General features: G+C 42.5%; 3 protein-coding genes across 3 annotated transcripts in view; all 3 read left to right on the forward strand.

Annotated features, from left to right (window-relative positions):
• The first annotated feature begins 552 nt into the window (after nt 1-552).
• HOXC8 (homeobox C8) lies at nt 553-7703 on the forward strand. The gene is made up of 2 exons (XM_066567707.1): nt 553-1027; nt 7405-7703. The coding sequence occupies exons 1-2, from the start codon at nt 553-555 to the stop codon at nt 7701-7703; spliced, it is 774 nt and encodes a 257-aa protein (XP_066423804.1).
• A 23954-nt stretch (nt 7704-31657) lies between these two features.
• On the forward strand, nt 31658-34754 carry HOXC6 (homeobox C6). Its single transcript, XM_066567736.1, has 2 exons — nt 31658-32063; nt 34381-34754. The coding sequence occupies exons 1-2, from the start codon at nt 31658-31660 to the stop codon at nt 34752-34754; spliced, it is 780 nt and encodes a 259-aa protein (XP_066423833.1).
• Nucleotides 34755-60492: 25738 nt separating this feature from the next.
• The window catches only part of HOXC4 (homeobox C4), a 10822-nt gene continuing 6383 nt past the window's right edge, over nt 60493-64931 (forward strand). The window contains exons 1-2 of the mRNA XM_066567737.1: nt 60493-60754; nt 60797-60943. Of these exons, the coding sequence (XP_066423834.1) occupies nt 60493-60754; nt 60797-60943 (409 nt within the window). The remainder of the gene's footprint in view (nt 60755-60796; nt 60944-64931) is intronic.

Below are 64931 nucleotides of genomic sequence, written 5' to 3' on the forward strand. Positions count from 1 at the left end.
TCAGGTTTACATCTTCTTTTTTTTCTTTTTTCCCCAGAAGTAAACCTAAATTTTTTAAATTTTTTCTTCAGATTTAAAGCTTTTTCTTTTATTATTTTTCCCCAGAAGTAAACCCAATTTTTTTATTATTTTTCCCAGAAGTAAACCTAATTTTTTTTTTTTATTTTTCCCCAGAAGTAAACCTATTTTTTTTATTATTTTTCCCCAGAAGCAAACCTAATTTTTTTTATTTTTTCCCCAGAAGTAAACCTAATTTTTTTCGGCTTTTTTGTTGTTTTTTTCAGGTTTAAACCTTATTATTCTTTTTCCGCGGAGTCAGCCCTGCCTTTTTCCCGCAGCCCAGCCCCGCTTTTTCCCGCAGCCGCCGCTGATTTTCCCGCCCCCCCCCCAGCGCCGACCCCGCTTTTCGCGGCGCTCCAGCCCCGGCTCCCCCCGGCTCGGCGCCGCTTTTCCCCCCACCCCTCAAACCCCGCTCCCCCTCGGCCCCTTTAACCCTTCCCGCGCCGCTCTGCCCCCCGCGCCCCTCTCCGCGCCGTGCATGCGAGGAGGGTCATGAGTTCCTACTTCGTCAACCCGCTCTTCTCCAAGTACAAAGGCGGCGAGTCCCTGGAGCCGACCTACTACGACTGCCGCTTCCCGCAGAGCGTGGGCCGCGGCCCCGCCGCCGTCCTGTACGGCCCGGGCGGGGCGGCCCCGGCCTTCCAGCACCCCTCGCACCACGTCCAGGAGTTCTTCCACCACGGCGCCTCGGGCATCTCGGGCTCCTCGGGCTACCAGCAGAACGCGCCCTGCGCCCTGGCGTGCCACGGCGATGCCTCCAAGTTTTACGGCTACGAGGCGCTGCCGCGGCAGGCGCTGTACGGCGCGCAGCAGGACGCGCCCGCGGTGCCCTACGCCGACTGCAAAGCCCCGGGCGCCGGCGGCGGCGGCGGCGGCGGCGGCGGCGGCGGCGGGGCCGAGGGGCAGGGCGGGCACCTGGGCCAGAGCTCCTCGCCCAGCCTCATGTTCCCCTGGATGAGGCCGCACGGTGAGCGCTTTCCGCTTCTGTTCTTGTCCATGTGATTTATTTCTTACCGGGAAGGGATTGCTATTTTTTTTTTTTTTTTTCTGTTTGTCGTATTTTATTTTATTTTTTTAAATTTTTTTTGTGGTTTTTCTGGGGTTTTTTGGGGGTTTTCTTAGGGGTTTTTTGATTTTTTTCGGTGTTTTTTTTTTGTTTTGTTTGTTTTTTGGGTTTTGGGTTTTTTTATAGGTTTTTTGGGGGGTTTTTTAGGTTTCTTTGGGGGTTCTTTTAGGTTTTCTTTTAGTTTTTTCTTTTAGTTTTTTTGGGGTTTTTTTAGGGTTTTTTTTTAGTTTTTTCTTTTAGTTTTTTGGGGGTTTTTTTTAGTTTTTTTTAGTTTTTTCTTTTAGTTTTTTTTGGGGTTTTTTTAGGTTTTTTTTTTAGTTTTTTCTTTTAGTTTTTTTTGGGGTTTTTTTAGGTTTTTTTTTTAGTTTTTTATTTTAGTTTTTTGGGGTTTTTTTCTGGGTTTTTTTGGGGTTTTTTTTGGTTTTTTTTTAGTTTTTTTTGGGTTTTTTTCCTCTTTTTTTTTTTTTTGGTTTGGTTTTTGTTTGGTTTTTTTTTTTTTAATTTTGGGGTATTTTTTTTTCCCAGAAGTAAACCTAAACCTTCTGTAAAGTAAACCTTCTGTTTTGTTTTTTTTAACGGTATTTTTTTGGTTAATTTTCTGAGGGGGCTCATTCGGAGGATTCTTTTTTGGTATTGTTTTCATTTTAAAATGTTTTTTTTTCCCCCCCTTATTTTTTCGGGGGGTTTTAGGGTTTCCTTTTAGTATTGTTTGGATTTTTAAAGGGTTTTTTTTCCTTTTTTTGAAGGGGTTTTAGGGTTTCTTTTCGGTATGGTTTTGATTTTTAAAGGGTTGGGGTTTTTTTGCTTATTTTTTGAGATTTTTTGGGGGGTTTTCTGGGGTGTCTTTTTGGGTTTTAAAGGGGTGTGTGTTTGGTTTATTTTCTGAGGGTTTTTGGGGTGTCTTTTGGGGTTTTAAGGCTGTATTTCTGTTGAATTTTCCAGGGGGTTTTGGGGTGTTTTTTGGGGGGCGTGTCTGCGGTTTTAAGGCTGTATTTCTCTTTATTTTTTCGAGGTTTTTTCCGGGCGTTTATGTGAGGTGTTTTTGGGGGGTTGGGGGCTTTTATTTCTTTATTTCCTAAAGGGATTTTTTGTTGTCTTTTTTTGGAGTATTTGGTGGGGGTTTCGGGGTTTTTGGTGGCATCCCAAGGGTGGTTTTGCTTTTCTGGGCCGGTGGGGCTTGGGTCGTTTTGTTTCTAATTTTTTGGGGGGGTTTTGGGTCCATTTTTAACGGTCTCGCCTGTTCTGGTGAGGTTTGGGGCGGTTTGGGGCGAGTTCGGCGCTGCTTGGGTTGGGTTCAGTGTCTGGGTCGGATTCGGGCTCTTTTGGCGTTGCTTGGGTTGGATTTGGGGCCTTTTTGGGTGGGTTTGGGGTGGTTTTGGTGCTGGTTGGGCTCTTTCGGGGCTGGCTTTGGTGTTTGGGTCGGATTTGGGCTCTTTTGGAGCTCTTTGGGTCGGGTTTGGGTCATTCGGGCGCTGCGAGAGGCGGCGGAGGGGGGAGAGAGGAGACGGGAGGGGAATTGGGGAAAAAGAGGAGAAAATAAGGAAAAAAGAGGGAAAAAGAGGGGAAAAAGGAAGGGAAAGGAGGGGAGGGGGAAAGGAGAAGAAAAGAAAATGAGGTTGGGTTGTTTGGGTTGGCTTTGGGTTGGGTTTGGCGCTGTTTGGGCTGGAACTGCCGCGTTTGGGTTGTTTGGGGCTGTTTGGGTCGGGTTTTGTGGGGTTTGGGGCTTTGGGGGCCGTTGGTGTCTCGGTGTGGGTCTGGGGGTGTGTGGAGGTGTTGGAATGCAGCCGAGCAGGATTCCCCCCTTCGGCCCCAAAATCCCAGCCTTTCACCCCAAAATTCCCAACCTCTCAGCCCCAAAATCCCAGCCTTTCACCCCAAAATTCCCCCCTTCAGCCCCAAAATCCCAATCCTTCACCCCAAAATTCCCAACCTCTCAGCCCCAAAATTCCACCTTTCTGCCCAAAATTCCAATCTTTCACCCCAAAATTCCACCTTTCAGCCCAAAATCCCAGCCTTTCACCCCAAAATCCCGACCTTTCAGCCCCAAAATTCCACCTTTCAGCCCAAAATTCCACCTTTCACCCCAAATTCCCAACCTTTCACCCCAAAATCCCAGCCTTTCACCCCAAAATCCCGACCTCTCAGCCCCAAAATTCCACCTTTCACCCCAAAATTCCACCTTTCAGCCCCAAAATTCCACCTTGCAGCCCCAAAATCCCAGCCTTTCACCCCAAAATTCCACCTTTCACCCCAAAATTCCACCTTTCACCCCAAAATCCCGACCTTTCAGCCCCAAATTCCCGACCTTTCAGCCCAAAATTGAGGCCTCTTAGCCCAGAAACTCAGACTTTGCGCTCCCAAATCTCTGCCTTTTTATCTCTCTCAAGGTTCTGACCTTTCCTCCGCGAAATTCCGGCCTCTCCTCTCGAAACTGAGACTTTCTGTGGCGGAATTCCGGCCTCGTGTCCTAAAACTGGGACTTTTACCCCCAAATTCGGACCTCCCAGGCCTCCAACCCCACAACCCCGAGCCTTTATCCCAAAATTCCGAGCTTTGGTCTCAAAATCCCGACCCCCCCCCCTCTCCCAGCGCGCCCATCCTCGCTCCCCTCATAAATACATTTATTTTCATGTTTTATTTTTCAAATAACGGCGATAACAACCTCAGCCCTAACCCGGACATTCGAATATTTTTGTATTTTTTTAACGAAACACAAACCGAGGGGATTCCCTGAAAAAAAAAAAACAAAAAAAAAAAATTAAAAAAATAAAAAAAAAAAAAGAAAAAGAAAAGCTGAAATGGCGCTAAAAGCAAAATTTGGGGGTTTTTTTTAGGGCTTTTTTTATGGCTTGCCTGGAGGGTTGGCTGTAAGATACGGCTCCCACGAGGTTGTTTGCGTGTTGATAAGAGCAGCGCTCTTAAAAATGTCAAAAATGTCAAAAATGCCCCTTTTTAACCGCTGGGAGACGCAGCCGGGGAGGTGGGACCCGGGCCGGAGCGTTTCCTAATTTTTATACAGACGTTTATTTATTTATTTATTTATTTTTTAAATTTATTTTTTGTTATTATTTCATGTTGATATCGCTGTTATTTAGGGTTTGTGTCGTTATTATTTCATCACGCCTCCGGAGGTAAAAATTGCAGCAGGGAGGGGGGAAAAGAATTAAATTAATTTTAAAATTAAAAAAAAAAAATTAAAATTAAAATTAAAATTAAAATTAAAATTAAAATTAAAATTAAATAAAAAAAAACTCAGCCTGGGGCTGTGGGGTTGGGATTAAAAAAATTACAAAAAAAAAACCCCCAACAATAAAAAAAAGAGCGGGGAAATTCAAAATAAATGAATAAAACGCGGGGGAAAAGGAGGGAAATAATTCAAATTTCAGCCGCGGGTAATTCGAACCATGTGAGGGGTTTCAGGGCGAGAACCGAACGGTCCAAAAGCGTCCAAAATAACCCAAAAATAACCCAAAAAAAGGGCGAAAAAGGGGGAGAATTGAGGCCCGGGGGCTGCGCCGGAGGAAAATTCGTTATTTATTTATCCGAGCTTTGACCCGCGGGGAGCTGCAGCCGGATCCGCGCCTTTTTTCCCCCAAAATAAATTGATTTTCTCATTAGCGCCGGAGGAAGTGCAGGGCTGCAGCCTCGGCGGGTTTGGTTTTAATTTTTATTTTTTTTTCCTGCTTTATTTTGATTTTTTTTTTGGATTTTTTTTTCCCTCCCCCTTCTCTCTGTCTGCGTTTGCCCCTCCCGCGTTGGTTTTGCTGAGGAGGAGGAAAATCCTCGGGGCCGGGGCGGTTTTGAGGGGAAAAACGGAGATTTTGGAGGAATTTGGGCAAAAAAAGGAGCTCCCAAACCCCCACCCCCCCTCCCCTTCCCTGTCTGTGTTTTGGGGCGAATGTGCGGAAAATGAGAAGAGAATTTTGGGGTTTTGTGGGGTGGGGGGAAAAGGGGAAAAAGAGGGGAAAAGGGAAGAAAAGGGAAAAAAAAAAAAGGAAAATAAAAGAGGGGGGAAAAAATGAAGGAAAAGGGAAAAAGGGAAAGAAAAGGGGGAGAATGAGGGGAAAAGGGGAAATAGAGGGAAAATGGGAAAGAAAAGAGGGGGAAAAGGAAAGAAAGAGGGAAAAGGAGGAGGGGAAGAGAAAGAATGAGGGGGAAAGGGAGAAAAAAGAAGAGAAAAAAGGAGAAAAAGAGAAAAAAATGAGAAAGAAAGGAAGAAAGGAAGAAAGAAAGAAAAGAGAAAAATTAAAATAAAATTAAAATAAAATAAAAATAAAATTAAAATTGAGGGAGAAAGAGGCTGCTGAGGGCTTTGAGCTGAACAACGCTCCTCTCCTAGGAAAAAATTGATTTTTTGGGGGATTTTCCCCCTTTGGGAAGGGCCTTTGTGTGTGAAAAGGGGAAAAAGGCAGAAAAAGGGGGGAAATTGGGGTGAAGGGATTGAAAATGGGTTAAAAGGGGGGCAGAAAGGGGGCGAGGAAAAGGGGCAAAAAGCGAGCGAGAAATGGGCAAAAAGGGGTGAAAAGGATGAAAAAGGGGCAAAAAAAGCGATGGGAAACGGGTAAAAAAGGGGTGGAAAACGGGGAAATTGAATAGGGGTGAAAAGGGGCAAAAAGGAGGCGATGAAAGGGACGAGAAATGGGGAAAAAATGGGTGAAAAAAGGGACAAAACGGGGCCAAAAGGGGCGGGAAAAGGTGAAAAAATGGAAATTTTGGGGTTTTTGCCCCAGCGAGCTCGGCCGGGCGGGGAAAGGCGGGGGTGAAGCTCCAGGGAGAATTTTGGGCCTTTTTTGGTGACGTTTGCATCGGGGGTTTCGATTGGTGTCATGTTTGGGGGTTTATTTTTAATTTTTGGGGGTTTTATTTTTAATTTTTGGGGGATTTTTGAGGGTTATTTGAGGGGAGTTGGTGTTTTGAGGGGTTATTTTGGGGTTTTTTATTATTATTATTGTTATTCTAAGGGTTTTTGGGGATTTTTACTGTTTTTTTTCTATTTCTGAGGGGTTTTTTCCCTGATGTCCCGTAGGTTTTTTGTTTTCTTTCTTTTGTGTTGTTTTTGTTTGTTTGGGTTGGGGTTTTTTTCTTTTTCTTTCCCTTTTTTCGTGTTCCTTGGGAGGGGATTTCTTCACCTTCTCAAACCCAAACCAGCACTAATTGTTCACCATTTTCCCCCATTTTTCCCCCTAAAAATCCTTATATATTCTAAAAAAACCCTATTTTCCCCCCTTTTCCCCCCAAAAAAATCATATAAATTAAAAAAAAAAAAAATTCCCCCCCTTTTCCCCAAAAAATCCTATATTTTTTAAAAATTAATTTTCCCCCCAAAAAATCCTATATATATATATATATATATTTTAATTCGATCTTTTTCCCCAAAAATCATATATATTTTTAAAAAATTCTATTTTTCCCCCCAAAATCCTAGACTTTTAAAAAAAATTTCTCCTTTTCCCCCAAAAATCCTATAGGTTTTGGAAAAATTATATTTTTTTCTCAAAAAAATCCTATATATTTTTAAAAAAATCTCATTTCCCCCCCTAAAATATCCTATATATATTTTTAAAAATTCTCTTTCCCCCCCTTAAAAAATCTTATATATTTTTTAAAAAATTCTCTTTTTCCCCCAAAGAATCCTATATATTTTTTTTTAAAATCTCATTTTCCCCCTAAAATATCCTATATATTTTTTTTGAAATTCTCATTTTCCTCCTAAAGAAATCCTATATATTTTTTTAAAAAATTCTCTTTTCCCCCCAAAGAATCCTATTTATTTTTTTTTAAATTCTCTTTCCCCCCCCCTTAAAAAATCCTATATATTTTTAAAAAAATTCTCTTTTCCCCCCAAATAATCCTATTTATTTATTTATTTATTTTTAATTCTCTTTTCCCCCCCTTAAAAAATTCTATATATATTTTTTTAAAAATTCTCTTTTCCCCCCAAAGAATCCTATTTTTTTTTTATTCTCTTTCCCCCCCTTAAAAAATCCTATATATTTTTAAAAAATTCTCTTTTCCCTCAAAATATCCTACATACAATCCTATATAATTTGTTAAAAAAAATCCCCTATATATATATATATTTCCCAAAAAAAATCATATATATATATAAATATATATATATAAATATATATATATTAATTTTTTAATTATATATATATATAATTTTTTTTTTACTCCCCCCCCAAAAAAAACCCCTATATAATCCACATTAAAAAATCAAATTTTTGGGGTGTTTATTTATATTTTTTTCCCCCCCCCCGTTGTATTTCGGCCGCCAGCCCCGGGCCGCCGCAGCGGCCGCCAGACCTACAGCCGCTACCAGACGCTGGAGCTGGAGAAGGAATTCCTGTTCAACCCCTACCTGACCCGCAAGCGCCGCATCGAGGTCTCGCACGCGCTGGGGCTGAGCGAGCGCCAGGTGAAGATCTGGTTCCAGAACCGGAGGATGAAGTGGAAGAAGGAGAACAACAAGGACAAACTGCCCGGCGCCGCCCGCGGCGACGAGGAGAAGGCGGAGGAGGAAGGCAACGAGGAAGAGGAGAAGGAGGAGGAGGAGAAGGAGGAGAGCAAGGACTGAGCGCGGCGGGACGGGCCCGGCGCTGCGCGGCCGCGGCCGCTCCCGCTGCGCGCCCGTTCCGCGGCCGGGGGCTCGCCCCGATCCCTGCGCTCTCGGGGGGGGGCTCAATCCCTTTTCCCCTTTTCTTCCAGGTTCTTCCCCATTTTGCCCAATATTTTCCCCTTTTTCCTAGGATTTCCCCTTTTTTCCCTAACATTTTCCCCTTTTTTCCCTAACATTTTCCCCTTTTTTCCTAATATTTTCCCCATTTTGCCTAATATTTCCCCATTTTTCCTAGTATTTCCCCTTTTTCCCTAACATTTTCCCCATTTTTCCTAATATTTTCCCTTTTTTCCTAATATTTCCCCATTTTTCCTAATATTTTCCCTTTTTCCTAATATTTCCCCATTTTGCCTAATATTTCCCCTTTTTTCCTAACATTTTCCCCATTTTTCCTAATATTTTCCCCATTTTCCCTAATATTTCCCCTTTTTTCCTCATATTTTCCCTTTTTTCCCTAATATTTTCCCCTTTTTTTGGTAATTTTTCCCCCATTTTTCCTAATATTTTGCCCTTTTTCTTTTGTAATTTTTTCCCCCTTTTCTTCCTAATATTTCCCCATTTTTTCCCCTAATATTTCCTCCTTTTTTTTCCAAATATTTTCCCCTTTTTTTCCTAATATTTTCGCCCAATACTTTCCCCCTTTTTTTTGGTAATTTTTTCCTCCATTTTTCCCAATATTTCCCCCCCTTTTTTCACTTTTTTTTCCTCCTTTTCCCCTCTTTTTCCACCCTTTCCCCTTCTTTTTCAGCCTTTCCCCCTATTTTCCCCTTTTCTCCTCCTTTCTCCCCTTTTCCCTCATTTCTCCACTATTTTTTCCTCATTTCCCCCCCTTTATCCTCCTTTTCCTCCCTTTTCCCCTCTGTTTTATCCCCATTTTTATCTTTTTTTTTAACCCCTTTCTAAGACCCTTTTCCCCCTCAATTTTCCCTCCCTTTCCCCCTTTTTTCCTCCTTTCCCCTCCTTTTTCCATCTTTCCCCCATTTTTAATCCTTTCCTCCCCCTTTTTATCCTTCCCCCCTCCTTTTTTTTAATATTTTTTTCATTTTTTAATCAATTTCCCCATTTTTAAAAACAATTCCCCTCTTTTCAATCCTTCTTCCCCTTTTTATCCTTTCCCCCTCCGTTTTTAAAGTAATTTATTCTTTCCCCTCATTTTTTTAATCCTTAACCCCCTTTTTATTATTTTCCCCTCCTTTCCCCCCCTTTTTTTCCTCCTCTGTTTTCACCTCTTTCCCCCCTTTTTGTTTTTGTTTCACAATTGGGGGAAAAAACCGGATTAAAACTGAAATTACGCGGCTGAACCGAGTCATTAACCCGGGCTGGTCCCAGATTTGGGATTTCCCTTTCTGACCCTCGGAGGAAATCCCAAATTCCCGCTTTTTCCTCCCATTTCCCCCCCTTTTTTCCCTTCTTTTTTAGTTTTCCCATAAATTGTGTGTGGGAAAAAATTGGATTACAAACGGAATCGTGAGGGGGATTCAACCAGGCTGGGCTGGAAATGTCCTTGCTCGGCCCCAATTTGGGTTGCGGGAGCATTTTTAAATTTAAATTTCCTTTATTTGTGGGGTTTCTTCTCCCACTTCCTTTTCTAAATCCCACAAAGGGGTGAAAAAAGGAGGGGGAAAGAAAAAAAAAAAAAAAAAAAGGATTAAAAATGGAATTTAAGGCTAAAACCTGAAGGAACCGAGTTATTCCAGAGAGTGGGAATGAAACGGGAGCGAAATCTCCCAAATCCGGGTTCATTCCAACACCTCGGACTTTGTCCCGCCTTTATTGGGGATTTTTTTGGGGGCGATTTTTGCTTTTTTAAGGGTTTTATTTCCCCCTCACGACCCCGGGGTTCTTTTCCCCGATTTTCCCGATTTCCCCCGGAATTTTCCCTTTTCCCTGCGGGCTCAGCCTCACCCGGCCCGGCCCCAAATTCTCCTTTTTTTAAGGAATTTTTGGGAATCCCCGCCCAGGCCGAGCCTCTCGTCCCTCCCTTTGTTTCTTTCCGTGTTTTTTTTCCCGTGTTTTCCCACATTTTCCCCTCACGATTTCCCACATTTTCCTTTCAGTGTTTTTCCATGGGTTTGGTTTTTTTTTTCCCAGCCTTATTCCGTATTTTTTCCAATATCATTTCCACGTTTTTCCCGTGTTTTTCCAGCGTTATTCCGTATTTTCCCCAATGTTTTTTCCCGTGGTTCTCCGGTGTTATTCCACATTTTCCGCGCTGTTTTTTCCCCGTTTTTCCCCCGTTTTTCCCCACCTTTCCCCGCCGCTGTCCCCGAGCGCTCCAAGTTCTTCCTGTGCTACCTTGAGGGAAAACCTGCAATAATTTTAATGATCAACCCTAATTAAGCGAAGCAGGGGAGGGGCTTCCACACCTTCGAATTCGCTCCCAAAAATTTTAATTTAAAAACGGACCAGGGGGAGAGCGAGCGGCCCCGATGCAAGCTACTAAGTAGCCAAAAAAAAAAAAAATTAAAAAAAAAAAATAATAATTAATTAATTAATAATAATAATAAATAATGATTAAAAATAATAATAAAAAATAAAAATAAAAAATAAAAAAAAAAAAAACAACAAACCTTGTATTGTACTTATCACTACCTATAGAAGGAGTCATGCTTTGGAAGTATTTGTAATGCGGTTTTATTGTCGTTTGTTGCTGCTTATTTTCTTGGAAATAATTAATTGATGATGATGATGATGATGATGATGATGATGAAAAAATGAAAATAAAAAAATTAAAAAAAAAAAAAACACCAAAAAAAAGACCCCAACAACTGAAACTGCCTAGTTGAGAACGCACAGCATTGTTCTTATTTTATTGTGCTTATAAAAGTAGCGTAGGAATCAATTGCACTGAATGTAGAGTTATTATCTATTTGTCTTGACTTTTATCTGTTCATGCTCGGGAAATGGAAAAAAAAATAAAATAAAATAAAAAAATTAAAAAAAAAAAATCCGGGAAAAAAAATATATTAAAAAAAAAAAAAAACCACCAAAAAGAAGTCGTCGTCTGTTTTTATGTACGGGAAAAAAAAAATTTCAAAATGATAATAATGAAAATAATAAAATGATGATTAAAAAGCGAGCTCGTGGTTCTGAGTGGTTCCACCTCCGGACTCCCGACGGGAAAATATTAAAAATAAAAATTAAAAATAAATATTAAAAATAAATATTAAGAAAAGGGATGAAGAGGAAAAAAAAAATGAAGAGAGAAGAAAAAAAAAACCCACTTCTGACCAGCGTGGATTCGTGTTGTATCCGAGAATTAATTCGAATTAATTCCAATTAAAGAATCAAAGGCTCACAGCGAGCGCGGCGTCGTCTCTGCTTCACCTCCAAATCACCCCCGGCTGCCAAAATTCCACTTTTTTGGGGGAAAATCCCAATATTTGGGGCAGTTCTGGAGGATTCCCCCGGCGGGCGGGGCAGGAAAACCGAAATAAATGAAATTATAAAAACCCTCGTTCAATCCGCCCGGAGCTGCGGGGGAAATCCCAATAAAATCCAAATATTGAAAGATTTCGGCGTTTTGGAGCCTTCGCGTCGCCTCTGGGAGGGTGGGGAAGCCTTGGGGTGAGGGAAATTCGGGAATTTTGGGGTTTTTTGGTAAAAATCCCGTGGGAAAAATCGGGGAATGGGTGGGAGGCGCCTTTTCCTGCCGGAATTTTGGGTGGAATTGCGGCGATTTTGGGGCTGTGGGGGGGGGGGGAAATAAAGGGAATACTGGGAATTAATGAAGTTAATTTGGTGATTAATTTATTCATTTATTCGTCCCTCGGTTCTTTTCTTTCCCCCCAGGTGGGAAAAAATCGCTTTTAAAATTTCTCCTTTCTTGCCCCGCAGCCAGCACGGAAAGCGCTTTGTTATTGTAATTATTCGTATTAATGTAATGATTGTTATTAATGTAACGATTCTTATGAACGATTATTTTTATTAGGGTTTTAATATTCGCAGTTATTAATCCCGCTTTTCCTCACTGCTGCACTTTTACATTTTATTCCATTTAATTCAACATTTGAATTTTATTTGAATTTAATTTTTCGCGATATTTTATTTTATTCCCGTCCAAAGGACTCTGCCCTCCTCCGAAATGATGAAAATCCCCAAATGTTCCCCAAAATTTCCTCGAATCCGACTTTTGCACTGAATTTCTTCGACTTTTCTCCATTTTCTTCCTCCTCGATTTTTTGAGTGACAAACGAAGAGAATTCCTTGAAAGGTTTGGAATTGGTGGAAATTGGAAAGGGGAAGGGAAAAAATGGGGAAAAGGGGGGGAAAAGAGGAAAAACCAGCGCAAGAAAAAGGAAAAACTCGCGTGGGAATGTGAATTTTGGGGAATTTTCGGCTCAATTTTGCCTCTGGAATGGGGTTGGGAAGAGGAAAAACGCCCCAAAAAAACGGGAATTTCAAGGGATGCTCGGGAATCGCCCGAAAGCCCCAAAAATCCCGAAAAATGCGAATTATTCCGGGTTTTTTCCCCGCGAGAGGCGGGCGGGGGAGGCGAGGGCTTTATCGGCCAGAATCGCGCGGTTCGTGCCAAAAAATCGGAGTTTTTGGGAATTTTTATCGCGTTTTTCCTACGAGGAGATTTCCCCCCTCTCCCTTTATCACGGGAGGGATGAAAGGAGGAAACCATCAAAACCATAAAAAACCCGCAAAAAAAACCCCCAAAAAAACCAACAAAAAAAACCCCAAAAACGGGGGAAAATTAAAGATATTCCGCTTTGCCGCTTCCAAATAAAATCAAATTAAAATTATCTGCACAAGGGGGCGGGGAAGAGAGGGAGAGCGCATCAAAGCGGCTGGCAATAATCATCATACAGCCGAAAAAAGCCGATTTTGCGGCGCATTCGTCATCCGGAAAGCCCAAATCCCGGCCCGCCCTGGCATTTATCGGCGCGCCTGAAAACGATGGAATTTGATGGAATTTGATGGAATTGCTCTTTTAGATTTTTTTAAGGGGGGGGGGGAATAAAATGTTGATTTTTCACTTAGCGACGAGGCGGAAAAAAAATGAGAAAAATTAGATTTTTGCTTTATTTTTCTTTATTTTATTTTTTTTTATGTGTGCGCGCCGCGTTTTTATGGGGGGGATTTAAATTTAAATGATCCCGGAATGATCCTCGCGCCGGAACGACCGAAACGACCGAAATTACCGAAATTAAACCCATTCCCCGCCGCCTGGAATAAGAAATATCGGCCCATTGCCGCTTTTTATGGAGCAATCCCATTTTCCTGCTCTGCCCCTTTTTATTTTGCCGGAGTCGGAGAAATCGCTTTTAATTTACGGCTCCGATCGCGCCTTAATGCGGCCGTTTAGCGGCAAAAATTCGTTTATTTTCCTTATTCTGCCCCCGAATATCGGCAATGAGACAACGAATTTCTGGAGCGTTAAATTCTTTTTTTAACTCGCTGGATTTTTATTTATTTTATTTATTTTATTTTGTGTGTGTGTGTGTTTTAACCCAGCTCGAAAGGAGGAGGGGAGGAAACTCCGCCGGGCGCTTTTAAAATTAAAAATAAAATTAAAAAAACCCGCAAATTCCCTTTTAGTCGGTCCAACTCAGACTTTTAAAGATATTCTCGTATTAAAAAAAAAAGGGGTTTTAAATTTAATTTCTGCTGAAATCCCATCATTGATTTTAGGAGCGGAGGGTGGTGGTGGAATTGGCCGCCAAAATTCGCTCCCGTGTTGGCTTTTACCATCAAAAATTTTATTTTTTTGGGGGGTACTTTGTGTGGGCTTTTGTGCATTTTTGTGTATTTTGTGCAGTTTTTCTGTGGGCGATTTTTGGATATTTTGTGGGGGACTTTGGGCTTTTTTTTTGGGTTTTTTTTGGTTTTTCTGGGGGTTTCCCCCCCCCCCCCATTTTGGAATTTATTATGGTGGGAGAAAGGAAAATAAATAAATAAAGGAAGAAATGGGATCTCCATTGTGCTCGGGAACTGTTGAGCTCGGAGCTTCCCCCCTCGTAACTTTTAATTACCTGTTATAAAATTTATTGGCGGTTTGTAAAGCGAATAAAAGGAATTTCCCGTCCATCCGGTGGCGTTACAACCTTTGTGTCCTCCGGGCGGCCCAGACACGGGGGGAGAAAAACCAAATAAAGGCAAAGAAAGGCAAAGAAAGACAAATAAAAACAAATAAATCCCCCCCCCGCCACCGCTCCGGGCTCGCTTTATTAATTAAAATTAAATTAATTACCTGCCGGGGGAAAACGGGGCCGGGTCTGGCCTAAAAATAAGCGGGGGGAATGGGAATAATTTGAATTTTTGGGGTGATTTTTACAGCTGGAGGTGCTGGGGATAAAAGAGGATTTTTTGGGGGGGTTTAGGAGGATTTTAGGGGCGTTTTAGGAGGATTTTAGGGAGGAAAAGGCGGGTTTGGGGCTTTAGGGGGAGGAGGAGGAGGAGGAGGATCCGCGGTCGCTTTTTGTGGTTCGCGGGTGCCGCCGAACAGGCCTCGACAAGGCCCAAAAAACACCAAAAAATGGCATTTCCTGGTCCCAAAATCCAGATTTTCCAGCCCTTTCCGCGCCCCCGGGCAGGAAAAAAAATAAAATTAAAGAAAATAGTAATTTTTTTAAAAAAAGGTACACCCCAAAATCATAAAAAATAATATTTAAAAAATCACAAATTCCGCCCCCAAAATCGCGGCCTCCCCCTCTCTGGGGAATACAAAGGGCGGAAAATTAAAATTCGGATTTTTTTCCTTTGGGACGGCGGAGGAAATCTCGATTTTGGGGCGGAATTTGGGGTTTTCCAGGTTCCCCTCAGGATGGGGAAGGAAAAGGGGAAACTTTGGGGCGGAAAAGGTGGGAAATGGGAATTTTGGGGCGGAAAAGGTGGGGAATGGGAATTTTGGGGCGGAAAAGGTGGGGAATGGGAATTTTGGGGCGGAAAAGGTGGGAAATGGGAATTTTGGAGCGCCGGACACGCCCAGGGCAGGGAGGGAAATGAGGGCGCCCCGAAATTCTCATTTTCCCCCTTTTTTTGGTGCATTTTCCATTGAATTAAATGCATTTTAAACTCGTCATTTCCCGGGTTTATCCCCCCCACCGCAAGGCGCTGCATTTTTTGTTGTTTTTTTTTTAATATTTTCTCCTTTTTCTCCCCCCGCTCTCCTTTTCCCCAATTAAAACGAAAATTAAAACCAAGATTTCCCCCAGTCCGAGCGAGCGACCGAACCAAACCCGCGGCCGAAAATTCAATGTATTCAACGCGCATTTGAACGCCCGAAATTGAAATTTCCACCAACAGCGCGGCCGGGGAAAGGGGGGCAAGGAAAGGGGGTAAAAAACCCACTAAAATAAGGTAAAAAAAAGCTTAAAAAAGGGGGTAAAAAAGAAATAATGTCGGGGCAGAACATGGCGACAGAGCGTTTGCACTCGTCACGGAAAAAAATGCAACGCATTCCTGGTTGTTTGCAGAAAATTTACAGCTGAGCAATAAAAGTTTACGACTGGATCACAAGTTGGATTGGCCACAGGAAGTCATGTGGACTCCATCCATGAACGTGAACTTTTTATTGTGGTTTCTCTGATGACTCTTTCGCAGTTCTGCTGCCTGGAACAGCCCAAGCGCTGCCAGGGCTACGCGGGGTTTTTTGGGTGTTTTTTTTTTTTAAATTAAAAATATTTCATTTATTTTATAATTTTTTGGGGGTTTTTTTAAAGTGGGGTGTGTGCGGGGAGTTGTTGTTTTTCTGCCGCGCGTTGCGGCCGCGCGGCGTTGTTGGGGGGTTTCGAATTAATTTTTTAATTTATTTATTTTTTTTATTATTATTATTTTTTTTAAGATTCGTTTTAAAATCGATCCGAAACTAATCTAGAAATTCATCTTTTAGTTTGCTTTAACTTCATTTTTAAAATTTATTTTTAATTCAATTTTGAGTTTATTTTTAATTATTTTTTTTTTACTTTACTTTTAACGCATTAAATAATTTTTTATAATTATTTTTCCCCTCGCAATTAATTTATTTAATTTTATTTTTTTTTTTTTCGGAACGGGTTTAAAAAAAACCCCGATATTTTAATTTTTCCCCCTGATTTTTTGGGTTTTTTTTTAATTTTTATAATTTTTTTTTTTTTAATTTAAATTCCGGGTGTTTTTCCCGCTGTTCTGCCCCCATCGCGGCCCCCTCGCCGTCTCCCCGGGGCTGGAATTCTTTTTTTGGGCATTTTGGCATTCACGACTTTACTGCTGTCGCCGCCTCTTCCCCCTCCCCTCGGGGCCAGCCCAGCGCTTCCTCCTCGCGCCGCGCTCCCAAAATCCCCCTTTTTATCCCCACTCTCCCCCACCCCAAAACTCCCCCTTTTCCCACCCTAAACCCCCCCAAATTTTTCAAAACCCCCGTTCCCGCCGCTTTCCAATCGGAATTTTTTTTTATCGGGCGGTTTTTGGGGTTTTTTTTGGTTGTTTTTTCCTTGCGGTTTTTTGTTTTTTTGTTGTTTTTTTTTTTTCGGCGGCTGCGCGGAGCTGAGCGGCGGCGGCGGAGGAGCGGAAAAGAGAGGAAAGAAAAGAGGAAAAAAAGAGGAAAAAAAAGGAGAAATAAAGTCGGGCAGGAGGGGAAGGGGGAGCCCGGTAAGTGTTCGCTTATTGGTTCAGATGCGCGGCTAATGATGCAGAACGCGAGGAGGAGGATGGTGATGGTGGCGATGATGATGATGATGCGGCGGGCGGGGGAAGGAGCGAGGCGGAGAGAGAGAGAGAGAGAAAAATAAATAAAAAATTAAAATACTAAAAAAACCCAAAAAAATTAAAAAAAAAAAACCCCAAACCCTGTGATTTCTGCTTAAAAAAAACCCCCAAAACCCCTGTGATTTCTGCTTAAAAAAAACCCCATTAACCCTGTGATTTCTGCTTAAAAAAAACCCAAAACCCCTGTGATTTCTGCTTAAAAAAATAACAAAACCCCTGTGATTTCTGCTTAAAAAAATAACAAAAACCCCTGTGATTTCTGCTTAAAAAAATAACAAAACCCCCGTGATTTCTGCTTAAAAAAATAACAAAAAACCCCGTGATTTCTGCTTGGGGAAAAAAAAAAAAAAGAAAGAAAAAAAAAATCGGATTTTTTCCCTCCCCTCTCAATGCCTGGCTTTGGTATCGTTGGGAAAAATGGGAATGAAAATGAAGGAATGGGGTTTGTTTGTGGAGAAATGGTGGAAAAAATGAGGTTACAGTGAGGAAAAGAAATAAAATAGAGGGAAAAAGGAAGGGAAATGTTCAAAACCGCGGTTCGGGTGGGAAATAATGAAATAAATGCGTGAGGGCGCCGCGCATGCGCAGAGGGGCGGCGCGGGCAGGGCGGCAATGAATGAGCTGCCGTTAATTAATTAATTAATGAGCTGCCGTTAATTAATGAGCTGCCGTTCATTGGGGACGGCCCCTTCCCAAGCCCCACTTTGCGCCTCTCCAGGATCTCTCATGATATTTTAGGAATTTTTAGGGTTTTTTTTTTTTAGGATTTTCCCCCAGTTCCGAGCCCACCCCGCGGCCTGCACGGGGTTAATTACTGAATTAATGAATTAATTAATATTCAGAGGCAGCTCATTGCGAATTAACCCTTCCAGCCCCAAAGCTCCTCCTGCCCGGCGCTTTTCTGGCCTTCCTCAAATCGGATTTTTGGTGTAAAATTCTCATTTCTGGGGTTTCGTCCCCGCGCTTTTGGGGCATTTCAGGCACTTTTGGGGAATTGATTTGGGGCTGTCCTGGAAGCGCCTTTGGGATTTATTTCCATGCAGGGCCCTCCCCCTCCCTTTATTTCTATTTTTTATTTATTTTTTATTTTTTAAAAATTTCTATTTTTTATTCCTATGGTTTATATCTCTTTTATTCCTATTTTCCCGCTTATATTTCTCATTTCTTTATCTCTCTTTTCATTTCTATTTTTTATTTCCATTATTATTCCCATTTCCATTCCTTTTTTATCCCTATTTTTTATTTCTCTATTTATTTCCACATTTAATTTCTACTTTTATTTCCCATTTAATTCCCGCTTCTACTTCTATATATTTATTTCTATATACTTATTTCTATCTATTTTTCTTATATTTATTTCTATATACTTATTTCTATCTATTTTTCCTATATTTATTTCTATATACTTATTTCTATCTATTTTTCTTATATTTATTTCTATATACTTATTTCTATCTATTTTTCCTATATTTATTTCTATATACTTATTTCTATCTATTTTTCTTATATTTATTTCTATATACTTATTTCTATCTATTTTTCTTATATTTATTTCTATATACTTATTTCTATATATTTATTTCTATCTATTTTTCTTATATTTATTTCTATATATTTCTTTTCCTATACCTATTTCTACGCCTTTTATTTCGAGATTTCTATTTTTATTTCTCATTTTGTTCCTATATGTATTCCTCTTTTTATTTCTATATATTTTTATTTCTATATATTAATATATATTAATTTCTATATCTTCTTGCTCTTTTTGCATCTCATTTTACTCCTATTTTCTTATTTTAATTCATATTTTAATATCCATTTATCAATCTATATTTACTTTCTTCTATTTATTTTTCATTCCCTTTTTATTCCCTCTTTAATTTCTTTTTGTACTTTATTTTTTTAATTCCTATTTTTTTTTTTTTTTAATTTTTTTTTTGCCTCCCCTTTCTCCCAGACTCTAAGCCCGGCTTAAGGAGGGGCCGCGTTTAATCCCTGACCCTTTTTATTCCCGTCCTACCTTGGAGCACCTTCCCCCATCCATCACCTGATCCCTCCCCTTTCCCTGAAAACCCCCCGGGAAAAACCCACAAAAATCCACAAAAACCCCTTAAAACCCCCCCCAAAAAATTCCCCAGCATTTCCCTCCACACCTTGAATTAGTCCCATTTTTGGGACGTAAAAAATAAAAATAAAAATAATTTGAATTTTCCACCAGAATTTTCACCGGGGCTTGGGAAAAACCCAGCCCAGGGCGGGGATTTGGGGTCATTCCTGAATTTTTTGGGTGTGGTGAAAAGGGGGGGGGGGGGTTTGGGGTGGAAAAAAAAAGAGATTTTGGTGTGAAAAAATGGAATTTTGGGGTGAAAAAAAAAGGAATTTTGGGGTGAAAAAAAAATGGAATTTCGGGGTGAAAAAAAAAAAGGAATTTCGGGGTGAAAAAAAAATGGAATTTTCGGGTGAAAAAAAAAAGGAATTTCGGGGTGAAAAAAAAATGGAATTTTGGGGTGGGAAAAGTGGATTTGGGGTGGGAAAAGTGGATTTGGGCTTTTCGGGAACCTCCGCCCCGCCGGTTTTGGGGATGACGCCGTGGTTGTTGTTGTTGGTTTTTGTTGTTGTTGGTTTTGGGTGATTTTCCACCAAAAAAGGGCCCCGGGAATCCAAAAATCCCCGGAATTCCTGGTGGGGGAAGGGAAATTCTGGCGCCGCCGACTTTGGGGGGAATCGGACACAAAACGAGAAATTAAAAAAAAAGAAAAACAACAACGCGGGAAAAGAGAACGGGGAAGGGAAAAAACCCCAAAAAAGGGCAAAATTCCCCCAAAAAATCGGAATTTTGGGAAAATCCGGGAGAGGCTCGCGCCGACCTTTGGGGCAGGGAATTATCGGGGCCCAACCCGGCGCCGCCGTCCCTTTATTCCATTTTATTCCATTTTATTCCATTTTATTCCATTTTATTCCATTTTATTCCATTTTATTCCCTTTTTCCCCCCATTTCTTTCCCCTTTTTTCCCTTTTCATTCTCTTTTTTCCCCCCTTTTATTCCTCCATTTTTCCCTGATTTTTTTCCCCGATTTTTCTTATTTTTTCCTTATTTCCCCCCCTCTTTTTTCCCCCCTTTTCCCGGTGACTTTTATGCTCCTCCCTCCCCGTTTTATTCCTATTTTTAATTTCCCTCCGAAACCCCCCCAAAACTTTGGGGTGAAAAACGCGAGGGAAAAAAGTGGAAAAAAAGAGGGAAAAAAAAGGTGAAAAGCCCCGATTTCCGCGGGTTTTGTTGCCGCCGGAGCGGAGTCGTAAAGAGAATTTTATGAGCAAACAATGAGCGTTTATTGGAACCACATGATTACAGAAATGGGAGCTTTAAAGCTGCTTTTTTATGGGGTTTTTTTTGGGGTTTTTTTTTTCGCCGTTTCTCACCCAAAATTCGCCTCTCCCTCCCCCTCCACGCGCCAGGCCGGAATTCCCCCAAAAAAAAACCAACAAAAAAACCCCAAAAAAGCCCCCAAAAATCGATTTTTTCGCGGTGTTTTGGCGTTTTCTGGCGGCTGCGGGGCCGGGGAACATTTTTAGGATGTCGGGTTTGATTTATACCCTTGGAAATTGGGTTTTTCCTGCCTTTTTCTCCGTTTCTTTTTTTTTTTTTTTCCTTCTTCTTTTTTTGGCCGAATCCCGCTGGAAAGCAGAGGGAATTAATTTGGTGTAATGTGGATTTATTGGGAATTGGGTTATTGACAGAACCGCAGGAAATCGCGGATTTTTCGCCCATTAACCGGGGTGGAAAAAGGGAATTAAATTAAATCGGGCAGGTCGGGAATTAAATGATGGGGTCCGCAAATGAGAGCGGGCGCCGGGAAAATTAAATGGGGAGGGGAAAAAAATAAAAGAATTAAGTGAAGAAATCGAGTTTAAAATAAAAAATTGGGTGAGAAAATGAAAGAGGGAAAGAGATTGTGCGGGGGAATTGAATGGGAAGAAATTTAAGTCGGAGAATTAAATGGGGGAAAAAAAAATCAGAGTTGGAGAATTAAATGGAGAATGAGGATTTGGATGTGAAAATTCAGCAGAAAATTAAGATTAAAGCAGGGAAATTCAATGGAAGATAAAGATCAACTCAGTGGGAAAATTAAGATTTCAACGGGGAAAGTCACTGGAATATAAAGGTTTGAATGGAAAACTAAATAGAAAATAAAGATTTAAATGGGAAATTAAATAGAAAATAAAGATTTGAATGGAAAACTGAATAGAAAATAAAGATTTAAATGGGAAATTAAATAGAAAATAAAGATTTGAATGGAAAACTAAATAGAAAATAAATATTTAAATGGGAAATCCAACGGGAAAATAAAGATTTAAATGGGAAATTAAATAGAAAATAAAGATTTGAATGGAAAACTAAATAGAAAATAAAGATTTAAATGGGAAATCCAACGGGAAAATAAAGATTTAAACGGAAAATCCAACGGGAAAATAAAGATTTAAATGGAAAATCCAACGGAAAATAAAGATTTAAACGGGAAATTCAACAAAAAATTAAAGATTTAAGCAGGAATTGGCGCCGCGGTTGATTTCGAGGGTTTGTTTGCATTTTCCGCGAGGTGAGGAGTTCGCCGGGAATGGAAATTGCGCAGCCGCGCAGGGGGAAAATTTCCATTTTTATGGGAGGTCGAACACGGAGCGGACGCGATAGGATCTTCCCCTGCGGGGTTTATTTTTATTTATTCCCCACCGGAAAAATCCCAATCGTGCCCAAAGGCGAGCGCGTGGGCGAGCGAGGATCCCGGGTTAATCCGCGAAAAAAAAAAAAGGAAAAAAAAACCCAAATAAACAAAAAAAAACCTGGAAAAAACCCAAAAATTCTTAGAAAGAGGCGATTTCCCCCCCCCCCCCAAAAAAAAAGGCGGATTTAGGGGGAAATATTTTGATTTTTCAGCGACGCTTTTGGGGTGGTTTCCATGGGAATTTGGATTTCTGAGGAGTCGTGGGTTTTGTCCTGCAGTTTTGGGGTGAAAAATGGAATTTTTTGTGGTTTTTTTTTTTTTGTTTGTTTGTTTGACCTCCAGGTCTGGATTTTGGGGAGTAAAGGCGAGGGGAGCTGCAAAAAATGGAATTTCAAATTCCGGCAGAGAAGAGGAAATCGGCTTTGGGCAGGGGTTGTTCTCAGTTTTTGGAATTTTTGGGGCGATTTTGGGCGATTTTGTGGCTGATGCTGGCAGAGGTTTCCTCCTTTTGTGGGGGAAAAAAAAAAAATCCAAGTTTTCAGTGGTCGGGGCAAAAATTCAAAATATTTCGGGCGGATTAGGAAATTGGGGGATGAAAGGAGAAAATCGGGGTGGAAATCAGGAAAAATGGGAAAAAGGGGGAAAAAAGGGGAAAATAAAGGGAAAATAAAGGGAGAAATTGGGAAAATGGGGAGGAAAAGGTGGAAAATTGAGGGAAATGAAGGGGAAAATAAAGGGGGAGAAATGGAGAAAAAAGGGGGAAAAAAGGGAAAAGAGAAGGAGGGGAAGGGAAAATAAAGGGGGGAAAAAGGGAAAATAAAGGGGGAAAAAAAGAGAAAGTAAAGGGAAAAGAGAAAGGAAAAAGGGAAAATAGAAAGGAAAAAAGGGAAAATAAAAAGGAAAAAAGGGAAAATAAAAAAGGAAAAAAGGGAAAATAAAAAGGAAAGAAGGGAAAGGGGAGAATGGAGGGGGAAAGAAGGAAAATAAAGAGAAAAAAAGGAAAAGTAAAAAGGAAAATGAAAGGGAAAATAAAGGGAAAATAAAGAGGGAAAAAAGGAAATTAAAGAGGGGGGGAAAGGGAAAGTAAAGGGGAAAAAATGGGAAAAAATGGGAAAAAAGGGGAGAAAAAAAGGGGGGAAAAAGGGGGAAAAAATGGGGAAAAAGGGAAAAAAAGGGAAAAAAGGGGAAAAAAAAGAAAAAAAAGGGGAAAAAGGGAAAAAAAGGGAAAAAAGGGAAAAAAAAGGGGAAAAAAAAGGGAAAAAAGGGGAAAAAAAAGGGAAAAAAGGGAGGAGGAGGCGAGGGCGGCCCCGTCTCCCGCCCGCGGCCCCGCCAGACACAAACACCATAAAAAGGCGAATTTGGCCCCAATTGCGGTGTCTGGCCGAGCGTCGGGCGCACCTGGCTGTAAAATCCCCTTTGTGCTCCAAGGGCCGCGGGCAGCGGGGGCGGAGGAGCCCGAAAGGACCCGAAAACGCCCCCAAAAAACCCCAAAAAAAACCCCAAAACATCCCAAAATTAGAGACGAAACTTTATATAAAAATAAAAGAGTCGGAGAGATGGAGAGAGGCAAAAAAAAGTTTAAAAAAAACGCTTTAAAAAGATAAGTGAAGTTTTTTAAAAGTACAAAAAACCCCTAAAAACTCTTAAAGAGTAAAACAGCTAAAAACCTTTTTCAAAAACACTAAAAAACAACCATAAAACTTTTAAAAAAATTTGAAAAAAACCTCGAAAACCTTTTAAAAATTATTAAAAAGCCCATAAAAAAACCTTTTAAAAACCCTCAAAAAACAAATTGAAAAAAAAGGGGGTGAGAGAGATGGAGAGAGGCAAAAAAACAACCCCAAAAAATAAAAAAAAAAACCCTAAAAAAAACCCACTGAAAAAATCCTAAATATCTTTAAAAAACCTAAAAAACACCCTAAAAACACCCTAAATATCCTAAAAAAAAAACCTAAAAACACCCTAAAAAACCCCTAAATATCTTAAAAAAAAAACACTAAAAAACACCCTAAATAACCCCTAAATATCCTAAAAAAACCCTAAGAAACACCCTAAAAAAACCCCTAAGAAACACCCTAAAAAAACCCTAAGAAACACCCTAAAAAAACCATAAAAAACCATAAATATCCTAAAAAAACCCCTAAAAACCCCCTAAAAAACCCCTAAATATCCTAAAAAAACCCCTAAAAAACCTTAAAAAAGTAAAACCACCCCAAAATCCGAAAAAACCCAACAACAACAAAAAAAAAAGGACGGAGAGAGAGGAAAAAAAAACCCCAAGAAATCCCAGAAAAAGCCACTTAAAGAAGCCCAAAGCGCGCTGAAAACGCCCTGAAAATCAGCAATAAAGGGAATTATTTGGTGCTCGCGATTCGGGGCCCCCGGGAGGTGCAAATTGGGGATTTGGGGCGGATTTGGGGCGGATTTGGGGCGGATTTGGGGCGGATTTGGGGCGGATTTCGGCGGCCGCTTTTGAACAGCGCCCCCAAGCGTCGGAACCTCGCCAGCCTGGGGCCAGCCCGGGCCTTGCTTTGCGATTTGATTTTTTATTTTTTTTCCCCCTTTTTTGGCCTCAGTTCCGCGCCTGGAATTTGAGGGGGTTTTGGGGGATTCGGGGGTCGGGCCGTAGAAACCCCCCCGCGGCTCGCAGAGAGCCCAAAATCTCCTTTTTCCACCCCAAAAAATCCAATTTATAACGAACTTTTCCCTTTAACCTTTCCCCCCTTTGGCCGTCCCGAAATGCCCAAATCCATCAAAACCTCCTCGATTTTCGCTTTCTCCTCCTCCCGGGCGGGTTTGGGGCAGGAATTTTGATTTTTTCAAACAACTTTTTAACCATTTTTTACATTTGTTTAACATTTTTAAACCTTTTTTAACCTTTTTTTTTTTTTTTTTTTTACATTTTTACGACTTCTCCGTCCCCTCCTCTCAGCTTTTAAATCACCCCGAGCCATAAAAAGCGATAAGGCTCCAAAATTGATAAGAAACAGCCCCAAACCGGTGGTTTTGGTTTTTTTTTTCTTTTCACCCCCTTTAAAATATGAAAGAATTGAAGCAAATCCTGAAATATTGGGATTTTCTGCTCGATTAAAATGCATCAATCGGCCCCAAATAAACGCGTCCGTCCCGGCCCTAAAAAATAAATAACGGCGATTGAAGCGATTTATTTCCGTTTTTATTTTTATTGTCATTATTTCCCGGATCATTATTGCGATTCTTGTTCCAGCCCGGCTCGCTGTGATTAAACCCCCGCCCGCTTTGGGGCAAAATAAAGGGAAAAAATGGATTTATTTCCCCTCAATAATGGCGATTTTTCACCCCGGAGTTTTGCCCCAAATCCCCGATTTTTAGGGGGGGATTTTTGACCCTTTGCCCCCATCAGCAGCGCCTCTGGATTCACCTTTGATAAAACAGGAATAATTCGCTTTTTTTTTTATCATTTTTTGCCCCAAAATCGCCCCCGGCCTCTCCTCTTCCCCCCTCCCCACATTTTTGGGGATTTTCGGGAATTTTTCCCCCCAAACCCTCATTTTTTTAAAAAAATAAATAAATTCTTTTCCAGCAGCCAGCCCGGCTCTGATTTTATTTATTCCCCCGGAAATTCCTCCCTGCTGCCTCAGCCGCTTTTCCACCCCCAAAAAATTGGGATTTTCCTGCAGCAGATTAAACCAAAAAACCCCCAAATTTACCCCAAATCCGCCCCCTTTAGGAATACCCCCATTCCCTGTGGGCGAACCCCCGATCCGCGGGGTTTTTCCCATTAAAATCTGAATTTTCCTCATTTTTTCCTCGCTTTTTTTTTGGGTGTTTAACCACCAAAATAAATTAATTAACACACACAATATTTTTGGGGGGGGGGGTCCCGTTGGTTTTTCTCGCTTTTTTTTTGCTGCTAAACTTTGATTTTTTTGGGGGGAGATTTCCGCGGGGAGTTTCATTTTTTTGGCCTCTCTTTTGTTGGGGATTTCGCCAATAAATCCGGGCAGGAGCAAAAAATCGCGAAATAAATCATTCCCCTCCCCCTGCCCCAATTAAAAGCAAAATTCGCCAATTAAAACCCCTCAAAAATAGGAAAAATAAACCCCAAAAATCTCCTTAAAGCTGCCCCAAAAAGCGCTCTGGAGCCTGGGGATAAAATGAGAATTTTCCGGATTTTTTCCCTCCTCCCTCCCTCCCCCTGGACGTGTTGTGACATTTGCCAGAATTCCCTTATTTTTGTTGTTTTTTTTCCTTCTTTTTTTCTCCTTTTTTTTTGTTTTTCTGGAATATTTTTCCAGCCGCTGAAGGATTTAAAAAGCGATTCCCCCCCCCCCACCAATAATTATAATTATTATAGTAATTATTCTCTTTTTTTTTTTTTTTGCCCTAAAACTCCAAGGGCTCGCCCCAAACTTTTGCTGCCTTTCCCCAAAAATGACCCTGAAAATGAAAATAAAATTAAATAAAATTAATTCCTTCCTCCAGGCGGGAAAAAGAAAAAGGGAAAAATTAATGGGAAAAGGCCCCAAAAAGCCCCATCCTGGTGCTAAAATCCCATTTTTACCCACTTAGGAGCTCTAAATCCCAAATAAATGAAATGAAATCAGGGACAGGGGCTTGAATTGAGATTTTTGCGTGGAGAAATGTGGTTTTTTGGGTAAAATCAATCATTTTCTGGGTGCGAATTTGGGGTTAAAATTGGAATTTTTATAGTGAGCAAAGCCAGGCCGGCCCCTCCCCACGCGGCGCCAAAATCCAACTTTAAAACCCCCCAAAAAAACCGCCAGAATTCGGGGGGAAAAGGGGAATTCGGCGATTTATTAATTAGAATTCATGAATTGAGAACCGCCCGAACCCCGAGGTTTTCACCCCAAAACCCCGCGGCCCCTCCAGGGCAAAAATTCCGATTTTCCCCCTGGAATTTGGTGTTTATTTCCCGTTTCCCCCCCGTTTTTGGGGGCGCTGCTCCCCAGATTTGAGGGACTTTGGGAAAGTTTAAAAAAAAGGAGATTTTCACCCCCAAAAAAAGGAGATTTTCACCCCCCAAAAAAGGAGATTTTCACCCCAAAAAAAGGAGATTTTCGCCCCAAAAAAAGGAGATTTTCGCCCCCAAAAAAGGGATATTTTCACCCCAAAAAAGGAGATTTTCACCCCCAGAAAAAGGAGATTTTCAACCCCAAAAAAAGGAGATTTTCACCCCAATGAAAGGAGATTTCAGCAGGAAAATAAAAGGGGAAATAAATAAATTAGGGGCTCACGTGCGCCATAAACGTCAAAATAAAGGCGAGAAAAATGGAGAAAAAATTGAAAAACAAGAAAGAGGGGGGAAAAAAGGGAAAAGGAGAGAAAAGAGCCGGGATTGAGAGGGGGGAAAAAAGGGGGAAAAAAGAAGAAAATTGGGGATAAATGAAAGCTTGGAACGGCCCCGCGGAGCCGGGAATGGCAACGCGGCCGCGGGGGGGGCGCTGCCCCAAAAACCCCGATTTTCACCCCAAAAATCCCCGATTCTCACCCCAAAAACCCCCAATTTTCACCCCCAAAATCCCCGATTTTCACCCCAAATATCCTCATTTTTCACCCCCAAAATTCCCGATTTTCACCCCAAATATCCTCATTTTTCACCCCCAAAATCCCCGATTTTCGCCCCCAAAATCCCCATTTTTCAGCCCAGAAAACCCCGATTTTCACCCCAAACCCCCCCCCGATAATCGGAATTTTGGGGGGAGGGGGCGCGTCCTCAGCCCCTCCCCCGGGATTGACCCCAAACGCTGAAAAAAAAACCCCAAAAAACCCCAAAAAACCCCAAAAAGCCCCAAAAAACCCCAAAATCCGCGGGTTTGGGGCCGCTCTGCGCGGCCGCGGGCGGGGAGGGGGCACAGGGCCGGGTTTGGCCCCAATTCCTGCGGGTTTGGGACTTTTACGGCCCCGACCCATCCCAATTTTGGGGCGGATTTGGGATTTTTAAGCCAAATTTCCCCCGCCCTAAATCAGCTCATCAGCGCTGCGAGCGGGGGAGGGAAATTTTAATTTTTGGGGGGATTTTTTTTCCCCTTTTTAGTTTTTTTTTTTTAATTTTTTCACCCCGCGAGCGCCGCCGGGGCGGGTTAAAAAACAACAATTTTTTTTTTTTTTTAAAAAACGGGAATGTGAGGATGGGAAACGGGGAAATTTGGGGGATTTTGGCTGTTTTTTTTGTTGGGTTTTTTTTTGGGGGGTTATTTTTTTTTTTTTCCTGGGAACAAAGAGCAACTGCTGCAGGACTTGTCCATATTTCCAGCGCTGTGTCGCACTTTTAATAAAACATCTGTTCTTGCTTCTGCTGATGAGTTCCCTTAATTGTTTGCAGACCCAATTCCGCCAGAAACCTCCCCGCAAATCCGCCCCCCGTCCCCGCTCGCCGCGTGCTTTTTTTGGCACCAAAACCCAAAATATCTCCTTTTAAACGGGGGCGAAAAAGCCCCCCCCAAAAAAAAAATCCGAAAAAAAAAAAAAACCCAAAAAAAAACCCCACCAAAACAAACCGCTGGGAAAACGTCAAAAAATCCAATTAAAATTCAGATTTTTGCGGGGTTTCGCTGATTTTTGTTTTATTTGCTGTGTGTGTTTTGTTGGTTTTTTTTTTGATTTTTTTTTTTTAATTCCTGGTGGGGTTTTTTTTTGGGTTTTTTTTTTTAAATCAAAAAAATTGAGTGTTTGGAGGGTGGATGTGTTTTGGGGATTTTTTTTTTCTTTTATTTTCCGGCAGCTGCTTTTCTGCTGTCTATAAATCGAGCGGACTTTTAGGACTTGCCCTCTGTTTAGAGAAGTCGTAAAACACTTAAACTTCCCTTAAACTTCCCCCGGCTCCGGTCCCACGCTCGTCCCGCAGGTCTCCAGCCCACCTTGGGAAGGGAAAACGGGAGGAAAAAATTAAAAATTAAAATTTTAAAAAAAAAATTAAAATAAAAATTAAAAAGGCGAAAAGACGCAAAAAAAAAAAAGTGGAGAAAAATGGGGGGAAAAAAACGGGGTAAAAAAGGGGAAAATAAGGGAAGGGGGAAAAGCGAAATAAAGCCAAAAATAAATTCAGGGGAAGGAGCAGCGAGAGGAGGAAAAATCGGAGAGGATGAAAATTTAGGGGGGAAAGGGAAAAGGAGGCTCTGGAAGGGGAAGTTTTGGGTGGAAACTCCTCCAAAGTTGTGGCCCTGCCCCAGCCCGGCCTTTGGGATCCCCCAAAATTCCCCAAAATTCCCCAATTTTGGGGTCCCCGACTCCCCCAACCCCTCAGAGTCTGGAAAACCAAAACAGAGCAGCAAAATCCTCCCGAAATCCCGATTTTTTCCCCCATTCCGGGCGGATTTCGGAAAGGCAGAGGGGGGGAAAAAGCAGCGGAAAAATCGGAAATTTTGGGGCGAAAACGCCCGGAATTTGTCCCCAAGGCCACGGCAGCGCCCCGAGGTGGGAGCTCCCCCCTCCCAGCCGCCACTTTTGGGGCCAGAAATTGGGATTTTCCCCCCTTTTTGGGCACTCCGGGGCTGGGTTTTGGGTCGTTTTCCGGGTGTTTTCTGCGGGGTTTTTTTTTGGCGTTTTTGTGGTTTTTTTGCAGTCGCGGTCCCGTTTATGGTTTTATGGCTCCCATTGACGACTTTGCTTTGTTAGCCAGAGGAAAAAGAGCATAAAATCCTCCGGCATCCGGGCTCCCGTCATAGCTGGGGGGGCCAAATATTCCCCAAAACCGCCCCCCAGCCCTCGGGGCTTCGCTTTGTCAGCCGGAAAAATAAAAAAAAAAAAACCAAAAAAAAAAACCCTTCAAAAAATAAATCTGAAAAAAAAAAATTTATTAAAAATAAGAGTCAAGATTGGGGCGAATTCCCCGCGAATTCCCGGCGGTTTTTGGGGGGATTTTTGGGGTTTTTTTTTTAAATTTTTTTTTGGTTTTTTGCGATGAAACCGAGGTGGTTGAACAACAAGAAAAGAGGAGGAGGAGGAGGAGGAGGAGGAGGAGGAGGCCGAGGGCTCCCCCGGCAGAAATGGGGATTTTTGGGGATTTGCTGCGAATCCGCCCCGCGGGCTCAGGTAGGGGCCGATTTTGGGGGGAATTTGGGGGATTTGGGCCGGGGTTGGGCTCGGGGTCCCCCCGAAAACTTCGGGAAGCGCCGGAAACTCCGGCCCGGCCGCTCCTGCCCAGCCCAAATTCGCTTTTTTTTCTGCCAGTTCTCCTTGCTGGGCACGGCCAGAAATGCCCCAAAACGCGGAGAAATCTCCCCAAAGTGGAGGGGAAATCCCGGCTCCCAGCCCGGCGGGGGATTGGGGGTTTTTTCCCTAAAAAATGCCCTTTTCCCCCCAATTTTTTGCCCTTTTGCGGGAGTTTGGGAGCGCTCCCGATCCCGCGTTATCCATGGAGAGGTCGCCATGTTTATCCCCCCCCCCTTTTCCCCTTTTTTTATTTTTTCCTCCTTTTAAAATTGAATTATTTTTCCCTTTTTGCCCTTTAAATGCGAAAACTCAGAGGCGGGAGAAAGCGGGGGAGGGAGGGGAAAAAGGGAGAAAAAAAAATTAAAAAAAAAAAATTTAAAAATTAAAACCAAATAAATTAAATAAAAATAAAAGAAAAGACAAATATATATTAAAAAAAAAATAAAGAGGGAGAGAGAGAGGGTAATTTATGGCTTAATATTCTGTGTACGCCTGAGATTTATTGCTGGGAATTCGCAGCCGCTTTTTTTTTTTTTTTTTTTACGAGATGTTTAAGCGCAGCTTTCTTGGAAAGAATAATAATTATGATAATCATTTTAAAAAAATTAATATAATAATAACAGAGAATAAAAAAGAGAGCATTGAGCGTTTAGTGCTGCGAAAATATAGAGGTAAAAAGATTTTGGGTTTTTTTTTTTTGGCGAATCTGAGCAAAATAAAGAAGAGGAAGGTGCAGGGTGGGGGGGGGAATAAAGGGAAGTAAGGTGGGTTTAAAGACAAAAATAAATTGAATTTTAGGAATCAGAGGCGCCCGTGAGCCCCCTCCCCACCCCCGCCCGCCGCCCCCAAATCCCCCGGGGTTTCTATTTTTAATTTTTTTTTTATTTTTTGGGGGGTGCCGGACTTACTTTCCATGCCCACTTAGTTTCAACTAGGGACTGGCGAGCAGAAAAAAGCCATTTTTTCCCTTTTTGACACGCGGCTCGCCATTGGCCCGGGCCGGGTCAGCTGACTGTGTCATTCTGTCTGTCCTGGAGCAGAGCCTTCCCTATAACAATCCTACACTTCCCACTACAAACTGGAGACTGAAATAAATATTAAAAGAAATCGCACGGGCCCAGGTGGCGCCGGGAAAAAGGAGAGAGAGGGAGGGAGAGAGAGACAGGGAAAGGAGGGGAGGAATTAAAAAAAAAATTATATAAATATATATATATATTAATTAATTAATTGTGGGTGAAGGAGGGGAGAGAGGGGGAAAGGAGAGAGGGAGGAATAAAGGGGGAATAGATGGAAAATCGAGGGGGGGAAAAAATAGAGGGGAGATACAGAGAAATATAGAGGGGAAAAAAAATTGAGAGGAAAATAAGAGGAAAAATATAGAGGGGAAAGAGATAAAGGGGAAATATACAGGAAAAAAAATAGAAGGGAAATAGAGGAAAGGAGAGAGGAAATAATAGAGGGCAAATAGAGGAAATAATAGAGGAAATAATAGAGGGAGAAACTGAGGAATAAAAGAGGGAAAATTGAGGAATAAAAGAGGCAAAATAGAGGAATAAAGAGGCAAAATAAAGGAAGAAGAGGAAAAACAGAAGAAGAAGAAAAGAGGGAAGATAAGGGAATAAGAGAAGAAAAATAGAGGAATAAAGGAGAAAAGCAGAGGGATGAACAGAGGGGGAAACCGAGAAAAATAGGGGGAAAGAGGGAAAAATAGAGGGGGGAAAAAAAGGAAAAATAGAGGAAAAATATCGGGAAAAAAAAACCACCCCAAGGAAAAAGAGAGAGAAAAATAGGGGGGAAATAGAGGAAAAATAAGGAAAAATACTGGGAAAAGAAATTTTTAAAAAATAGAGAGAATAAAAGGGAAAATAGAGAGAATAAAAGGGAAAATAGAGAGAATAAAAGGGAAAATAGAGAGAAAATCAAAGGGAAAAATAGAGAGGAAAGAGGGAAGAATAGAGAGGAAATAGGGAGGAATAGAGAGAAAATAGGGAAAAATAGAGAGGAAATAGGGGAAAATAGAGGGGAAATTGCGAAAAATAGAGAGGAAATAGGGAAGAATAGAGAGGAAATTGGGAAAAATAGAGAGGAAATAGGGAAAAATAGAGGGAAAAAATAGGGAAAAATAGAGAAAAAATAGGGAAAAATAGAGAAAAATAGGGAAAAATAGAGAAAAAATAGGGAAAAATAGAGAAAAAATAGGGAAAAAATAAGAAAAAAAATAGCGAAAAAATCGGAAAAAAATAGAGAACAACTATATAAAAAAAAAAAGAAGAAGCCCAGAGCCCCGGAGAGCCGCGGGAGCGCAGCGCAGCCGCTCTCGGCCGGAGCCGCGGCGGGGCCGCCATGAATTCCTACTTCACCAACGCGTCCCTGCCGTGCCACCTCGGCGGCGGCCAGGAGGTGCTGCCCAACGTGGCCGCGCTCAACTCCAGCTACGACCCCGTGCGGCATTTCGGCGGCTACGGCGCGGCCGTGGCGCAGAACCGCATCTACTCCTCGCCCTTCTACTCGGCGCAGGAGAACGCGGTGGTGTTCGGCTCGGGCCGCTCGCCCTACGAGTACGGCTCCAACGCCTTCTACCAGGACAAGGAGGTGCTGAGCAGCTGCCGCCAGAGCTCGGTGGGGCCGCACGGGACCCCCAACTCCATCGCGCAGGATTTCCCCAGCGAGCAGGGCCGCGCCGCGGCGCAGGAGCAGAAATCCGGCATCCAGATCTACCCCTGGATGCAGCGCATGAACTCGCACAGTGGTAAGTTGTGGTTTTGGTTTTTTTTTTTTTTTTTTTTTTTTTGCTTTCTTTTTTTTGTTTTTATGGCCGCTGGCGGCGGGGGGATAAATTAAATAAACTTGGAGGGTTTTATGGCCTTTTCTCCCCGCCGCCCCTCCCTCCCTCCCGCTCGGCACCTCGCTAGGATGGGGCTTTTTATGGCGCCATAAAAACAATAATTTCGCGCAGTTTGCGGCGGGCTTTTTATTCGGGTCTGGCTTGTTAGGATCGGTTTTAATTAAAAGGTTTCGCCCGGCGGTGAAATATCGGCGATCGTAAAGCGGGGATTAAATAGGGAAATAAAAATAAAGCGGCGCGGCCGGGTCTGCTCCGGGAGTGTAGCGGGAGAAATAAATACGAGCGGGGTTTAGGGTGAGGAGTGAAGTTTGTGGGGTTGGGGTTTTAGGGTTTTTTTTGGGTTTTTTTTAGGGTTTTTTGGGTTTGGGGCTGGCAGGAGCTGGGGCCGGGGGGAAGCCGCCCCTTCCTCGCCGTCCCCGGCTCCCCCAAACCCAGGGGATCCAGGGCAAGTCTGGGCTAAAACCCCGCAAAATCAGGGCTGAGCCGCTCCAAACCTGGGCTTAAAGCCTCAAAACCTGGCCTAAAACCCCGCAAAGTCCTTAAGATTCCACAAGACCTGGGCTAGAGCCCTCGAAATCCGGGCTAAAACCTGCAAAGTCTGGGTTCAAACCCTGCACAATCTGGGCTCAAACCCGGAAAAATCTGCGCTAAAACCCCACCAAAATCTGTGTTTAAACCCTCAAAATACGGCCTAAAGCCCAAAATATCTGGGCTAAAACCTGTAAAACCTGGGCTGAAGCCCCACAAAATTCTGGCTTAAACCCCTCAAAATACGGCCTAAACCAGCACAAAATCGGGGCTAAAACCTGCAAAATCTGGGCTGAAGCCCCATAAAACCTTGGCCAAACCCTTCAGACTCTGAGCTAAACCCCGGTGAAATCCGGGATATAAAAACTTGCGGAATCCGGGTTGAACCCCTCAAACTCCGGGCTAAAACCCTGCTAAATCTGGGGCTGGACCCCCATGAAACCCAGGCTGAACCCTCAAAATCCGGGCTGGACCCCCACAAAATCCGAAAAAAAACCCCCTTGAGGCTGAACCCTCAAAAATCGAAGCTGAACCCCCCCAAAATCTCAGCGAAGCCCCTGCAAAACCCGGCCTAAGGCGCCGCAAATCCCGTCCCAAAGCCCGGCCTAAGCCCGGTCTGAGCGCCCGCACCCCCCGAGCCCCCGCCAAGCCCGGGTTCAACCCCGCGGAGCCCCGCGGGGACGCGCAGCGCTTTAATTCCATTTTTTATTGATTTTCGGCCGGCCCGGGGAGGCTCGGGCGCTGCTTTCGGGCCGTTTTCCGGCTGTTTCGTCTGACGGCTCCGAGTCTGTTTTGTCTGGCGACTTTTAGACCCTTTGACGATTTTTAATCTGTTTTGTCTGACGGGTTTTATTCTGTTTTTTTGGTTTTTTTTTTTTTTTTTTTTGACGGTTTTTAGCCTGTTTGACGGGTTTTATTCTGGTATTTTTTTCTGACTGTTTTTAATCTGTTTGACGGTTTTTATTTTGTTTTTTTTTCCTGACGGTTTTTAGCCTGTTTGACGGGTTTTATTCTGGTATTTTTTCTGACGTTTTTTAACCTGTTTGACGGGTTTTATTCTGTTTGACGGGTTTTATTTTGGTTTATTTCCTGACGGTTTTCAGCCTCTTTGACCGTTCTTATTCTGTAATTTTTTTTTCTGACGGTTTTTAGCCTGTTTGACGTTTCTATTCTGGTTTTATTTTGTTGTTTTTTCTTTTCCTGACGGTTTTTAGCCTGTTTGACGGTTTTTATTTTGGTTTTTTTTCCTGACGGTTTTTAGCCTCTTTGACGGGTTTTATCCTGGTATTTTTTCTGACGGTTTTTAGCCTGTTTGACGGAGTTTATTCTGTTTGACGGTTTTTATTTTGGGTTATTTTCTGACGGTTTTTAGCCTCTTTGACGAGTTTTATTCTGGTATTTTTTCTGACGGTTTTTAGCCTGTTTGACGGGTTTTTATTCTGTTTTTTTTTTCCTGACGGTTTTCAGCCTCTTTGACGGGTTTTATTCTGTTTTTTTTTTTTTTTTTTTTGTATTTTTTTTTTTCCCTGACGGTTTTCAGCCTGTTTGACGGGTTTTATTCTGGTTTTTTTTTCCCTGACGGTTTTCAGCCTGTTTGACGGGTTTTATTCTGGGGTTTTTTTTGTTGTTGTTTTTATTGGTTTTTTTTTTTTTTCCTGACGCTTTTCAGCCTGTTTTGTCTCGGCCTCTTTAGGAGTGGGTTACGGGGCCGACCGCCGCCGGGGCCGCCAGATTTACTCGCGCTACCAGACGCTGGAGCTGGAGAAGGAATTTCACTTCAACCGCTACCTGACCCGGCGGCGCCGCATCGAGATCGCCAACGCGCTGTGCCTGACCGAGCGCCAGATCAAGATCTGGTTCCAGAACCGGCGCATGAAGTGGAAAAAGGAGACGAACCTGAGCTCCACGCTGGCCGGAGCGGGAGGAGGAGGAGGAGGAGGAGGAGGAGGAGGAGGAGGAGGAGGAGGAGGAGGAGGAGGAGGAGGAGGAGGGGGAGCAGCGGCGGCCGCCGACAGCTTGGCCAAGGAGGAGAAGCGCGATGAGACAGAGGAGGAGAAGAAGGAATGATGGATTTTTATTTTATTTTTTTTTCCCCTTTCCCCTCTCATCCCCTTTTTCCTTCCTATTTATCGTCCCAAAAACAAAAAAAAAATTAAAATTATGTTTAAAAAAAAAAAAAGTGTTGGCGGGGAGGGCGGAATGATGGGGGGGGAGGGAAATTATTGAGAATAAATGAAATGAAAAGGGAGAGGCGGGGTGAGAAAGGGAAATGGAAAAGAGAGGAGGAGGGGGGGAGAGTGGAAAAGTGGAAAAGTGGAATTGGAATTGGAGGAGCGAATGCGGAGAGGTGAAAAACGGGAATTCGAACAAAAAAAAAAAAAGTGGGGAAGTGGGAAAAGAGTTCAGGAATTAAGAAGCGGAGGAATGAAAAAAGTTCAGGAATTAAAAAGGGGAGGAATGAAAAATTTCAGGAATTAAAAAGGGGAGGAATGAAAAATTTCAGGAATTTAAAAAGCGGAGGAGTGAAAAAGTTCAGGAATTAAAAAAAGTGGAGGAATGGAAAAAGAAAAAAGTGAAAAAAAAAAAAGAAAAACTGGAAAAAGGGGAAAAAAAAATTAAAAGTGGAGGAGTGAATGCGGAGGGATGAATGTGGAGAATTTAATTAATTAATGCGGAGAAATGAGTGAGTGAATGAGTGAGGAGGAATTAATTAAATAATTCATTCATTAATGAGAGAGCTCCTCAAACCCCGCGGATCCCCCCCAAAAATCTCCCCCCTCGCCAAAAATGGGGAAAATCGGGCAAAAAAAAACGGGCAGGAACTGGGGCCAAACGGGGCAGGAATTGGGGCCAAACTGGGGAAGAATTGGGGCCAAACCGGGCAGGAATTGGGGCCAAACGGGGCAGGAATTGGGGCCAAACTGGGGAAGAATTTGGGCCAAAAATCCGATTTTCCTGGGGGAAATGCCATTTAAAAAGCGCTTTTTCGGCCCGAATTCGCCTTTTTTTTCCTCCTGGTATTTAAGCAGCTACCTGGGCTCATCCCCGCATCCACAAACTGTGACGGTTTCTGTGTGAATATTTTTCTCTGTGTTCGTGGTATACCTGTATTTATATTTATGTTTAGCGCTGTAATGTTCGAAAAAAGGAGAAAAAAAATAATTAAAAATTAAAAAAAAAAAAAAACAACAAAAAAAACCCACCCGTGAATGGAGTTCATAGAGGTAGAGAGAAAAAGAAAAGAGTAATAAAAAAATTAATAATAAAAAAAAAAAAAGCGGCGGAAAAACGCTTAAAAAATAAACAAAATCGGAAAAATCTTGTGTTAAACCCTCTCATGTATAAAGTCCCCGGACTTTCTGTCGAGTATTTAATGAAATAAAATCGGAATATTATTTTTGAAAGTTGCCCCAGCGGCCTCTGAGCTTCAGTGGGAACCTTGTGCTGGAAAATTCATTTTTTATTTCGCGTTTCCCGCCCCAAAAATCGCCTCCCCCCCCCCATCCCCGGTCTCGTCTTTTCCTCACTCCTGCGCCGCCTCCCCCCTAAAAAAAAAAAAAGGGAAAAAAATGGGAAAAAAAAATAAAGAGGAAGGGAGGAGAAATAAGGACAAAAAAGGGGGGGAAATTCTCATTTTTTGGCTTTGCGCGCTTGGGCATTTCCGTGATGAAATCGGGATTATTTGGATGCGGATTTCCAAAGTTCCCCGGTTCCTCCTTTTCTTTCCCCTCCTTTTTTCTGCTCCCCTCCCCTCGGGGTGGGGGTGAAAAGTTCGGCTCCTCTTTTATTATTTATGATTTACCGGCGATTTATGGGGGATTTATGGGGGATTTATGGGTGATGGATGTGGGGTTTATTAATTCATTAATTAATTAATGATTCTTTATTTTGCGCCCCCGGAGCTTTTTCCCCTCCCCTTTTCCCTCGATTTCATCCCTCCAAAAAAAAATCAAAAAAATCTCTCCAGGGAACGGGGGAAGGGGGGAAAACGTGATTTTTAAAAAATCTTTTTTAGCATTTTTAATATATATTTTTTTAGCATTTAATTTTTTTTAATTGAGCATTTTTAATATATTTTTTTAGCATTTAATTTTTTTAATTTAGCATTTTTAATATTATTTTTTTAGCATTTAATTTAGCATTTTTAATATATTTTTTAGCATTTTTTTTTAATTTAGCATTTTTTAATATATTATTTTAGCTTTTTTTTTTTTTAATCCGGAGCCTCACCCTTGAGGAGATCGGAAATTGTGGATTTAACACCGGGAAACGAAACGCGGGGCGGAAAAATGGATGAAAAGCTGAATTTTTTCTCCTTTTTTTTTTTTTTTTTGGAATGTTTTGGAGATTTTTCTGGGAATCCCGGGGGTCGTAGAATGAGAAATCCCTGGGGAAAAAAGAGAATAAAAAATAAAATAAATAAGGTTTAATTTTAAAGGAAACGGAGAGGATTTGGCAATGGAGGGACTCAAAGCAGGGGGGGGAAAAAAGGCACGAAAAGAGGAAATAATCGTAAAAGAAGAGGAAATTGTTGGTTTTTAAAAGGAAACAATCGTAAAAAATGGAAACAATCGTAAAAGAAGGGGAAACAATCGTAAAAGAAGGGAAACAATCGTAAAAGAAGGGAAAATGATCGTTAAGAAAGGGAAATGATCGTAAAAGAGGAAGGAAAACAATCGTAAAAAAAGGGAAATAATCCCAACAAAAGGGAAATAATCCCAACAAAAAGGAACCCGAGGAGGTTTTTATTCCCCTCCCGCCCTTTGCTTCTCTCCAGGATGGAATTTGTGCGAAAAAAAAGACAAAAAAAAAAAAAAAAACACAAAAAAACCCCAAAAATGAGGAAAAAGCCCCAAAAGCGCCGGGAAGGAGCAGCGGGAGCGGCCGGGGGGGGTCGGAAATTCCGATTTTTTCCCCGGGGTTTTCCTTTGAGGAAGAGCCGGCAGCGATAAGTTGTGGGAAAAGAGAAAATAATTAAAAAAAAAAGGATAAAAAAACCCCAAGGAAAGGCGAGAAAGGGAAAAATAAATAAATTAAAAATAAAAAATTCAAGGAATGTAAACTTTGGAGAGCTGGAGGAGGAGCAGCCCAAAAATACCCCGGAACAGGCAGAAAATGAGGTTTTTATTTAATTTATTTGAATTTTTGGGGCGGTTTTTGTATAGGGAGGAAAAGGTTGGGAAGGGGGGCGGGAGGGCAGAGGAGAAAAGGGGGGAAAAAGGGGGGAAAATGGGAAAATAGGGAGGAAAAAGGGGAGAAAAAGAGAAATCAAAAGGGGGGGAAAGGGTACGGAAAGGAAGGAAAAGGGAGGAAAGGGGAAAAGGAAAAGAAATTAAAATAAGGAAAGGGAAAAAGGAAAAGAAATTAAAATAAGGAAAGCAAAGGGAATAAAGTAAAAGAAAGAAGAGAAAAATAAAAATTTTTAAAAAAGGAGGAAGAAAAGGGGGAAAAGGAAATAAAGGGGAAAAAATTGGAAATGAAAAGAAAGGGAAAGGAAAGGGGGGGAAATGCATCATTTTAATTTAAATTATTTCCCTATTTAAACCACCCCAGCGTAAGAAACGCGGCCTGAAATGAAGAGGGGGGGAAAATTAAAAATATAATTTTAAAAATTTAAAATAATTTAAAAAAATAATTGTAAAAAGGAAGGAAAAAGGCGGAGAAACCAGCGGGAATTCCGGAATCCCGCGGTGCCGCCTGGCAGCGCTAGGTGCCGCTGCCGCCTCGCCCCGCAAAAAAAAAAAGAAAAGGGAAAGAAAAAACCCCCAAAAAAATTTAAAAAAAAAGAATAAAAAAAAAAGCCTCGCCTGGGGTCAGGGATTTGAGGAGCGGCCGCCGCCCCCTGCACGTGACGCCCCCGGAAAAAATAAAAATCCACATTTGGGGACGGGAGGGGGGCGGAAAATGCCGGGAATGGGCGCCGGGAATTCCGGGCTCGGCGGGGACCCCCGGCCCTGCTCCCGAGCCTCACTCCTCGCTTTTTAAAAGCTTTTATTTTAAATTTTTTTTCTATATTTTTCTATATTTTTTCTATATTTTCTATTTTTTCCTATATTTTCTATATTTTTTCCTCTATTTTCTATATTTTTTCCTCTATTTTCTATATTTTTCCTGTATTTTCTATATTTTTCCTGTATTTTCTATATTTTTTCTATATTTTCTATTTTTTTCCTATATTTTCTATATATTTTTCTATATATTCTATATTTTTCCTATATTTTCTATATTTTTCTGTATTTTCTATATTTTTTCCTCTATTTTCCTCTATTTTTCTATATTTTCTATATTTTTCCCCTCTATATTTCTATATAATATTTTTCTATCTATGTTTTATTATTTTTCAATAATTTATTATACAGTATTGGTATTTTAATTTTTTTTAAATTCAATTTATTTTAGACTTTTTTTTTAATTTTAAAATCTATTTTGAAGATTTTTAATCCTTCCCCCGCCCGCCCCTGGGTGAAGGCGGAAATTTCAAGAGTCGAGAATCGGCCCCGGAATTCCAGAGGTTTTGGGGAAAAAAAGGGGGAGGAAAAAGGGGATTAAAGAGGGGAGAAATGGGGTAAAAGAGGACGGAAAGGGGAGAGAAAAATGGGGGGAAAATGGGAGAAAAAGGGGGGGGGAAAGAGGGGGAAAATGAGAGAAAATAGAGGGGGAAAATGAGAGAAAAAAGAGGGGGAAAGGGCATTAAAAAGAAGGAAAAAGGAGATAAAAAGAGAGCGGAAAAGGAGATTAAAAGAGAGGGGAAAGGGGGTAAAAAGAAGAGGAAAAGGCGATTAAAAAGAAAGGAAATTGAGATAAAAAAGAGAGGAAGAAGGGGAGGAAAGGTGGGGGAAAAGGAGCTAAAAGAGAGGAAGATAGAGAAAGAAAAAGGGAGGAAAAAGAGACGAAAACGGGAGGAAAACGGAGATAAAAGATAAGAAAAACACGATAAAGAAAAAGATAAAAGATGGCGGTGAAAGGGAGGAAAAACTTGGGGGAAAAAGAGGCGGAAAAGAGATCAAAAGGGAGGGAAAGGAGCCGAAAAAAGGAAGGAAATCCCTGCCCCGGAGTTATTTTGGTAGGAATTGGGAATTTTCCCGTCCCGAGCTCCCCCCGGGCCCTTTTCCATGGGAATCTCTGGAAATTCGGGAATGGCGGAGGCGCCCCCGCCTTCCTCCCCTTCCTCCTCCTCCTCCTCCTCCTCCTCCTCCTCCTCCTCCCGGGCCCTCCCGGGCCAGGAGCGGCCGCAATTGGGGAATTCCCGAATTTGGGAGCGAATTCCCGAATTTGGGAGCGAATTCCCGAATTTGGGAGCGAATTCCGGGCATTTGGGAGCGAATTCCCGAATTTGGGAGCGAATTCCCGAATTTGGGAGCGAATTCCGGGCATTTGGGAGCGAATTCCGGGCATTTGGGAGCAGCGGAGCCGGAGCAGCGCCTGACCCATGGTAAAACCTCCCCGTCCCGCCGAGGGGGCAAAAATTCCGATTTTCCACCCTTCATTTCCCTTCATTTCCCTTCATTTCCCTTCATTTCCCTTCATTTCCCCTTTCCCCCCTTGTTTTTTCCCTTTTCCCCACGGTTTTTCCCGATTTCTCTGCGATTTTTCTGCCTTTTTTTTTTTTTTTTTGAAATTTTGTGCCATTTTTCCCATTTTCCCCCTCTTTCCTTCCTCCTCCTTTCCCCCTAACCCCAATTCCCGGTTTTTCACTTTTATTCCTCTTTTTTTCCCCTTTGTTCCCGCTCTTTTTTCCATTTATTCCAGATTTTCCCTCATTTCTCCCCTTTATTTTGCCTTTATTCCCCCTTTCCCCCTCAATTTTCCCTTTCCCCCCCGCCTCTTCCCCTTTCTTAAATATTTCGCCCATTTCCCCTCATTTCCCCCTATTTTCCCCATTTTTATTCCATTTTTATCCCTTCCCCCCCCCTTATTTTTCCCTTTTCTTCCCCTTATTTTCCCCATTTCTCCCTCATTTTTCTCTCCCTCCTTTTCCTCCCTTTCTCCCCATTTTTTCCCCTATTTTCCCCCATTTTTATTCCATTTTTATCCCCTTTCTCCCCCATTTTTCCCTTTTCTTCCCCTTATTTTCCCCATTTATTCCCCATTTGTCTCTCCCTCCTTTTCCTCCCTTTCTCCCCATTTTTCCCCATTTTTCTTCCATTTTTCTTCTTTTTTTTCTTTTTTCCCCTTTCTTTTCCCTATTTCTCCCCCATTTTTCTCTCCCTCCTTTTCCTCCCTTTCTCCCCCATTTTTCTTCCATTTTTATTCATTTTTTTCCCCCTTTCTTTTCCCCATTTCTTCCCCATTTTTCTCCCCATTTCCCCTCTCCTTTCTCCCCATTTCCCCCTATTTTTCCCCATTTTTATTCTTTTTTTTTTCCCTTTTCTTCCCCTTATTTTCCCCATTTTTCTCTCCCTCCTTTTCCTCCCCTTCTCCCCTATTTCCCCCCTATTTTTTCCCTTTTTTTTTCCAATTTTTCCCCAGTTTTTCCCCAGTTTTTCCACGCCAAACGGGGCGAACCACCGCAATAATAATAATTAAAAAAAACAGGAGAAACACCAAAAAACAACCCCGAGGTCGTAAATTTTACGAGCGAGCATCAATTGCTCGTAAAAACGTCCCCGAAAAGGCTCCGGGGCTGTAGAATCCCAATTTATGGCGCCGTAATTGGATCGCGGCAACAAAACGCGGATAAAAGGCGAAATTCCCTTTTTTTTTTTTAAGGGGAATTCGGGTTAAAAATAACTCGGGAAAATAAGAAAAACCACCCTGGATTTTTGGGGTTTTTTTTGGGGGGGAAAAATCGAATTTTTTGTGGGGGAAAAGGAAGGAAAAAAGGAAAATTAGGCTAAAAAAATCGGATTTTTTTTGTGGGGGAAAAGGAAGGAAAAGGGGAAAATTAGGCTAAAAAAATCGGATTTTTTTGGGGGGGGAAAAGGAAGGAAAAGGGGAAAATTAGGCTAAAAAAATCGGATTTTTTTGTGGGGGAAAAGGAAGGAAAAGGGGAAAATTAGGCTAAAAAAATCGGATTTTTTTTGTGGGGGAAAAGGAAGGAAAAGGGGAAAATTAAGGAAAAAAAAGGATTTTTTAAAAAGGGTTTTTTTGAGGGGAAATGAAGGAAAAAAATCGGAGTTTTTTTTGGAGGGGGGAAGGAAGGAAAAGGGGAGAATTAGGGCAAAAACCCATCGGCTTTTTGTTTTTATTTTTTAAGGAGGAGAAAAAGAGGGAAATTAGACTGAAAAATTCGGATTTTGGGGGGGTGGGGGGAAAGGGAGGAAATGAGGGAAAAAAATCGGATTTTTGAGGTGAAAAGGAAGGAAATGAGGAAAAAAAATCGGATTTTTGAGGTGAAAAGGAAGGAAATGAGGGGGGAAAAAAAAATCGGATTTTCCCCCGTTTTTCCCCAGGGAAATTTGGATTCTGGCGGCTGATCCGCGTCTGTTTGGTGCCGGTTTTGGGGTGGGGAATTTGGGAATGGAGAATTCCGGGCTCCTCCTCGCCCTAAGACCGAATTTGTAACCGATTTTGGGGGAAAACACCAATAAAAATCAATTTAAGCCTCCCGGTGTTTCAATTCGCTTGTTTTGCTTTTCCCTTCGTTGTTCGCGTTTGATTTTTGTAACTGCTTAAAAAAAAAAAAAAAACAATAAAAATCAATTTAAACCTCGATTTTCCCTTTGCTGTTCCCGTTTTATTTTATAACCACTATTATTTTAAAAAACCCAATAAAAATCCATTAAAACCTCCGGGTTTTTTCGCTTAATTATTCCCGTTTTATTTTTATAACCCTTCTTTAAACACATCGATAAAAATCGCTTGAAACGTCCCGAATTTTGAATTTTTCTCACTTTATTTTCAATTTTTAAAACATTCTTTAACATTTCGATTTTTTCTTTTTTTTTACATTTTTAACATGTTTTCTATATTTAATTTTTTAACATTTTTAATATGATTCCTAGTGATTTTTAATGATTTTTTGTTGTTGTTATTTCTCAATTATCTCCCCATTATTTTTCTACCAGCTTCATAATTTTCAATCAGTTTTACCACCTGTAATTATTTTTATCTGTTTCAGAAAAACTTTGAGCTATCGTTATTTCATTATTTTTATGTTGTTTTTATTATTTCTGGTGATTTTTAATGATGATTTTTGATGATTATCGCGGGTTTTGACTCCGATTTTCGCGCCTTGCTCAAAGGAAATCCCCGATTGAAAAAGAGTGGGAAAAAATCACAGAAAAATCCTGAAAATATTCCAGGAAAATTCCAGAAATTTCCGCCTCTGGCTCCCCCTGCGTGGTTTGGGGGGAAAAACAGCAAAAAACCCCAAAATTTTTGGGGGAAAAAACCAGGAAATAAACCCAAAATATTGGGGGGAAAATCGCCTCAAAACCCCAAATATTGGGGAAAAAACGCCTCAAAAACCAAAATATTGGGGAGGAAAACTCCTCAAAAACCAAAATACGGAGGAAAAACAGTGGAAAAAATCTCGATATTCCTTGGCAAAATGGTGGAAAAGTTGAAGAAAAGGTGAAAAAGTTGGGGAAAAGGGAAATAAAGTGGAAAAATGAAAGTTTTGGGCAATCCCCAGCTCTGCAATCGCCGCCTCCACCCCAAAAAGGAGAAACCTGGGGTTTGGAAGCCCCAAAAAGTGAAAATTAATGAATGAATTTGATTAATTATTAATTAATATTCGCCGCTCCAATGGTGGGGGACGGGGACGGGGAGAAAATCGCTGGAATTTGGGGTTTTGGGGAATTTCTTCATCGCGTGTTTTCCCTGGATTTGCTGAAAACCCTGAAAATTCTCCATTAAAAGCAGCAAAAACCCGAATTTGTTGGTAAAAATTCCGGGTTTTTCTCCCTTTCTCGGGAAAAAAATTTTGTGATTTTTGTGCTGTGGAATAAACGAGGAACTGCCCCAAAAGTCTGGGAGGTTTGGGTGAAATCTGGGGTTTTTTGAGGTGTTCTGGGGGTTGGTAATTAAAAAAAACAAAATGGATTTTGGGGAAAAAGGTGGGGAAAAATGGTGGAAAATTGGGGAAAAAAATCATGAAAAAATGGTGAAAAAGGAGTGGAGAAAGAGCGGGAAAACTGCAGGAAAATTCAGAAAAATGGGTGGGGAAATGGTGGAAAAAAAGTGAAAAAAATGGTGGGAAATTGTGAAAAAATGGTAAAAGATGGTGGGAAAAGAGCGAAAAAAGGTGGGGAAATGGTGAAAAATTCTTTTCCCATTGATTTTCCCATTTTCCTTTTTTTTTTTTTTTTCCCTCCCTTTTATTTTTCCCAGGCGCCACCAAAGGCCCCAATAAAAACCCCATAAAATTTTATGGGATTTCCTTTGAGGCACGGGGGGAAATGAGGCGAAATTTCCGGAGGGGACAAAAGTTCCTCCTGCTCCTCCTCCTCCTGCTGCTTTTATCCCATTTTCACCCAAAAATCCTCTTTTATCCCATTAAAAAAAAAAAAAAAAAATCCTCTTTTATCCCATTATTTCCCAAAAAAAATTCAGCATTTCCCCACCCCGAAAGTTCACCTTTTACCCCATTTTCGCCCCCAAAAAATCCTCTTTTATCTCATTTTTTTTCCTCCCAAAAAACCCCATTTCCCCTCTAAAAATCCTTTTTTATCCAATTTTCCCCCCCAAAATCCTCTTTTATCCCGTTTTCCTCCCCAAAATTCCTCTTTTATTCTCTTTTCTCCCCAAAAGATCCACTCGAAATCCCAAATTTCACATTCTCACTCCCAAAAACCCCCTTTAAACCCCAAATTTTGGCTTTTTTTCCCTCCAAAAATCCCCTTTCAACCCCAAATTTTGCCTTTTCACCCCAAATTTTGGGAATTTCCCAGAGCTCTGGGCAGTTCTGGACCTTTTAAAGGGATTTTTGGGGTTTTTTTTCCCTTTTTCCCTCAATCCCACCCCAAAAATCAGGAAAATCAGGACTCACCTCAGCTACAGCAGAAACTTTTTAAAAATCGGCCCCAAAACTTCGGGGTTTTTCCCCATTTTTTTCGTTCATATCTTTATAAATCCTGGGCGATTTTTGCCTCCCAAAAAAACCCCAAAAATAAAAAAATTAAAAATCTGAATAAATTGCGATTTTTACATTCATTGCCCTCCAAAAAAAAAAAACCTCAAAAAATTTAAAAAATCCAAATAAACTTTTGGATTTTTGCCTTCAAAGCCTCAGAAAAAAACCTATATATATATTTTTTTTTTTAAATAAGGATAAATGATGATTTTGATCTTCAAAACCTTAAAAAGAACTAAAAAAAAATTAAAAAAAAAAAATTTGAATAAACCACGATTTTTTGCTTTCAAAACCCTCCTAAAAAAACCCCCCAAAATTAAAAAATAAATCAAAATAAACGAGGTTTTTTGCCTTCAAAACCATTAAAAAAACCCTAAAAAAATTTAAAAAAATAAAAAATCAAAATACATTGAGATTTTTCACCTTTAAAACCCTCCAAAAAACCCCCGAAATAAATCAGAACAAATCCAATTTTTTATCCCCCCTAAAACCCCAAAGCGTCGCCGCTGCCGGCGCCTCCCCCGCGGGGTTTTTGGGGCACTTTGGGCTTTTTTGGTGCCGTTTTTTTATGGTCCCCGCGGGCCCTGAGTGGCCCCGGGCGAGCACGTGGGGCCGGGGGGGCCCTGGGGTCGGGGTCGCGATAAATTAAACCCGGCCTGGGGTAGGCCCGGCTTGGATCAGTGAAACCCGGCCTGGGTTAGGCCCGGCTTGGATCAGTGAAACCCGGCCTGGGTTAGGCCCGGCTTGGATCAGTGAAACCCGGCCTGGGGTAGGCCCGGCTTGGATCAGTGAAACCCGGCCTGGGTTAGGCCCGGCTTGGATCAATGAAACCCGGCCTGGCCGGGCCCAGCTTGGATCAGTGAAACCCGGCCTGGCCAGGCCCGGCTTGGATCTGTGAAACCCGGCCTGGCCTGGGCCTGGCTTAGATCAGTGAAACCCGGCCTGGGGTAGGCCCGGCTTAGATCAGTGAAATCCGGCCTGGGTTAGGCCCGGCTTGGATCAATGAAACCCGGCCTGGGGTAGGCCCGGCTTGGATCAATGAAACCCGGCCTGGCCAGGCCCGGCTTGGATCAATGAAACCCGGCCTGGCCTGGGCCCGGCTTGGATCAATGAAACCCGGCCTGTGTTAGGCCCGGCTTGGATCAGTGAAACCCGGCCTGGGGTAGGCCTGGCTTGGATCAGTGAAACCCGGCCTGGGTTAGGCCCGGCTTGGATCAGTGAAACCTGGCCTGGCCTGGGCCTGGCTTAGATCACTTAAGCCCGGCCTGGATTAGGCCCGGTTTAGATAAACCAAACCCGGCCTGGCCTGGGCCTGGCTTAGCTCAATGAAATCCGGCCTGGCCCGGGCCTGGCTTAGCTCAATTCAATTCCACCGGGCCTGGCCTGGGCCTGGCTTAGATCAATTCAATTCCACCGGGCCTGGCCTGGGCCTGGCTTAGATCAATTCAATTCCACCGGGCCTGGCCTGGGCCTGGCTTAGATCAATTCAATTCAACCGGGCCTGGCCCGGGCCTGGCTTAGCTCAATTCAATTCAACCGTGCCTGGCCTGGGCCTGGCTTAGCTCAATTCAATTCAACCGGGCCTGGCCCGGGCCTGGCTTAGCTCAATTCAATTCAACCGGGCCTGGCCCGGGCCTGGCTTAGCTCAATTCAATTCAACCGGGCCTGGCCCGGGCCTGGCTTAGGCCGGGCTCAGGAGCTCCTGCAGCAGCGGCAGCCCCGTGAGTTTTGCCTTTTTCCCCCCCCTTTTTTCCCCTTCCCCCCCCCCCCTTTTTCCTTTTTTTCCCATTTTTTCCCCTTCTTCCCCCGATTTTTCTTCCTTTTTTTCGCCGTTTTTTCCCATTTTCACAGCTTTTTCCCCATTTCCCCCCACTTTTCTTCCATCTTTTCCCCCTCAATTTCCAATTTCCGCCCAACTTTTCCAGCTTTTTTTCCCCTTTTTTCCCATTTCCCCCACTTCCAACATCTTCCCCTTTATTTCCAATTTCCCCCTAAATTTTCCACCCTTTTTTCCTTTTTTCCCACCTTTTTTTCCCCGTTTTCCCCACTTCCATCTTTTTTATTTCCAGTTCCTCCCCCAACTTTCCCCACTTTTTTCCCTTTTTCCGTCTTTTATTCCTTTCCCCCCACTTTTCTCCGCCTTTCCCCCTTTATTCCCGTTTTTCCCCCATTTTATTCCCTTTTCCCCCAAACTCCCCCAATGACGTCACCACCCCCCCATAAAGGGACGGGGAGGGGTCCCCGAATTTGGGGATTTTGGGGTCCCTGGGTGGTTTTGGGGTCCCTGGGTGATTTTGGGGTCCTTGTGTGATTTTGGGGTCTCTTTTTGGGGGTTTCTGGACGGTTTTGGGGTCCCTGTGAGTTCTGGGGGGGCTCTGGATGTTTTGGGGTCTCTGGATGGGGATTTTGGGGTCTCTGGATGGGGATTTTGGGGTCCTTGTGTGGTTTCGGGGTCCTTGTATGGTTTTGGGGTCCCTGGGTGATTTTGGGGTCCCTGGGTGATTTTGGGGTCTCTTTTTTGGGGGTTTCTGGATGGTTTTGGGGTCTCCGTGAGTTCTGGGGGGGCTCTGGATGTTTTGGGGTCTCTGGGTGGGGATTTTGGGGTCTCTGAGTGATTTTTGTGGGGGTCTCTGGGGGATTTGGGAGTTCTTGGATGATTTCGGGGTCCTTGTGTGGTTTTGGGGTCCCTGGATGATTTTGGGGTCACTCTGTGGTTTTGGGGTCTCTTTTTTGGGGGTTTCTGGACGGTTTTGGGGTTTCTGTGAGTTCTGGGGGGGGTCTGGATGTTTTGGGGTCTCTGGATGGTGATTTTGGGGTCTCTGAGTGATTTTTGTGGGGGTCTCTGAGGGATTTTGGGGTCCCTGGGTGGTTTTGGGGTCCCTGGGTGATTTTGGGGTCACTCTGTGGTTTCGGGGTCTCTTTTTTGGGGGTTTCTGGGCGGTTTTGGGGTCTCCGTGAGTTCTGGGGGGGCTCTGGGGGTGCTTGGTGGGGGTCCCTCTGTGGTTTTGGAATTTTACACGGATAAATGTGGATAAATGTGGATTTTTGTGTGGATAAATGTGGATTTTAATGGATTTTCGTACGGGCAAATATGGGTAAATATGGATAAATATGGGCAAATATGGGTAAATATGGGCAAATATGGATTTTTCTACGGTTAAATATTGATAACCATGGGCAAATATGGCTAAACGTGGATTTTTCGACGGATAAATATTGATAAATGAGGATATTTGTTGATTTTTACATGGATATTTATGGATTTTTACATTAAAAAACAATAACCCCCCCCCCGAAAAACCATAAAACCCCAAAATCCCCATAAAATCCCCAATAAAACCTAAAAAAAACCCCATAAAACCCCCAAAACCCCCACAATAATTTTTTTTTTTTTTTTTTTCCCAGTGGGAAAAGGGATTTTTATTAAAAGGATTTTTTTAAAATGGGATTCTCTTTGGGATTCAATGCAGCAGGGGAAAAAAAAAATAATACAAAAAATAAAGATAAAATCAGTGTAAATAAATATAAATATAAATTAAAGGTAAATTAACATTAAAAGCCTCTCCTCGCCCTAAATCTTGGCTTTCCCCGCCCTAACGAGGCGTCATTAACCCCATAATTATTGGCCGTTAATTAATTAATATCGAGGCCAGGATAAATTATGGAGGGGGGAGGAACCCAAAACGCTGGGGGGCGTGGAAAGTTAAAAAAGGGAATTTAAAGGGAATTTTAAGGGGATTTAAAGGGAATTTAAAAGGGATTTTAAGGGGATTTTAAAGGATTTTAAAGGGTTTTTAAAGGGTTTTTTTAAAGCGGTTTTTAAGGGGTTTTAAAGGATTTTTAAAGGGGGTTTTAGGGATTTTTAAGAAATTTTTTTTAAGATTTTTGGGGCGGGGGTTGAAGGTTTTTAAAGGGGGCTTTAAAGAGTTTTTTAAAGGGGTTTTAAAGGGTTTTTTGGGGGGACTCAAAGGTTTTTTACAGGGGGTTTAAAGGGATTTTTAAAGAGGGTTTTTTAGGGGTTTTTAAGGGGTTTTCAAGGATTTTTAAGGGGTTTTCCAAGTGTTTTTGGGGGTTTTTAAAAAGGGGTTTTTAAAGGGGATTTTAAGGGGGTTTTAAGGGGATTTTGTGGTTTTTAATGGGTTTTCAAGGATTTTAGGGTTGACCCTACAGAGAAGTTTCCCCGCCCCCAGATCTTTCAAAATTTGGGATTTTTACGCCCAGGATTGGACCTGACACCGGCGTGGGAGGGAAATGCTGTTAATGATTATTTATTAATGATTAATTTCAATTATGAATGGTTAATTTAAATTATTAATCCCCCCCGGAGGTTGACTTTTCATGCCAGGAGGGTTTTTTATTTTTTTCCCCAGCCTTTCAAGGGTTAAAATATTCCCGGATCCCTTCAAAGGCTCCCGGGGTTTCCTTTGCCCAAAATTCGCTTTTTTTGCCCCAAATAAAGCAAATGTTTTCTTTCCGGCTTAACCCCGGGGCAGGCGGGGGCGGCTTTGTGTGGGAAATCCAAGGAGAAATCCCTGGATTTGGGGGAAAATTTGGATTTTAAATCATTCCCGTCCCGATAAAACCCCAAAAACCCAAAGGAATTTAAAAAAAAAGATTTAAAAATGGGGTTTAAAGTTTAAAAATGGGGTTTAAAAGGTTAAAAAATGGATTTATAGGGGGAGAAATCCGCCCTAAGGGCGAGGAAGCGACCTCGCGAAAAACCCCAATAAATAAAATCCCAATCAATAAATAAACCCCAATCAATAAAATCCCGATTATTGAAATCCCAATAATAAATAAAACCCCAATGAAGAAGATCCCGATAAATAAAATTTCAATAAGTAAATTAAACCCCAATGAATGAAACCCCAAACTGGTTTGGTTTAAAAGAGAGATTTTTTTTTCCTCAGAAATAAAAGGGGGGGAAATAAAGGAAAAAAAAAAGAGAAAAATAAGGGAAAAAATAAAGGAAAAATAGGGGGGAAATAGGGAGAAAATAAGAGAAGAGGGGGAAATAAAAGAAAAAAAAAAGAGAGAAAAATAAGGGAAAAAAATAAATGAAAAATAAGGAAAAATAGGGGGAAAATAAGAGAAGGAAGGAATAAAAAAATGGAAGAAATAAAGAAATAAGAGATTAAAAAAAAAGGAGAAAAAGAGAAAAAATAATAGAAAAAGCCAAAATAAAGAGGGGGAAAAATCCGATTTTTTTTTAAAAGACCGGGGTAAAGGGGGGAGGGGGAAAGAATCCTGTGGAGGAAAAGAAAAAAAACCCAAAAGAAAACAAAAAAAAAATCAATAATTAAAACCCCGCGCCCCTCTCCGCCCCGAGTTTGACCTTTCCACGAATACAATTAAAAAAAAAAAAAGGAAAAAGGCGCTGAAAAAAAATCAATTTATTCTCATTTTTACCTCGAAAAAAGCCAAAAAAACCCCCACTCCACGAATACAATTAAAAAAAAAAAAAATCACAAAAAAACCAACAAAAAACCGCGCTGAAAAAAAGCCAAAAAAACCATTCCACGAATACAATTAAAAAAAAAAAAAATCACAAAAAACCCAAAAAAAAAACCGCGCTGAAAAAAGCAAAAAAAACCATTCCACGAATACAATTAAAAAAAAAAAAATCACAAAAAAACCAACAAAAAAGCCGCGCTGAAAAATCAATTTATTCTCATTTTTACCTCGAAAAAAACCAAAAAAAACAAAAAAAAACCCCATTCCACGAATACAATTTAAAAAAAAAACCCAACAAAAAACCGCGCTGAGAAAAATCAATTTATTCTCATTTTTACCTTGAAAAAAACCCCCAAAAAAACCCATTAAAAAATCCGAAAAAAAAAGAAAAAAATTTTAAAAAAATTAAAAAAAAATTAATTTTAAAAATAAAACAATGGGGGATGATTTGGGGGCGGCGTTTTGGCGGCTCGGGCGGTGCCGTGACCCCGGGCAGGCCCCGGGCAGGGCAGGCGCGGGTGAGGCCGGGTCAGGCCCGGGTCAGGCCCGGGTCAGGCCGGCGCTGCCGCATTGAAATTCCCGGAGGGGAGCGCGCTGGGGGCGGGGGAAGGGAAAATCCCGATGTTCATGCGGCTTTTGGGGCGGAATCGGCGCCTTTCGGGGCGGCCCGAGGCGCGTCTTGGTGGGGTTCTAGCGGTGCCTCGGGGGTTTTTTAAAAAGCGATTTTTGGGGGTTTTTTTAGTGGGTTTTTAGTGGGTTTTTAGCGTGGTTTTGGGTTTTTTTAAAATGGTTTTTAGTGGTGTCTTAGGGATTTTTTAAAAGTGATTTTTTTGGTGATTTTTAGGGATTTTTTTAGTGGGTTTTTAGTGGGGTTTTTTTAATGGTTTTTAGGGGTGCCTCAGGGGGTTTTTAAAAGTGATTTTTGGGGATTTTTTAGTGGGTTTTTGGTGGGTTTTTAGCGTGGTTTTGGGTTTTTTTAAATGGTTTTTAGGGGTGCCTCAGGGGGTTTTTAAAAAGTGATTTTTGGGGATTTTTTAGTGGGTTTTTGGTGGGTTTTTAGCGTGGTTTTGGGTTTTTTTTAAATGGTTTTTAGTGGTGTCTTAGGGATTTTTTAAAAGTGATTTTTTGGTGGTTTTTAGGGATTTTTTTAGTGGGTTTTTAGTGGGGTTTTTTTAATGGTTTTTAGGGGTGCCTCAGGGGGTTTTTAAAAGTGATTTTTGGGGATTTTTTAGTGGGTTTTTGGTGGGTTTTTAGCGTGGTTTTGGGTTTTTTTAAATGGTTTTTAGGGGTGCCTCAGGGGGTTTTTAAAAAGTGATTTTTGGGGATTTTTTAGTGGGTTTTTAGTGGGTTTTTAGCGTGGTTTTGGTTTTTTTTTAAATGGTTTTTAGTGGTGTCTTAGGGATTTTTTAAAAGTGATTTTTTGGTGATTTTTAGGGATTTTTTTTTAGTGGGTTTTTAGTGGGTTTTTTTTTAATGGTTTTTAGGGGTGCCTCAGGGGGTTTTTAAAAGTGATTTTTGGGGATTTTTTAGTGGGTTTTTGGTGGGTTTTTAGCGTGGTTTTGGGTTTTTTTAAATGGTTTTTAGGGGTGCCTCAGGGGGTTTTTAAAAAGTGATTTTTGGGGATTTTTTAGTGGGTTTTTAGTGGGTTTTTAGCGTGGTTTTGGTTTTTTTTTAAATGGTTTTTAGTGGTGTCTTAGGGATTTTTTAAAAGTGATTTTTTGGTGGTTTTTGGTGATTTTTTTGGTGGTTTTGTAGCGTGGTTTGGGGTTTTTTTAAATGGTTTTTAGTGGTGTCTTAGGGACTTTTTAAAAGTGATTTTTTGGTGGTTTTTAGTGAGTTTTTGGGTGTTTTTTTAGCGTGGTTTTTGGTTTTTTTGAATGGTTTTTAGGGGTGTCCCAGGGATTTTTTAAAAGTGATTTTTAGGGATTTTTTAGTGGGTTTTTAGTGAGTTTTTGGTGGTTTTTTAGCGTGGTTTTGGTTGTTTTTAGGGGTGCCTCAGGGATTTTTTAAAGTGATTTTTTGGTGATTTTTTTAGTGGGTTTATAGTGAGTTTTTGGTGGTTTTTAGTGGGGTTTTGGTTATTTTTTAGGAGATTTTTAATGGTTTTTAGTGGTGCCTCAGGGATTTTTTTAAAGTGATTTTTAGTGGATTTTAGTGATTTTTTTTAAGTGGGTTTTTTAGTGAGTTTTTGGCGTTTTTATAGTGTGGTCTTGGTTATTTTTACGAGATTTTTAATGGTTTTCTTAGTGGTGCCATAGGGATTTTTTAAAGTGATTTTTAGCGGGTTTTTGGTGGTTTTTTAGTGGTTTTTTTAGCAGTTTTTTAGTGCGTATTTGGTTATTTTTAGGCGTTTTTTGGTGTTTTCTTTAGTGGTGCTTTAGTGGGTTTTTTTTTACTGATTTTTAGTGGTTTTTGAGTAGTGATTTAGTGACTCTTAGTGGTTTTCTAGCGGTTTTTTTTGTTATTTTTAGGTGATTTTTTAATGTTTTCTTTAGTGGTGTTTTAGTGATTTTTTTAAAAGCGATTTTTAGTGGATTTTTTAGGGATTTTTGGGGGATTTTTAGTGGATTTTGGGGGGATTTTTGGGGGGATTTAGTGGATTTTTTAGGGATTTTTAGTTATTTTTAGGGGGTTATAGTGACTTTTAAAGTGATTTTTTTAGGGGTTTCTTAGTGATTTTAAAGTGATTTTTAGGGTTTTTTTAGTGGCGTTTAAGGGATTTTTTTTGGTGGGATTTCAGCGGTTTTTAGTGTTATTTTAGTGTTTCTTTAGTCGGTTTTCAGATTTTTTTTTTTTCCTGATTTGTTCTTTTCGCTCCAACAAAAAGCAGAAAAAAAGCGAAATATCGATGATTTTGGGCGGTTTTGAAGGGCGAGGTTGGGTTAAAATCGGGATTTCGGGCGATTCGTTTCCCTGGGGGAAAAAAAAATCAATTAAAAATTTGCATTTTTTGGTTCGGAATTAATGAGGGCGCGGCTCTTTCATCAGGGCGGGGGAAAAGGGTGAAAAAGGGAAAAAAAGGACAAAAATGGGGAAAAAAAATTAAAAAAAAAAAGGGGGGGAAAGGACAAAAAAGGGGAAAGATTGATTAAAAAAGGGGGGAAGGGACAAAAAAAGGGGGAAAAGGATAAAAAGGGGGAGAAATTGTAAAAAAAAAAGGGGGGGGAAGGGGACAAAAATTGAGGGGAAAAAGATAAAAAATGGGGGGAAATACAAAAAATGGGGGGAAATACAAAAAACGGGAGGAAGGGGGCAAAAATTGGGGGAAAAAAGACAAAAAAAGGGAGGAAATACAAAAAAAATGGGGCGAAGGGACAAAAAAAAAAAGGGAAAAAAAGGTAAAAGGACCAAAAAAGAGGAAAAAAATGACAAAAAATGGGAATAAAGCACAAAAATCGGGGAAAAAAAGGACCAAAAAAAAGGGCAAAAATCTCGGCCAAAAAAGGCAAAATAAATGAATTAATGACTCCCCAGTGCCTGCAGCGGGGAGACCCCGAGGGGTTAAAAAAAATACCCGGAAAATTCAATTTATTCTCGATTTTTGTGCTTTTTTTGGGGGAGAACCGCTGGAAATCGAGGGGGTCCCAGGGGCACATCCCGAACGGGGAATTTTTTTTCTTTTTTTGGCCGCAATTCCCGGGAAATCGGAGCCTCCTGCAGGGTTGAAAGTTGATTTTTTATTTTATTTATTTATTTTCTTTTTTTTTTTTTTTCCTCCTGGGTTACGGCGCGGTCAGAATGGAAATGAACCCGCCCAGACAAAGCCGCGGCTTGGGGGGGAGAAAAAAAATCAAAAAAATCAAATAAAAATAATCAAAAAATCGCTTTTGTCCTCAAAAAAACCCTCCCGCCCCCCCCTCCCAGCCCAGGCCAAGGAATTCCCCATTTTTGGGGATATTTTGAATTTTTTGCTGATTTTTTTTGGGTTTTTTTTTTCCAGCCCGCTCCGGGGATGGGGAGAGGGGCGTGAGGGAGGATTTGGGGACAAAAAAGGCGAATTTGGGGTCGGTTTTTGCTCTCTGGGGGAAAATTAAGAAAAGGGGGAAGAAATTAAGAAAAAGGGGGGAAAAAATAAGAAAAATGAGGAGGGAAATGAAAAAAAAAAAAAAAAAGAGGGGGGAGGAGAAAGAAGGAAAAAAATTACGGAAATAAAATAAATAAAACCCCAACCTCCCCAGCTGGAAACTCGCGGGGGAAAAAAATGGGATTTAAAAAGGGATAAAAAATGGGAAAAAATTGAATTTTCTAAGGGATTTTTCTCTTTTTGATGGAATTCTCCAAGCTCCCCACGGGGGTGGGGGAAGGAAGCCCCAAAATGAGATTTTGGGGTGGGATTTTGGGGATTTAAAGAGGAGTTTCCCTCACGAAAAAAAGCAATTTTGTCCCCATTTGTGCCTTCACGCCTCGAGTTTCTGAATTATTCGAGTCCCTCCCGGGCTCGTTTGGGGTTTGCTTTTTTTTTTTTTAATTAATTATTATTATTTAATTAATTTTTAACCGTGCAGAGAAGAGGGCAAAAACAAAAAAAAAAAAAAAAAATCCAATTTCTCCTTGAGAGAGCAACCTGTGGATATTTATTTATTTATTGGCGGGGATTTATTTACGGGTGTTTATTCATGGATATTTGTTTATGGGATTATTTATTCATGGGGTTGATGGGGGATTTATGGGGATGGGAAAATTCCCTTTAGCCAGCCCTGGGATGGAGCCGGGGCCATCAAAAAATCGGATTTATTGGGGTGAAAATCCGGGTTTTCGGGGGTGCGGCGGCTTCTGTTCATTTTTATAATTCTGGGTTTATTTTTGGGGTTTTTTTTCCCCCATCCCTTGGCCCCAAAATCTCCGGGATTTTCCCCAATCCGTGCCTGGAATTCCGGGATTTGGGATTTTAGGGAGGAGCGGGAGCTGCCAGGAATTGGAGATGATCTGGGGGGGGGAGAAAAAAAGGGACAAAAAAGCCCCAAAAAAATCCCAAATTCAGGGGTAAAGAAACCCCAAAGCCAGTAGGAAAATCCTCCCCCCGTTTTAGGGAGAAAAACCCTAAATTTAGGGAAGAAAAACCCCAAATTTATGGGAAATCACCCCAAATATTTGGGGATGGGAAACCCCAAATCTAAGGGGGGAAAATTCCAAATTTAGGGAAAAAAACCCCCAAATTTATGGGAAATAACCCCAAATATGGGGGGGAAGGGAAACCCCAAATCCAAGAGGGAAAATTCCAAATTTAGGGAAAAAAACCCCCAAATTTATGGGAAATCACCCCAAATATTTGGGGATGGGAAACCCCAAATCCAAGAGGGAAAAATTCCAAATTTAGGGAAAAAAAACCCCAAATTTATGGGAAATCACCCCAAATATTTGGGGATGGGAAAGCCCAAATCCAAGGGGGGAAAATCCCAAATTTAGGGAGAAAAAACCCAAAATCCGGGAGGGGAAAAAAACCCCAAATCAAGGGAAAATAAATCCAAATCCGGGGGGGGGGGGGGAAATCCCAAATTCAAGGGGAAAAAAGTCCCAAATCCAGGAAAAAAAGCCCCAAATAAGGAGGGAAGTTCCCATCGCCCTTTTTTAATTGCGGCCGTCCCTAATTAATCCCTGCCCGCTGACGTCACCGAGGCGCTTTGGTCCCACCTCGTTAATAATAATTAAAAATTAAAAATTGAAAATAAACAGCGGGCGAAGCGTGGGATGACGGGGAATGAAAGAGGGGAAACCCCAATAAAATCCTGGGTTTTTATTTGAGTCGTTTTTTAGTTTTATGAGGGGAAATAAAAGAGAGGGGAAACCCCAATAAAATCCCGTTTTAAATTTTAATGTTTTTTTTTTTTTTTCCTTTAAATCGCTGAACCGGGAATAAAATAGCCAAATAAAATCCCATTTTAATTTTAGCTTTTTCACTTTAAATCCCCTGAAAAAAAAAAACGGAATAAAATCCCATTTAATTTGATTTTTTTCCCTTTAAATCCCCAAACAGGGTGGGGGGAAAAATCCAAATAAAATCCTATCTTAATTTGATTTTTTCCCCTTTAAATCCCCGAATTGGAGGGGAAAAAATTGGAATAAAATCCTATTTTAATTTTATTTTTTCCCCTTTAAATCCCCGAATTGAAGGGGGAAAAAATCGGAATAAAATCCTATTTTAATTTAATTTTTTTCCCTTTAAATCCCAGAATTGAAGGGGGAAAAAATCGGAATAAAATGCTATTTTAATTTAATTTTTTCCCCTTTAAATCCCAGAATTGAAGGGGAAAAAAATCGGAATAAAATCCTATTTTAATTTAATTTTTTTCCCCTTTAAATCCCCGAATTGAAGGGGGGGAAAAATCCAAATAAAATCCTATTTTAATTTAATTTTTTTCCCTTTAAATCCCAGAATTGAAGGGGAAAAAAATCGGAATAAAATCCTATTTTAATTTAATTTTTCCCCTTTAAATTCCCGAATTGAAGGGGAAAAAAATCCAAATAAAATCCTATTTTAATTTAATTTTTTCCCCTTTAAATCCCAGAACTGAAGAGGGGAAAAATCCAAATAAAATCCTATTTTAATTTGATTTTTTTCCCCTTTAAATCCCCGAATTGAAGGGGGGAAAAATCCAAATAAAATCCCGTTTTAATTTTAATTTTAAAAAATAAAAAAAAACCCCAAGAAGAAACGCGAGGCGGGAGAGCACAAAAGAGCTCCCGCGAGTGATTTACGGCGTTTTACAACCCCATAAAAAGCTGGAACAAGCAGCCCCAAAGCCTCCGCCACCGCTGGCACATTTAGGGCTAATAAATAAAACATAAACAGTTAACTTTATGTGTCACTTTTATTGTTAGCGGCTAAAATATGGCCGGGAAAGGGCTTCGGGCTGCGATAATTGTTCACCCCGAGGGCCTCGGGGGGGACGGAAAAGGGGGAAAAACCCGGAAAAAAAAAAAGGGAAAAAAAAAAAAAAATCCCAAAAAATTTCAGTCCGGGGTGGGGGGGGTTGGAATTCCCAGAAATCGCGGAAAATTCGGAATTTTTGGGGGGTTTGGGAGGGGTTTGGGAGGGTTTGGTGGGGTTGGGGAGGGAAGGGGGGGATTTTTTTTTTGGGGGCCTAAAAGCGGCCCCAAAAGAGCCAAAATTGCCCCAAAACGGCCCAGAATACCCCAAAATGCACAAAGGTGCAGCAAAAGCACCCGAAGCGTCCCGAAAACACCGTAAAGGCCCCAAAATGGCACAAACTTCCCAAAGCCGCCCCAAAGTGCCCTAAAGCACCCTAAAATATCCCAAATAAGCCCAAACAACCCAAAATCCAAACAGCCTGTCCCGAACGGCCCCAAACAACCCCAAATCCACCCCAAATCCCCCCAAACCCAAACAAACGGCCCCAAGACACCCAAACCACCCCAAAACCATCCCAAACCAATACCAAATTCACCCCAAATGACCCCAAACCCACCCTAAACCATCCCAAACTGTCCCAAAGCCACCCCAAATACCCAAAACTCACCCTAAATCATCCCGAACCACCCCAAATCACCCCAAAACCATCCCAAACCACCCCAAACCCACCCCAAACCCAAACAAACGGCCCCAAGACACCCAAACCACCCCAAAACCATCCCAAACCAACACCAAATTCATCCCAAATGACCCCAAACCCACCCTAAACCGTCCCAAACCATCCCAAATATCCAAAACTCACCCTAAATCATCCCGAACCACCCCAAATCCACCCCAAATCCACCCCAAACCCAAACAAACGGCCCCAAGACACCCAAACCAACCCTAAACCACCCCTAAATCATCCCAAACCACCCCAAATTCATCCCAAAACCATCCCAAATGACACCAAACCCACCCTAAACCGTCCCAAAGCCACCCCAAAATACCCAAAACTCACCCTAAATCATCCCGAACCACCCCAAATTGACCCCAAACCATCCCAAACCACCCCAAATTCACCCCAAACCACCCTAAATTCACCCCAAATTGACCCCAAACCACCCCAAATTGACCCCAAATTCATCCCAAACCACCCCAAACCCACCCTAAACCATCCCAAGCTGCCCCAAGCCATCCAAACCAGCCCCGAACCACCCCAAAATATCCACAGCACGCCCTAAACCACCCCAAATTCACCCCAAACCCACCCTAAATCCATCTAAACCACCCCAAATCGTCCCAAAACCAACCCAGATCACCCCAAACCACCCCGAACGATCCCAAATCCTCACAAATCCGTCCCAAACCCACCCCAAACCCACACAACCCATCCTAAATCACCCCAAATTCACCCCAAACCACCCCAAATGCACTCCAAATAACCCCAAACCCAAAATTTGGGGGAGTTCTATGGGATTTGCTCCCTTCTCCATGGCCCGGGACAGACCCTCGGCCCCGCTTGAGATTTTGGGGGGAATTTGGGGCGATTTTGGTTCCTGATCCTTGGCCTGGGCTCTGCCCTCACCCCAAACCCCCTCCCACTGATCCCCCTCACGATTTGGGGGAATTTTATGGGATTTTTAGTCCTTTGTCCCCGGTCTTGACCCAAATCCTGCCCTCGCTGCTCCCCCTCACAGTTTGGGGGAATTTTATGGGATTTTCCCACTTTTACCCTTGCTCTGGGCACTCCCTCGACCCAAATCCCCTTTCCCGCCGTTCTCCGTCACAATTTGGGGAACTTTTCGACACTTTTGGTTCTTTATCCCCGGCCTGGGCTCTGCCCTCAACCCGAACCCCCCTCCCAACTGCTCCCCCCGTCACAATTTGGGGGAAATTCGTGGAATTTTAATTTTCCCTTCCTTATCCCTGAGTTAACCCCTCGGTCTCCCGCTGCTCCCCCCGTCACAATTTGGGGGAAATTCGTGGAATTTTAATTTTCCCTTCCTTATCCCTGAGTTAACCCCTCGCTCTCCCGCTGCTCCCCCGTCACAATTTGGGGGAAATTCATGGAATTTCAGCTCCCTTATCCCAGCTCTGGGCACTCCCCTGACCCAAATCCCCGCTCCCGCTGTCCCCCCGTCACAATTTGGGGTGAATTTCGTGGAATTTTTTCCCCCTCTGATCCCTACTCTGAGCTCTCCCCTCGCTCTCCCGCTGTTCCCCCGTCCCAGTTTGGGGGAATTTCATGGAGTTTCTGCTCCTTTATCCCTGCCCTGTGCTCTCCCCTTGACCCAAATCCTCCTCCCACTCTTCTCCATCACAATTTGGGTGAATTCTGTGGCATTTTCCCTTTCCTTAACCCTGAGTTAACCCCTTGCTCTCCCGCTGTTCCCCATCGCGATTTGGGTGAATTCTGTGGGATTTTTGCTCCCTCATCCCCGGCTCGGGATCTCCCCTCACCCACCCGTTATCCCCATCACAATTTGGGTGAATTTTCACGATTTGGGTGAATTCTGTGGGATTTTCCCTTCCTTATCCATGGCCTGAGTTAACCCCTTGCTCTCCTGCTGTTCCCCATCACAATTTGGGTGAATTTTATGGCATTTTCCCTTCTTTCTCCCTCAGTTAACCCCTTGCTCTCCCGCTGTTCCCCATCACGATTTGGGTGAATTCTGTAGCATTTTTGCTCCCTTCTCCCTGGCCTGAGTTAACCCCTTGCTCTCCCGCTGTTTCACTGTTCCCCATCGCGATTTGGGTGAATTCCGTGGCATTTTTGCTCCCTTCTCCCTGAGTTAACCCCTTGCTCTCCCGCCGTTCCCCATCGCGATTTGGGTGAATTCTGTGGGATTTTCCCTTCTTTATCCCTGAGTTAACCCAATCCTCCTCCCACTCTTCTCCATCACAATTTGGGTGAATTTTATGGCATTTTCCCTTCTTTCTCCCTGAGTTAACCCCTTGCTCTCCCACTGCTTCCCATCGCAATTTAGGTGAATTCTGTGGCATTTTTGCTCCCTTATCCCTGGCCTGAGTTAACCCCTTGCTCTCCCGCTGTTCCCCATCGCGATTTGGGTGAATTCCGTGGCATTTTTGCTCCCTTCTCCCTGAGTTAACCCCTTGCTCTCCCGCCGTTCCCCATCGCGATTTGGGTGAATTTTCCGGCGTTTTCCCCGCTCCGAGCGGCTCCTCTGACCCAGATCTCCCCTCCCACTCCTCCCCACCCCAATTCTGGTGAATTTTCCGCCCCTTCCGCTCCCGGATCCGGGCGCCTCCATCTCCCCTCTCCCTCCCACGCCTCCCCCCCCCCCCGTTTTGGGTGAATTTTTCCCCTCTTTGGGTTCCTGATCCGGGGCCCACGGGCCGGGCGTGATTGGCCGCGTCCGTCACATGGTGAAAGAAACTTTACGGGGTGGCCGCGAGTAGGAGGGCTTTATGGAGCAGAAAAACGACAAAGCGAGAAAAATTATTTTCCACTCCAGAAATTAATGATCATGAGCTCTTATTTGATGGACTCTAACTACATCGATCCGAAGTTCCCTCCATGCGAGGAATATTCGCAGAGTAATTACATCCCCGAGCCCGGCGCGGAGTTCTACGCGCGGAGGGAGCCGGGCGCGTTCCCCCCGCACCACGCGGAGATTTTCGGGGGCGCCCGCGGGGCTTTCCCCGAGCGCCCCTTCGGCTGCGGGGGGCTCCGGGCAGCGGGGGGAGCAGCGGGAGGAGGAGGAGGAGGAGGAGGAGGAGGAGGTGGAGGAGGAGGAGGAGGAGGAGGAGGAGGAGGAGGAGGAGGAGGAGGAGGAGGAGGAGGAGGGAGGCAGCACCTGGCGGAGAAGCCGCAGCTCTGCGAGCCCCCGGGGCCGTGCGCGGAGCCCGAGGGCAGCGCGGGGAAGGCGCCCGTGGTTTATCCCTGGATGAAGAAAATCCACGTCAGCACCGGTAGGACCGGGCGGGAAGCGCGGACGGGGCCGGGCTCGGGCTCCGGGGGCGGCGGGAGCCGCGGTGGGGGCGCCGGGAAACGACTCCGGGCTCGGCCGCGGGGCCCTCGGCGTGCGGGCGGCTCCGCTCGGAAAGAGCTGCACAGATCTGCCTTGGGTTTCCTTCATCATCCTCATCCTGCTCGGAAAGAGCTGCACAGATCTGCCTTGGGGTCCCTCATCATCCTCATCCTGCTCGGAAAGAGCTGCGCAGATCTGCCTTGGGTTTCCTTCATCATCCTCATCCTGCTCGGAAAGAGCTGCACAGATCTGCCTTGGGGTCCCTCATCATCCTCATCCTGCTCGGAAAGAGCTGCACAGATTGCCTTGGGGTCCCTCATCATCCTCATCCTGCTCGGAAAGAGCTGCACAGATTGCCTTGGGGTCCCTCATCATCCTCATCCTGCTCGGAAAGAGCTGCACAGATCTGCCTTGGGTTTCCTTCATCATCCTCATTCCGCTCAAAAATAACTTCATATCTGCCATTTCTGCCCCTCATCATCCTCATCCTGCTCGAAAGGAACTTCACAGATCTGCCTTGGGTTTCCTTCATCATCCTCATTCCCCTCGTAAAGAACTTCATAGATCGGCCTTGTGCTTCCCTCCTCATCCTCACTCCGCTCGAAAGGAACTTCACAGATCTGCCTTGGTTTCCTTCATCATCCTCATCCTGCTCAAAATTAACTTCATTTCTGCCTCTGGTTTCCTTCATCATCCTCACTCCCTTCAGAAATCACTTCACATTCCTGCCTTGGTTTCCTTCATCATCCTCACTCCCTTCAGAAATCACTTCACATTTCTGCCTTGGTTTCCTTCATCATCCTCACTCCCTTCAGAAATCACTTCACATTTCTGCCTTGGTTTCCCTCATCATCCTCACTCCGCTCCAAAAGAACTTCATAGATCTGCCTTGGGCTTCCCTCATCATCCTCATTCCACTCAAAAATAACTTCGTTTCTGCCTCTGGTTTCCTTCATCATCCTCCTCATCCTGCTCAAAAATAACTTCATTTCTTTCTGCCTTTGGCGTCCCTCCTCATCCTCACTCCGCTCAAAAATAACTTCACATTTCTGCCTCTGGTTTCCCTCCTCATCCTGCTCGAAAAGAACTTCATTCCTGCCTTCGGGGTCCCTCCTCATCCTCACTCCCTTCAGAAATAACTCCATTTCTGCCTCTGCTTTCCCTCCTCGTCCTCACTCCTCTGCCCAAACGCAGCCTCGGGCTGGGCTCTGGTTTCCCGCGGCGGCCGCACTTCTCTGCTCAGAACCCAAATTTAATTTTGCCCTTGGTTTCCTTCATCATCCTCGCTCCGCTCAGAGAGAACTTTATTTCCTTCATCATCCTCGCTCCGCTCAGAACCCAAATTTAATTTTGCCCTTGGTTTCCTTCATCATCCTCGCTCTGGTAAGGAATAACTTCAGTTCTCAGCTTGGATTTCCCTCTTCATCCCCACTTTGTCCAGAAATGGTTTTGGCTTTGGTTTCCCTCCTCATCCTCACCCTGCTCAGGAATAACTTTATTTTCCCCTCTGGTTTCCCTCTTCATCCTCACTCCGCCCAAAAATAACTTCAGTTTGGCTTTGATTTCCTTCATCATCCTCGCTTCGTTAAAAAACAGTTTTGGCTTTGGTTTCCCTCTCCATCCTCACTTCTCTGCTCAGAACCAACTTTATTTCCACCTCTACGTTTGATTTCCCTCATCCTCCTCACCCTGCTCAGAAATAACTTTAATTTTCCCTTTGATTTCCCTCATCATCCTCACTCTGCCCACAAATAACTTTAATTTTTATTTTTCCCTTTGATTTCCCTCATCCTCCTCACCCTGCTCACAAATAACTTTAATTTTCCCTTTGATTTCCCTCATCGTCCTAACTCTGATCACAAATAATTTTATTTTTCCCTTTGATTTCCCTCATCCTCCTCACTCTGATCAGAAATAACTTTATTTCTTATTTTTCCCTTTGATTTCCCTCATCATCCTCACCCTGCTCACAAATAATTTTATTTTTCCCTCTGATTTCCCTCATCATCCTCACTCTGATCAGAAATAACTTTATTTTTTATTTTTCCCTTTGATTTCCCTCATCATCCTCACCCTGCTCACAAATAATTTTATTTTTCCCTTTGATTTCCCTTCATCATCCTCACTCTGCCCACAAATAATTTTATTTCTGGCCCCCGTTTCCCCCCTCTGACAAGAAATAACTTCATTTTCGCGCCGCTTTCCCTCTCCCGTTAGAGACAGCTCCGTTCCCACCCCTGCCTCCCTCTGCCCCCACTCTGAAGTTAAAAAATAACTTCATTTTCTGCCCCTTCGGGCCCCATTTCCACCCCATCCTCGCCCGGTCCCTGCTAAAAATTAACTTCATTATTTTCCCTTTCAGCCCCACCCCATCCTCGCTCTTTTTCTCCTCTAAAAATTCGCTTTATTTCTGCTCCTCTGCCTTTGGTTTCTCGGCCAAAAATTCGCTTTATTTCTGCTCCTCCAGCCCCGTTCTCCTGCACCGTCCTCGCTCTGTCCCCGCTAAAAACCAACTTTATTTTCCCGCACCGTCCTCGCTCTTTTTCCCCTCCAAAAATCAACTTTATTCCTCCTCACCATCCTGAAGGAAATCGCTTTATTTTCCCCTCTGTGCCTCTTTTCCCTCCCCATCCTCTCTGCTATAAAATAATTTTATTTTTCCCTTTGGTTTCCGCCCCATCCTCGCTGTCCCGGCTAAAAATTAACTTTCTTTTATAACCCCGTCCTCACTCTATTCCCCACCCAAAAATGAATTTATTTTCCCCTCCCCGTCCTCTCTGCCCAAAATTCACTTTATTTCCCCCTCTCATTTCCCTCCCAATCCTCAATTTATTCTCCATCCAAAATTCACTTTATTTCCCCTTTGATTTCCCTCCCTATCCTCACTTTATTTTTCATCAAAAATTCACTTTATTCCCCCCTTTTTCACTGATTTTTCTCCCCTATCCTCACTTCTATTCTCCACCCAAAATTCCCTTTATTTTCCCCCTTTTTCACTGATTTTTTCTCCCTTTCCTCACTTTATTCTCCATTAAAATTCACTTTATTCCCCCCTTTTTTCACTGATTTCCCTCCCCTATCCTCGCTGTATTCTCCACCCAAAATTCACTTTATTTCCCCCCTTTTTGCCTTTGATTTCCCTCCCCATCCTCACCTTATTCTCCACCCAAAATTCCCTTTATTTCCCCTTTTTCCACTGATTTTTCTCCCCTATCCTCACCTTATTCTTCATCAAAAATTCCCCTTATTCCCCCCCCTTTTTCACTGATTTTTTTTCTCCCTTTCCTCACTTTATTCTCCATTAAAATTTCCCTTTATTCCCCCTTTTTTCACTGATTTTTCTCCCCTATCCTCACTTTTATCCCCCACCCAAAATTCCCTTTATTCCCCCTTTTTTCACCCATTTCCCTCCTCCCCCCCCCCCCCAGAAATTCCCTTTATTTTCCCCTCCCTCGCCCTGCGCTCTGCGCTCGGGAATTTGGATTTTATTTTATTTTATTTTATTTTATTTTATTTTTTTGGGGGGATATTTTAGGATTGGGCCGGGATTCCCCGGCCGGGATTTCCGATGCCAGCGGGGCAATTACACCGCCCATAAATTCGTTTTTTTATGGCCGCGGTCCGCGGGCAGCGGCGCCTGCGGGATCCCGCCATAATTCACTTTTTATTCCCTTTTTATTCCCTTTTTATTCACTTTTTATTCCTTTTTTTTATTCCTTTTTTTTTTTTTTATTCCTTTTTTTATTCCCTTTTTTTCTTTTTTTTTTTTAATTCGCGTTTCTGCAGCCGGGGAAGCCCCGGCCCGAGCTGCCCCCGCCTGGGATTTCCGGCCGCGTTTTGGGGCTTGAAATCGCGATTTTGGGGGTTTGAATCGGGATTTTGGGGGTTTGAATCGGGATTTTGGGGCTTGAAATCGCGAATTTGGGGTT

Source organism: Molothrus aeneus, chromosome 30, assembly GCF_037042795.1.
Source record: "Molothrus aeneus isolate 106 chromosome 30, BPBGC_Maene_1.0, whole genome shotgun sequence".
Taxonomy (NCBI): Eukaryota; Metazoa; Chordata; class Aves; order Passeriformes; family Icteridae; genus Molothrus; species Molothrus aeneus.

Bases quoted from the DNA above. Each gene is read 5' to 3' on its own strand.
- HOXC8 (XM_066567707.1), top strand. From the start codon at position 553: ATGAGTTCCTACTTCGTCAACCCGCTCTTCTCCAAGTACAAAGGCGGC. The intron at 1,028-7,404 runs GTGAGCGCTTTC...TTCGGCCGCCAG, and splicing joins CCCCTGGATGAGGCCGCACG to CCCCGGGCCGCCGCAGCGGC.
- HOXC6 (XM_066567736.1), top strand. From the start codon at position 31,658: ATGAATTCCTACTTCACCAACGCGTCCCTGCCGTGCCACCTCGGCGGC. The intron at 32,064-34,380 runs GTAAGTTGTGGT...CGGCCTCTTTAG, and splicing joins GCGCATGAACTCGCACAGTG to GAGTGGGTTACGGGGCCGAC.